General features: G+C 44.2%; 2 protein-coding genes across 4 annotated transcripts; both read left to right on the top strand.

The window, feature by feature from the left end:
- Nucleotides 1-2,256: 2,256 nt before the first annotated feature.
- CHCHD2 (coiled-coil-helix-coiled-coil-helix domain containing 2) lies at nucleotides 2,257-10,536 on the top strand. Its single transcript, XM_044285020.1, has 4 exons — nucleotides 2,257-2,414; nucleotides 4,427-4,667; nucleotides 9,495-9,651; nucleotides 10,311-10,536. The coding sequence occupies exons 1-4, from the start codon at nucleotides 2,365-2,367 to the stop codon at nucleotides 10,316-10,318; spliced, it is 456 nt and encodes a 151-aa protein (XP_044140955.1). The 5' UTR covers nucleotides 2,257-2,364; the 3' UTR covers nucleotides 10,319-10,536.
- A 19,797-nt stretch (nucleotides 10,537-30,333) lies between these two features.
- PHKG1 (phosphorylase kinase catalytic subunit gamma 1) lies at nucleotides 30,334-71,843 on the top strand. 3 transcript variants are annotated; one of them, XM_044287429.1, is made up of 10 exons: nucleotides 30,334-30,384; nucleotides 44,527-44,635; nucleotides 45,694-45,869; nucleotides 51,083-51,137; nucleotides 57,906-57,971; nucleotides 61,829-61,992; nucleotides 66,236-66,326; nucleotides 68,034-68,187; nucleotides 68,547-68,672; nucleotides 70,285-71,843. In XM_044287429.1, the coding sequence occupies exons 2-10, from the start codon at nucleotides 44,553-44,555 to the stop codon at nucleotides 70,534-70,536; spliced, it is 1,167 nt and encodes a 388-aa protein (XP_044143364.1). In that variant the 5' UTR covers nucleotides 30,334-30,384; nucleotides 44,527-44,552; the 3' UTR covers nucleotides 70,537-71,843. The 3 variants fall into 3 exon arrangements, with proteins under 3 accessions (XP_044143364.1, XP_044143363.1, XP_044143365.1); XM_044287428.1 differs by lacking the exon at nucleotides 30,334-30,384 and adding an exon at nucleotides 30,437-30,738; XM_044287430.1 differs by lacking the exon at nucleotides 30,334-30,384 and adding an exon at nucleotides 38,625-38,658.
- The last annotated feature ends 246 nt before the right edge of the window (nucleotides 71,844-72,089 follow it).

The following is a 72,089-nucleotide window of genomic DNA, read 5'->3' as shown; positions in this document are numbered from 1 at the left end:
TTTTTTTTTTGTGTACTTATAATCCCTATCCTGCGATATTGCCATACATTATGTTGATAATAATTTTCGTTCAGTAGATTTAGCAAAAAACGTACTTTTATAATATGCTAATTACCCGTCTACCAGCAAGTAGGGCGTCTACTTGCTGGTAGCAGCCGCAGAAAACTGCCCCCTCCTTCTGTTGATTGACAGGGCCAGCCGCAATCTCCTCCTCTGGCTGGCCCTGTCAGCATTTCAAAAATCACGCGCCTGTGTTGATTCGGCGCAGGCGCTCTGAGATAAGGAGGCTCGCCTCCTCAGAACTCCCTCAGTGCGCATGCGCCAATGACGTCTTCTCTTTCGGTGACGTCATTGGCGCAGGCGCACTGAGGGAGAAAAAAAAAAATTTCATCACTTTACTTGCCCCAAAATAATTAATAAATTACAATCAAAAAGTCATACACTCCCTTAAATGGTAGTAGACCGCAAAAAGTCACATCTCTGTAGACATGACTATAAAAATAAAGTTTTTAAAACGCAAGAAAAACTATACCTGTGTCGTATCGCTGTAATCGTACTGACCTGGAGAAAGAAGAGCACAAGTCATTTATACAATAGCTTTTTTTTTTTTTTTTTAATCCATCCTATTTGGAAGTTTTTCCTGCTTCCCACTAAATTGTATACAATATTAAAAGATGCCATTAGAAAGTATAACATGTCCTGCAAAAAAACTATCCCTCACATGACTATATGAACGGAAAAATAAAAACGTTATGGCTTCTGGAAGACAGGTAGCAAAAAAACAAAAAACGGAAAATCACTGTGTGTGTCAGGAAAGGGTTAAATGATTGCCATTAGAAAGTACAACTTTTCCAGCAAAAAACAAGCTCTCATACTGCTATGTGAGGTGAAATATTTTTGAAAAAAATTATGTTTTCGGGAAGGTATGGAATAAAAAAAATGACAAATTGCAGGGTGCTGAAGGGGTTAATTCCTTATAACAGGCTCTAAGGCCCCTTGCAGATGAGCGAGTATTCCGTGCGGGTGCAATGTGTGATGCAAACGTATTGCGCCCGCACGGAATCAGAACCTATTCATTTCAATGGGGCTGTGTGCATTAAATAGCATTGCACCCGCCCGCTAAAAACGTAAAGACTGAATGCGTTCGCAGGCAAAACTGAATGACTTTGCCTGCGAAATTACGCATTTTTCACTGAACGCATCCAGACCTAATCCGGACATGCTCGTCTACAAAGGGCCTAAGTCCGGTTAAAGAAAATTGGTTTAGCTACTTCGCCCTACGTTTCTATTGGCCGGCAGCCAGAGGGAAGAAGATACACTGACATTTAGGCCCCTTGCAGACAAGCGTGTCCGGATTAGGTACGGATGCGTTCAGTGATGATAACTGCGCAATTTCGCAGGCAAAGTCATTCAGTTTTGTCTGAGATCGCGTTCAGTTAGTTTAATTGCGCGGGTGCAGTGCGATTTAATGAGTTTTGCACACGCGTGATAAAAAAACAAATGTATACAAACAACATCCCTTAGCATTGCTTGCGGATGTGATTTTCACGTAGCTCCATTCACTTCTACGGGGCCAGCGTTGCGTGAAAATCACAGAATATAGAACATGCTGCGATTTTCATGCAAAGCACAAGTGATAAGTGAAAACCAACGCACATGTACACAGCCCCATCAAAATAAACGGGTCCGGATTCCGTGTGGGCGCAATGCGTTCACATACACGTATTGCACCCGCGCGGAATACTCGCTCGTGTGACAGGGGCTTTGGGCTACTTTCACACTAGCGTTGTTGGAGTCCGGCAGGCAGTTCTGTTGCCAAAACTGCCTGCCGGATCCGGAAATACGTATGCTAACGGATATTTGTTTCTGGATCCAAATACCGTAAAAGGGACGGAAATGAAGACATCCTGACGCATGCTGAACGGACTGCTCTCCATTCAGAATGCATTAGGACCAATCTGATGCGTTTTTTCCCGGTATTAAGCCCCTGTGACGGAACTCAGTAGCGGAAAAGCATAACGCCAGGGTGATAGTAGCGCTGGCGGCGGATTTAGAAACATGAGGGCAAGTATGAACATGTCGTACGGTCAGGACACGTCACGTGTTACTTCATGACGCTTCGTCATTTCCATAACTGCTGCGTCACGCTTTGACCTTCACACTTCCGACTGGACATTTTCTAGAAGCCCTGCTATGGGCGGAGTTAATAGCTAGTCTCGTTACGTGAGTGCGTGCTACGTCACACGTCAGAAGTGATATTAGCGTGCGGCAAGGTTAGTGACGCAATCACATTGCAAGCACTGTGGTGAAGGACGTGTGGAGAACGAGACACAGTAGGATTCAGCCTCTACCGAGACAGTAGTTATGCCGAGAGGAAGCCGCAGCCGAACTTCACGGATGGCAGCGCCTGCCAGGTACAGTATAGTACAAGGGCGGCCATGTTTCTCTCGGGAGACCCTCAGAGCCGGCTTCTCCGGTATGTGTCACGTGCGGCCGTCTATGAGAAATCTTTTAGGTGGCTGATCTTACGGCACTGTATAGAACTAGAGCTCATGGTAGGCCGAAGTCCGTCAGCAGAGGTTAAAATAAAGGGCTTCTCCGAGACTTTCAATCCTTTTTTATATGGGCAGGCAGGAGTTAAAAAACAAAAACGTACTTGTCCGGCTCCAGCACTGTTCTGGCTTCCTCTGGTTCCCACTGGAGCCGGTCAGTGGCCTCTGGGTGACATGTTTACCGCCTGTCACCTCTGATGCCTTTGATTAGTCAGCAGCGGTGGCGTGTATACAGCGTGTCACACTTCTGGCCCAAGTGGGGGCTAAAGACAGTGCAGCTGACTGGTACGTTCTGAAAATGGGTTCCCTATCTTTTTAATAGTACTAAGGATATATACCTGATCAATACCCTGTAACCCCACTGCTCCCATGCTGAAGCTTCCCTGGTCCCCCATCCCCTCTCTGGCATGACATTGCGGTGGCACCCTCTTATGGTGTGCTGATGTGGGGCATGGCCCCTGTCTAACCCCTTAGAGGCCACACCACAGTTGATATTGACTGTGGCATCCAAGTGGTTAAACAGTTCCCCGATGGTACAGTGAACAGTAGCTGCTGATGGTGTGAGGTCAGTGAGCCTGCACCGTTGTGAAGCAGAAGCCGTATTGTGCGCCACCTTAAAGGGAACCAGTCACTGGGATTTTGGGTATATAGCTGAGGACATGGGTTGCTAGTTGGCCGCTAGCACATCCGCAATACCCAGTCCCCATAGCTCTGTGTGCTTTTATTGTGTAAAAAAAAAAAAAAAGATTTTATACATATGCAAATTAACGTGAGATGAGTCGGGGACAGGACTCATCTCAGGCTAATTTGCATATGTATCAAATTGGGGTTTTTTACACAATAAAAGCACACAGAGCTATAGGGACTGGATATTGCGGATGTGCTTGCGGCGATCTAGGAACCCATGTCCTCAGCTCTATATACAAAATCCCGGTGACAGGTTCCCTTTAAATGGGTTATGAAAGAATAAGGGTGGTTTTAGGGGGAAAAAAAAGACCCTGCCCTGATGTCCTCAGAACATGGCCGCAGACGGTGGGGCACTTGACCAGACCCATGCATAGCCAGCCCTTCTGGAACATTTCTGTATGCTGACTGGTCCTTTGATGAAACCCTCTGGACAGCTTGTACACCCGGAGCTGTGATCTGGCCGGGTCTATGCTGTGTGGTCAATGCTGCAGCTGCTACATGTAGTTATTGGGCGCCATTTTATACACAGTCACATGTTTGCCTGCTGAGTTAGGGTACTTTCACACTTGCGGCAGAGGATTCCGGCAACCCGGGCGCAAACTGATGCATTTGTGAGACAGATCCGGATGCGGATTCGTCTCACAAATGCATTGCGATACTGGATCCGTCTTTCCGGTTGTCATCTGGAAAAACGGATTCAGTATTTTATTTTTTTCTCATTTTTTAAAGGTCTGTGCAGACCGCAAAACAGGATCCATTTTGTAGGAACACTTGGGGCCGCATCCGACATTCTCCGGCCAAGGATTGTTAAGGATTTTTGGCCGGAGAGAAAACTGCAGCATGTTGCGGTATTTTCTCCGGCCAAAATACCGTAAGAGGGACTGAACTGATGCATCCTGAACGGATTGCTCTCCATTCAGAATGCATTAGGATACAACTGATCAGTTCTTTTCCAGTATTGAGCCCCTAGGACAGAACTCTATGCCCGAAAAGAATAACACTAGTGTGAAAGTACCCTATGTTCTCTGTTGGCGACATCAGCTGGCACACATGAAGTTGTTTGGGCAGACTTTGTGTACATTTACAGTATGGAATCCATAATAAACAGGTTTCATATATTCATCAGGCGTTTAGATATGTTTCCTTGTGGGCGAGCAACTGTTGATTTATTACTTTTGATTCTTCAGCCGGGCACCCGTGATGAGGCCTGCTCCGCCACCTGCAGCACGCCTGCCTGCAGCACCTGCTCCTTCTGCAGTTGGACCAGCAGCAGCCCCTAGACAACCCGGTCTGATGGCACAAATGGCAACCACAGCGGCTGGTGTAGCCGTTGGTTCTGCAGTGGGGCATACTTTAGGACATGCCATCACTGGAGGCTTTGGTGGTGGAAGCAGTTCTGAACCTGCAAGAGCAGACATCACTTACCAGGTAAGACCAGTAAATTACGTTGGGGCTTTGCAGGTATGAAGAAAGCATCCATTATCTGTCTAAGGGCTTATTCACACGGCCGTAGTGCTCCCGTGGCCGTATTGCGGCCCGAATACGGCGGCTCTGCAATACACAGGGCACTGGCCGTGTGCATTGCACATCACGTATGCAGACCCATTCACTTGAATGGGTCTGGAGGTGCAGAACAGAAGCACTATGGAGAGCTTCCATGGGGTTCCGTTCTGTGCTTCTGTTGCGCAAGAAATAGAACTTGTTCTGTCTTTTTGCAGAATGGACGGCTCGCGGACCCCATTCAAGTGAATGGGGTTACAGTCTGCATGCGGCTACCCCATGATCGGTGCCCGTGCATTGCGAACTGCAAATTGCACAGGCAGCACACTGTCGTGTGAATGCGCCCTAAAGTTTATTGGACTATATAAAAAATAGCATAAACGGGAGCATCAACTGACAGCTCAGTATGAGCATCGGAACAAGCGTCTAAAGGTGGGTTTAGACGAACCAATAATTGTCCAGATTATTGGGAACACTTATCCCCGCATCTAAAAGTGCCGCTGATCACCCAATGAATGGGCAAAATGTGTGACAGGCTGGTGTTTTTGTTAATTAGGTGTTTTTTTTTTTTTTTGGGGGGGGGGGGGGGGGTTCTGGGGTTTGTTTAGAAGAAACACCATTATAAAAGCCACTACAAAAATTGCATGCAGTATGGTAAAAATTCAGACAACTTCTATGGATTCTTTTTAGTGAAATAAAAACGCCAGAGCAAATTTGTCTGTGTGTATAGGGGGTCCTTAACACGTTCAGGACCTTGGACGAGAATGCTTGTCCTAACTTGCAGGTACTTATCGCGCTGCCCCACAACTGCTGCTGCGATCAGCAGCATGGGCCCGGCTGATGCTGACAGCCGGGCCCCTGCTGTATCTGCCAGCATCAGTGAAAACACTGATGCCGTCGGATTAACCCCCTGTATGCCGCAGTCACGCTGCTGCGCTGACGGGGAGCCCCGAGGGTTGCTATGGCAGCCCCGATGCCTTAAACAGGCATCGGGACTGCCAGCTATGGAAGCCTAGGAGATCCAGCCCCATGGCTGGGTCTCCTAGGCAACGGTTAGCATTTTAGGGTCCATTCACACGTCCGTTGTTTCTTTCCTGATCTGTTCCGTTTTTTGCGGAACAGATCTGGACCAGATCTGTACCCATTCATTTTCAATGTGTCCTGAAAAAAATCAGACAGGAAAGAACAGATCAGGAAAGAAACAACGGATGTGTGAATGGACACTGACAGTTCAATACAGATGTATTGTGCTGTATTGAAACAGGGATCAGACCCTGTCCCATAGTGGGACAAACAATAAAGTGAAAAAAGTAAAAAAAAAAAAAAAGTAAACGTTTCAAGTAAAATAAAAGCGCTCTTTTCCCAAAATAAAGTAAATTTAAAAATCATAAAATAGGGGAAAAAAAGAAAAGTAGACATATTGGGTATCGACCGGCTCTATAAAAATATCACATTACCCAACCCCTCAGGCGAACACCGTCAATAAAATAAAATCTGTACTAAAAAAAAAAAAACATTACATCACCTTACATCACTATAAGTGCAACATCAAGCGCTCAAAAAGGCGTATGCCCCCTAAAATAGTACCAATCTAACCATCACATTATCCCGCAAAAAAATGAGCCCTTACCTAAGACAATCGCCCCAAAAAATAATAATAAACTATGGCTCTCAGCCATAGACACTAAAACATGATTTTTCTTTCTGTTTAAAAAAATGCTTATATTGTGTTAAATGTAAAAAAAAAAAGTTTTTTTTAAAAGTTGACATGTTAGGTATTGCCGCGTCCGTAACAACCTGCTCTTTAAATATTGTGTAAAACTTAAATAAAAGTGTATATATATTAGGTATTGACACGTCCATAACCTGCGCTATAAAAATATCACATGACCTAACCCCTCAGGTGAACACCATAAACATTTTTTTTTTAAACTGTGTAAAAAAAAAAGCCATTTTTTTTGTCACCTTACATCACAAAAAGTGTAATAGCAAGCGATCCCTGTTTGCGCCATCTGGTCATTGCGGCTAGGTCTTGCATCCCTGTGAAGTGGAAATCCCCTACTCCACCATCCACTGAGTTGTGGATTCAGAAAGTGGAAGAGATCCGGAGAATGGAGGAACTAATAGCGTCCTTGAAGAGTAAACACAAAGGGCCCGATTTATTATGACTCTTGACAGCTCACTCCACTTTCACATATGGCTAGAGTCAGTTTTAGCCAAGTCAGATCTATGATCGGCCCTTTAAGACTGTAATAAATGTGGTTTGACGGTAGCAGTTTATCCGTCAGTAAGCAGCTTTACAAAAGTCGCACGTCTTTATGAAAAAGTCGCATGTAATATTAAAAAATCTCATAAGATAAGCATGGTCCTCACTGGAGTGAAATTGCGCAATTTTTGCGACTTTTTAAATAGTCTCAATAGTAAATCTGTCTAGAGATTAATTTACATAAGAAAACACGCCCACTTTCAGAAAACTGGCGAACATAGTGCAGAGCAGAAAAAGTCGCAAATTTTTGCGCAGTTTTAGTGATTGCGCAAAAATTTGCGACTTTTTCACTCCATTATTCTGACTTGAGCTAATGATAAATCTGGCCCAAAGCCTTTGTTTCTACTTGGACCCCCTGGTTTATCTTTCAGGATTCAACAGAGTACCAATCCTTGCTTGCCTGATGATGTTATCTTAGTCTGCCTAACCTTCCTCTTTTTTTGTTTTCTTTTGCCGTAGATGTCCTTCCCTACCTTTTGTGGGATTGTCCTGTCTTTCTTCTGCTATATTTGGTCTTATTAGTATTATGTTGAGACTACAATGTGATGTGCCACTTTCAGAGAGTGGTTTGTTTTTGTTTTTCTCTTATTTTTTACGTTACTCATTCATTATCATGGATATCATATGCTACATATATTCAGATTTCGTTGTCCGAATATCAATCTGTTTCTCATGACTGTTTGTCGGACTGGTTTCGACTTTACCATTTTGTTATGTGATTTAACATATTTCAAGTTTCATCATATTCTTAAAACTCATAAATAAAGAATTTAAAAAAAATAAATAAATAGCAAGCGATCAAAAAGTCATTGCACCCTAAAATAGTAGCACCCAAACCGTCATCTCATACCGAAAAAAAATGAGCCCCTACATAAGACAGTCCCCCAAAAAATATTAAAAAAAACTATTGTTTTCAGAATATTGAGTCATATTTTTTTTATTTTTTTCAAAAAGGTTTTATTATGTAAAACTGAAGCAAACAACCAAAAAGTAATATTTGGTATTGTGGCATCCTTAACAACCTGCTCTATAAAAATACCACATGATCTAACCTGTCAGATAGACATTGTAAATGACAAAAAAATTAAAACGGTGCCAAAACAGCTATTTTTTGTTCCCTTGCCTCACAAAAAGTGTAATATAGAGCAACCAAAAATCATATGTACCCTAAAATTGTACCAACAAAACAGCCACCTTATCCCGTAGTTTCCAAAATGGCGTAATTTTTTGGGGAGTTTCTACTCTAGGGGTGCATCAGGAGGTCTTCAAATGTGACAGGGCAACTTAAAATTATGCCAGTGAATTCTGCCTTCCAACAACCCTATGGCGTTCCTTTTCCTTCTGCGCAATGCCGTGTGCACGTACAGCAGTTTACGACCACATATGGGGTGTTTCTGTAAACGACAGAATCAGGGCCATAAATATTCAGTTTTGTTTGGCTGTTAACCCTTGCTTTTTTAGTGGAAAATTTTTTATTAAAATGGAAAATCCGCCAAAAAAGTGAAATTCTGAAACTTCATCTCCATTTTCCATTAATTCTTGTGGAACACCTAAAGGGTTAACAAAGTTTGTAAAATCAGTTTTGAATACCTTGATGGGTGTCATTTCTAAAAGGGGGTCATTTTTGGGTTGTTTCTATTATGTAAGCCTCACAAAGTGACTTCAGACCTGAACTGGTCCTTTTAAAAAGTGGGTTTTGGAAATTTTCTGAAAAATTTCAAGATTTGCTTCTAAACTTGTAAGCCTTCTAACATCCCCAAAAAATAAAATGGCATTCACAAAATGACCCAAACATGAAGTTATTACCACATAAATTGACACGTCAGATTTGCTAAAGATTGCCTGGTCTTTAAGGTGAAAAATGGCAGGGTCCTTAATGGGTTAAGCTGATAGGGGGAAATGTATCAAAACTGGTGTAAAATAGAACTGGCTTAGTTGCCCATAGCAACCAATCAGATTCCACCTTACATTTTTCACAGCTCCTTTGGAAAATGAAAGGTGAAAGCGGATAGGTTGCTATGGGCAACTAAGACAGTTTTCTTTTACATCTGAGACATATCAAAGTTTTAATTGTGGGGGTCTCCGTGCGGTGGAGAGAAAATCACTGAAGCAGAGGACTCCTCGCCGCAGGAGACTGACTTCTAGAATTTCTATTGAGGCGGTCTATTGCAGAGAGGTGAGAGGCAGTGCTCTCCATGAGCATTCAATCAGTTGGTGGGGATCTCAACAGAAATGTATAGGAACGAGCCGTCCCATTGAAATGAATGGGGCGGCTTGGGTGTAATTACACCTCCTCACCTCTGCAGATGCAACAGCTAGAAGGTAAACAAACAGTGAAGAGGAGGCAGCGCTGGCATGGCGCACGCCTTCTGTTTAAACAGCTGAAGGGTGGGGTGTCAGACCCCCGCTGATCTGATATTGATGACCTATCCTGAGGATAGGTCATCAATATGGACAACCCCTTTAACCAAATGTCTATTTTATTTTAGGAACCTACTGCTCCTCAGCCAGCGTACCAGCAGCAGTCTCAGTACACTCCATGTCAGTATGAGATGAAACAGTTCCTGGAGTGTGCTCAGAACCAGGGCGACCTGAAGCTGTGTGAGGGATTCTCAGAGGTGCTCAAACAATGCCGCTTTGCAAATGGTAAGACACAACGGGGCACCTGAATGTAGTAGTGGGAAGAACTACCATAGGTTACATCGTCATAGAGAAGATTACTGGGATGACTGAGCCCTGTATGTTATATGTACCTGTCAATTATTCTTTGCTCCAGGCTGACCGAAAATGGCTTACAAAGCCTCTCCTATATTTCCCTTGTAGATGTATTCCAGATACTTAATTACCCATCCCCTTAATAAAGGTGGATCTACACAGCCCCATGGAGCAGGCTGTTGTGGGGAAGAAACTGTTCCCGATAACTACCTTCACTAACAAGCGGGTAAAGAGCTACATTTACATGCAGCCATCATCTCCACAGTATATGGGTGAGCGATGACTACTGCCATAACTCGTCCTCATACAGATTCATGGTTTCTGGGCACGGCACGATCTGATGATTTAGTTGTCCGCATGAAAGATTGTTTCTTGCTCGTTCATCGGGTGATGTTCTGCATCTTTACGCGGGCAGATTATCGGGAACTAGCATTTATATGACCGTTCGTCCCTAATAAGCTGCCTACTAATGGGCAGTGTAAACCCACCTTAAGAACCCTAAGCACCCACTTGTTTAACCCCTGCACACCTTGACCATAGTATGCCTAAAAAGATATTCATCTCTCCATATTTACCGTTGTTTGTTGCAGGTTTATAATGAACATAGGAGAATGTTATTGAATAGAAATTGCTGGACCTGAAGATTTAGAGATGACGAACACACAAATCACTTTGTGGAGTAATTCTTTAACAAGTCTTATGTGTGACGGGAGATGTGAAAGAATGGTTGTAGAGGAAGCTGTCTGGCAGGATATATCCTTGTCTGTAATGTCATATTTTTTTTCTATTTAAATAAAACCTTCAAATCTGGAATAACACGCCTTCATGCATTTTTGTGGTAAATTGCAGAATACATTTTCCGTAATAAATTGAGAAAGCAGTGGTGCTAATAACACAGTAACACACTAAAACCAAGAGATCTAGAAACTTCCTAGATCTGCTGCTGTGGGAACATCACACAACCTCTTGCTTCTCGTTTTCCTCCCAGTCCCCTTTTTCCCGATTTGAAGTCATTAGGAGTTGAACGATTGCATGCACTGAGGTTTTTAATAACATGGCATGGTTCAAAAACTATTTATTTTTATTGCAGCATGTAAATGTAATTCTGAAAGTCTGGCTGATTCCTAATTTTATTCTATTTTGTTTTGTTCAAATAAACACAAAAAATAAAAACTTCCCTATAATGAAAAATAGGTAAGACCCTGTTTTGGCACTTAAAGGGGTTGTCCAGGTAAAATAACAGTTCAGCATAAGGTCTCATGCAGATGACCTAATGTATTTTGCGGTGCGTAAGTTGCGCATCCACAGAATACCGATACCATCCATGTTGCCTCTGCATATCTTGGCCTAGTATAGGACATGTATCTTTTTGCAGAACGGATATACAGGTGTGGAAATTACACAGATAATCCGTGTTCTTTCTACATCTGTATGTCTGTTCCGCAGGATGCAGACCATTGAAGTCAGTGGTTCTGCAAAAAAACGCAGACTGCATACGAACTGCACCCATATTTTGTGGATCCACGATTTGCAGACTGCAAAAGTGATGTGGCCATGTGCATGGGACCTAAAGTAAAAAAAAATGAAAGAAGGCATACTGCCACTGCAGCAGTAACGCCAAGTTCACACTTCAGTTCTTTGGTCAGTTTTTGTGAGCTAAAACCAGTAATGAAGCCTACTCGGGGAACAGGTATAAGGGCTCATTCACTCGCTGTGCCCGTATTGCGGCCACTGGCCGTGTTCACCCCGCATCGCGGATGCGGACCCATTCACTTGTCCACAATCTGGAAGATCGATTCAGAACGGAGGCATGGAACTCTGTAGTGCTTCCTTGGGGTTTCTGTCCATGCCTCCGCGCCGCAAAAAAAATTAGAACGTTTTTTTTTTTTTTTTTTGCGGTGTGGATAGATCACTGACCCATTTAAGTTGAATGGGTCTGGATCAGTTGCGGCAGCCTCACGGAATGGCCGAGAAACAGCCGTGTGAATAAGCCCAATGGAAAGATCTGCTCCTGTTCTGTGTTTTTGACGACGCTTTCTGAGGTGATTATGCCTTAGGCTACTTTCAAACTAGCGTTCGGGGCTCCGCTTGTGAGTTCCATTTGAAGGCTCTCACAAGTGGCCCCGAACGCATCCGTACGGCCCTAATGCATTCTGAGTGGATGCGGATCCGCTCAGAATGCATCAGTCTGGCACCGTTTGGCCTCCGCTCTGCTCAGCAGGCGGACACCCGAAAGCTGCTTGCAGCGTTCGAATGTCCGCCTGGCCGTGCGGAGGCAAACGGAACCGTCCAGACTTACAATTTAAGTCAATGGGGACGGATCCGTTTGAAGTTGACACAATATGGCTCAATTTCAAACGGATCCGTCCCCCATTGACTTTCAATGTAAAGTCTGGACGGATCCGTCTGAGCAACTTTCACACTTAGAATTTTTTCTAAACTATAATGCAGACTTATCCGTTCTGAACGGATCCCATCGTCTGCATTATAGGAGCAGATCCGTCTGTGCAGACACCAGACGGATCCGCTTTGAACGCAAGTGTGAAAGTAGCCTTAAAGGGGTTCTGCACTTTGTTTTAACTTATTATCTATCCTCTGGATAGATAATCAGCATCTGATCTCAGCGGTTTGAGAAGGCAGTGGCGCTCCAGCCTTCTCACTGTTTACCGCCGGCCCAGTGACGTCACAACTAGTATCAACTAGCGTGGGCTGGGCTAAGCTCCATTCAAGGGAACAGAGCTTAGCCCCGTCCGCGCTAGTTGATACTAGTCGTGCCATCACTGGGCCAGCGGTAAACAGTGAGAAGGCCGTGACGCTGCTGGAGCGCCGCTGCCTTCTCAAACGGCTGATCAGCGGGGGTCCTGGGTGTTGGACCCCTGTCGATCAGATGCTGCTGATCTATCCAGAGGATAGATCATCAGTTAAAACAAAGTGCAGAACCCCTTTAATTTATTTATTCACTTTTAGGTTGAGTTCACACTTCAGTTATTTGATCAGTGATTTCCACCAGTTATTGTGAACCAAAACCAGGGTTGGTGCCTCCACAGAGATGAGGTATGATGGAAAGATTTGTACCTGTTCTGCGTTTTTGACCCGCATCTGCTTTTGGCTCACAATAACTGATGGAAATCACTGAACAAACACTAAAGTGTGAACTAGGCTTTATGCTGAGCTGTTTTGAATTTTTTTTTTACTGGTCAACCCTTTTAAGCTACTTTCACATCTGCATTGTTAATGGTCAATGAGTGCCAAGTCCAGACTTTTAGCTTTCATTTGAGGCTATCCACATTAAAATTGGATAAAGGGTTTAGAAGTTTCAGCTCCTTTACATGTGGCACCCTGTTTTTAAAGGGACCAAAACTAATTGGACAATTGACTCAGGTTTTTTGGGGGGCAATTCCTTCCTTATTTTATTCTCAATTAAGCACATAAAAGACCTGGAGTTGATTTGAGGTGTGGTGGTTGCATTTTGAAGATTTTGCTGAGAAGTAAACATGCGGTCAAATGAGTTCTCCATGCAGGTGAAACAAGCCATCCTTCATCTGTGAAAACAGAAAAAAAACAATCTGAGAAATTGCTACACTAGTAGGAGTGGCGAAATCTACAGTTTGGTACATCCTAAGGCCTCATGCACACGACCGTTGTGTGCATCCGTGGGCGTTGTGCCGTTTTCAGTTTTTTTTTCGCGGACCCATTGACTTTCAATGGGTCCGTGGAAAAATCGGAAAATGTACCGTTTTGCAGCCGAGGCCGTGATCCGTGTATCCTGTCCGTCAAAAAAATATGACCTGTCCTATTTTTTTGACGGACAACGGTTCACGGACCCATTCAAGTCAATGGGTCCGTGAAAGAACACGGATGCACACAAGATTGGCATCCGTGATCCGTGGCCGTAGGTTGCTTTCATACAGACGGATCCGAAGATCCGTCTGCATAAAAGCTTTTTCAGATCTAAGTTTTCACTTCGTGAAAACTCATATCCGACAGTATATTCTAACACAGAGGCGTTCCCATGGTGATGGGGACGCTTCTAGTTAGAATACACTACAAACTTTGTACAAGACTGCCCCCTGCTGCCTGGCAGCACCCGATCTCTTACAGGGGGATATGATAGCACAATTAACCCCTTAAGGTGCGGCACCTGAAGGGGTTAATTGTACTATCATATCCCCCTGTAAGAGATCAGGGCTGCCAGGCAGCAGGGGGCAGACCCCCCCCCCCCCTCCCCGGTTTGTATATCGTTGGTGGCACAGTGTGCGCCCCCCATCGGGCCCCCCTTCCTCCCTCTATTATAATAAATCGTTGGTGGCACAGTGTGCGCCCCCCATCAGCCCCCCCTCCCTCTATTGTAATAAATCGTTGGTGGCACAGTGTGCGCCCCCCATCGGCCCCCCTCCCTCTATAGCAGTAACAACATTGGTGGCAGTGTGCGGCCTCCCATCTCCCCCCCCGATCATTGGTGGCAGCGGAGTTCCAATCGGAGTCCCAGTTTAATCGCTGGGGCTCCGATCGGTAACCATGGCAACCAGGACCCTACTGCAGTCCTGGTTGCCATGGTTACTTAGCAATAGTACAATAGTAGAAGATTCATAGTTACCTGCTTGCTGCTGCGATGTTCGTGTCCGGCCGGGAGCTCCACCTACTGGTAAGTGACAGGTCTGTGCGGCGCATTGCTAAAGAACTGTCACTTACCAGTAGGAGGAGCTCCCGGCCGGTCACAGACATCGCAGCAGCAAGCAGGTAAGTATGAATCTTCTACTATTGTACTATTGCTAAGTAACCATGGCAACCAGGGCTGCAGTAGCTTCCTGGTTGCCATGGTTACCGATCGGAGCCCAGCGATTAAACTGGGACTCCGATCGGAACTACGCTGCCACCAATGATCGGAGGGGGGGGGGGGGGGGGGAGATGGGAGGCCCCAAACTGCCACCAATGTTGTTACTGCTATAGAGGGAGGGGGGGCCGATGGGGGGCGCACACTGTGCCACCAACGATTTATTACAATAGAGGGAGGGAGGGGGGCCACACTGTGCCACCAACGATTTATTACAATAGAGGGGGGCGCACACTGTGCCACCAACGATTTATTACAATAGAGGGAGGGAGGGAGGGCCGCACTGGCCACCAATGATATTCAAACTGGGGAGGGGGGGGCTGCCCCCTGCTGCCTGGCAGCCCTGATCTCTTACAGGGGGATATGATAGTACAATTAACCCCTTCAGGTGCGGCACCTGAGGAGTTAATTGTGCTGATCACAGCCCCCTGTAAGAGATCGGGTACTGCCAGGCAGCAGGGGGCAGTCATGTACACAGTTTGTAGTGTATTCTAACCGGAAGCGTCCCCATCACCATGGGAACGCCTCTGTGTTAGAATATACTGTCGGATCGGAGTTTCATGATGTAGCTCATATCCGACAGTATATTCTAACATAGAGGCGTTCCCATGGTGATGGGGACGCTTCAAGTTAAAATATACCATCGGATTGGAGAAAACTCCAATCCGATGGTATAAAAGAACTCCAGACTTTACATTGAAAGTCAATGGGGACGGATCCGTTTGAAATGGCACCATATTGTGTCAAACGAATTCGTCCCCATTGACTTGCATTGTAATTCAGGACGGATCCGTTTGGCTCCGCACGGCCAGGCGGACACCAAAACGACTTTTTTTTCATGTCCGTGGATCCTCCAAAAATCAAGGAAGACCCACGGACGAAAAAACGGTCACGGATCACGGACCTACGGACCCCGTTTTTGCGGACCGTGAAAATAAACTGTCGTGTGCATGAGGCCTAAGAAAGAAAGAAAAAGCACTGGTGACATCAACAACGCAAAAAGACCTAGAAGCCCACGGAAGACAACAGTGGTGGATGATCGCAGAATAATTACCATGGTGAAGAGAAACCCCTTCACAACAGCCAACGAAGTAAAAAAAACACTCTCCAGGATATAGGCGTATTAATATCCAAATCTACCATAAAGAGAAGACTGCGTGAAATGAAATACAGAGGGTTCACTGCATGGTGCAAGCCCCTCATAAGCCTCAAGAATAAGAAGGCTAAATTGGACTTTGCAAAAAATTAATAAAAAAAACAGCACATTTCTGGAAGATTGAAACCAAAATCAACCTCTACCAGAATGAAGGAAAGAAAAAAGTATGGTGAAAGCATGTGCGGCTCATGATCCAAAGCATACCACATCATCAGTAAAACACGGCGGAGGCAGTGTAATGGCTTGGGCATGCCTGGCTGCCCAGTGTTTATTGATTATGTGACACACGACACAAGTAGCTGGATGAATTCTGGGATTTTCAGAGACCTAATGTGTGCTCAAATCCAGCTAAACTGATTGGTCAGATGGACAATGACCCAAAACATAAAGCCAAAGCGACCCAGGAGTTTATTAAAGCAAAGAAGTGGAATATTCTTGAATGGCCAAGTCAGTCACCTGATCTGGACCCAACAGAGCATTTCACTTGTTAAAGACTAAACTTCAGACAGTAAAGGCCTGGTAGGGCATTAAAAAGGAGGAAACACAGCGTCTGGTGATGTCCATGAGTTCAAGACTTCAGGCAGTCATTGCCAACAAAGGGTTTTCAACCAAGTATTTAACTAACATTTTATTTACAATTATTTATTTTGTCCAATTAGTTATGACCCCCTGAAATGAAGGGATTGCGTTTTAAAAATGCTTTAGCTCACATTTTTTTCAACCCACTGAATTAAAGCTGAACGTCTGAACTTTAACTGCATCTGTTCAAAATCCATTGTAATGTACAGAACAAAAATTAGAAAAATGTTGTCTCTGTCCAAATATATATATATATGGACCTAACTGTACTTATGCATCCTGATCAGTTTTGTCCCCATTGGCAATGAATGGGGCCAAACTGAACCGTTTCATTTCGGTTTTGAGATTCCTCTACCAGATCTCAAAACCAGAAATGAAAACGCAGATGTAAAAGTAGTCTTAGTTGGCTATCCTTAGGTGGGTTTTCAAGCTGTGTTTTGGAGGCACCAGAAAATCCACATGCGTTTTACCAGTACAGTTTTTTCCCATTTCACCACCATGACAGCAAGATAGGAGATTGACCCCTGAGTTCTGTAGGGGCAAGAAAACAGAGAAAGGTTAAATTGCCCCTGCCCCCCACCCTCTTAAGTGTTTTCCTGCCCCTATAGTGGACAGGTCAGAGAAGGCCACTCTGGTCGTCAGGGAGGTGAAGCTGGATCTAATACCTGGGCAGCGTGGACTCATCGGTGGCAGGAGCCTCCCTTGACTCGCTGGTGGTATGATTCCAAAGCTGGGCAAGGGAGAGAATGCGGACCTCGCATCTGTTCATCGGATGCCTGTGTCCGACGGGGGTTGGCGAGCGTCTTCCTTTCCCATGGTGAGCATAAGCAGACGTGAGCCGGAAATTGTTTGACGATATTCCTAAGATTGATGTGCAGGTAGCGAAGGTAAACAAAAAGACCTCCCTACCATTTGAAGATTCTTCCCAGCTGCGGGACCCGATAAAGAGAAAGGATGATAGTCTCCTGCGCAAGGTGTGGGAAGCAGCTCCCTAAACCCAAGAGACAAACCGTGGGCAGTGGATGCATTATCCCTCACTTGAGAGTGGAAGCTGGCCTATGCTTTTCCCCCATTTCAGATAATCCCAAAATTAATCCAAAAGATTATCCTCAACAGGCCAAATCTTATTTTAATAACCGCATTCTGGCCAAAACGAAGTTGGTTCTTGATCCTAAAAAATGTAGCTGCCTCGGATCCGTGGGTACTCCCTGCCAGAAAAGACATAATGACTCAGGGGCCAGTAATACACCCATGCCCAGAATTTTTCAGGCTGACAGCCTGGATCCTGATTCGGAAAGTCTAAGGAGCCAGGATTGTCAGAGAAGGTCACCACTCTGAAAGCTAGTATGAAAAAAGGGGACTTTAGTGATTTATCAAAAAATATGGAAGAAGTTCTGCTCATGGTGGGGACATGGAGTGAGAGATCGATCAACCCCAAACATTCAGAAGATTTTAGATTTTATACAACAGGGGTTAGATTTAGGCTTGTGTCCTTCGACTCTGAAGATGCAGGTTTCAGCCCTGAGTGCCTTCTTTGACTCTAATCTAGCTGAGCACAGGTGGATTAAGAGATTTTTCAGGGCCGCTTAAAACCTTTTGTTAGACCTAGAATCCCAACTTGGGATCTAAACATAGTACTCAAGCGTCTAACAAAAAGTCCTTTTGAGCCGTTAGAGGATGTGTCAGTTAAGATGCTCTCTTACAAGACAGCTTTCCTCATAGCAATTACATCAGCTAGGAGAATCTAGGAGAATAAGGGAAATTCAAGCTCTCTCTACCAGACATCCATACTTAACTATCACGGATGATAGAGTGATTCTTAAACCAGATCCAGGATTTCTTCCGAAGGTAGTTTCAGACTTCCATAGAAACCAGGAAATAGTGCTGCCATCATTTTGTAATAACCTGAAAAACAAAAAAGAAGAGGAATTCCATTCCTTAGATGTTAGACGAGTTGTGATGAGATATCTGGAAGTAACTACAGACTTTAGGAAGGTTGATAACCTGTTGGTACAGTTTGGAGGGAAAAATAAAGGGAAAGCTGCCTCTAGGGCCTCCATCGCCAGGTGGATAAAGCAAACTATCCATGACGGTTATAGTCTCCAAAATCTTCCTTGCCCTGTAAAATTTAGGGCCCATTCCATAAGGGCGGTATCTTCTTCCTATGCAGAAAGAGTGGCTGCTTCGTTGGAGCAGATATGTAGGGCTGTGACTTGGTCCAACATTTATACCTTCATAAAACACTACAGACTTGACTTGCCAGGATCTTCATAACTATCCTTTGGTAGGAAGGTCCTTCAAGCCATAGCACCCCCTTAATTGAATAATCTGATAGTTCTCCTATCTTGCCGTCATGGTGGTGAATTTCCTTTTCCATGAATCCACCATGACGGCATGGAATTCCCACCCCAAATAAAAGTGAGATAGACATCAGACAGTTATAGGAGTCTGCCCAAAATTTAGCTTTATGTAAATTAGTATGAGGAAATACAAAAAATAAGTGTGTATATACCTATCTGAAGGGTTACTATAGTAATCTGGTAAACACTGAAGAGGGTGGAGGGCGGGTGCAATTTAACCTTTCTCTGTTTTCCTGCCCCTACAGGGGTCAGGGGTCAATCTCCTATCTTGCTGTCATGGTCTATTCATGGAAGTCTAATTCATTTTTTTTTCTCTACAGCTTCACCAGTAGCTGTTAAAAACTTGTCTGCAATGTAAAAGCTTATAGAGGAGACATAATTGATTCAGCCAGCAGGTGGCAGCTTAATGCACTGATTCTGCTTCCTGCTCTAACTGAGGAGGAGGAAAAAGGGACACTGCCACCCAGGAGAGGGCCGAATTCTACATAAGGGGCCATAAGCTGCACTCTGGATGTGGGGTATAGAGCTGAAACTGGGGAGCACATGTGGCTGGCACTGTAATTTGGCTTCTGCAAGAAAGCTGAACATGAAGATCGCCATCTGGAGCACTGCTGTAGTGACAGATTCGCTATAAAGATGCACCAAATTTATCAAACATTGCATGTCATTTGATTAATTTGGCTCAAATTACAGCAACATTTATATTTTTGGAGGGCTTTTTTGTCTTGCACAAAATGCCATGAAATTCACTTTTCTTTCCTCAAGCTTTTTTTGGGATGGCGTTTTCGCTCACGCATTTTACTTGCATTTTTTAAAGTTTATTTTTCCATAAAGAAGTTTATGAGACACTTAAAAAACCACCACTCCTAAGACATGCTGTGATTTGAAAAAAAAAAAGCACCCAGAACTTCACACACAGGCAAAGTGTTCATGAAGCGCAGTCATATTGGTTGTCGCCTTTGAATGACTGTAGCATCACATAGGCAAATGGTAATTTATCATTTTGTCGTGATGATTCAATTACAAAGGGACAGTTTTACCATCTGTTTCTGAGAAGGTGACAACCAGTATGGCGTACAGTTGTTACTTTTCAACCATTCAACGGGTGCCCATGTAATACAGTCATGTAGAGCCCACCATAAGAGGAGTCACTCTTCACAGCCACTTTCCCACTGGCTTAAAAGAGGGTTGCTGTGTGGAGACGCAGCATCTACGATGTCTCTATGGTCTAATAAATATATGTAAACTGAAAATGGCTGTCTTTTTTGCAAACCCTGCAGCAGACAAAGGCCTCATGCAAATTGCAGTCCACAATGCATGGGCACTGACCGTGTGCCTGCCATCTGCGGACGCAGAGCGATTCACTTAAATGTGGTCCACAATATGCATCCGACAGTCCACACTGCAAAAAAAGTAGTGCATGCTCCATAGTGCTTCCAATCTGTGCCTCCATTCTGCACCGTATCTTCCGGATTGTGGACCCATTCAAACTGTTTGTGGGCTGCAATACGGGCACAGACCTGCTACAGTCGTGTGCAGGAGGCCTAAGGCCAAGTTCACAGTTCAGTTATTTGGTTCGTTATTTCTATTAGTGATTGTGAGCCAAAACCAAGTATCATCAAAAGCACAGAGCAGGGGTGCATTCACACGACCGTATGTGTTTTGCTGTCCTCAAATTGCTGATCTGCAAAGCACGGATACCGGCCATATGCATTCCGCATTTTGCGGAACGCACATGGCCAGCCCTATGATAGAAAAACCTGTTCTTGTCGGCAATTGCGGCCAAGAATAAGATATGCTCTATCTTTTTTGCATCTTTTAAGGTCCCATTTAAATGAATGGGTCTGCATCCATTCCGCAAAATTGCGGAATGGATGCAGACACATAAGTACAGTCATGTGAATGCACCCTAACACTCAACATCTTCTAGCAGCCATCAGTGAAAAACGCATTGCATCTGGATATTTTCAGTTTTTCATGCAAGCCCCATTCACTTGTATGGAGCCAGGGCTGTGTCAAAAAGGCACAATATATAACATGTTCCTGAACACAAACATGATGCGTGAAAAATTTATACAGACCCATTGAAATGAATGGATCAGGATTCAGTCCACATGTGACGTGTTCTCTACACGCATCACATCCTGACAGAAAACTTGTGCACGTGAAAGAGCCCTAAGGGTCCCTACACGCACAAATTTTATCTGGTATTTTTTAAGTGGCTGTAAAAACACCAGAATAACTGTATATAACTGCATGTTTGTTTTTTTTTTGTTTGTTTTTTGGGCTACCAGCGTTTTTGGCATTTTTTGTGATTTTATTAAAAAAATTTGGTTGACCACTAGTCATGGTATTTTTCCCCTATAGAGAAGGTGATATGAAATTGCCTGATAAAACGAAAGAGCTATCACATGCTGCGTGTTTGAAAAGAAGCCAGAAAGACAAAAATGCCGTGTAATTAACAAAAACACCGGCACAAAGAAACGCTTGTGTATCCTGCATTTCATATTTCCCATAGACCTTCAGCTAACATCTGGAGACAGCTTTTTTACAGAAAAAAATCACCACTATAAAATGCAATAGTGCTGAAAAATATCAATAACTACAGGATTAGTGATTTTTTGATTGTATTAAAACATAACTTTTACTAAAGAATTTAAAATAAATAGGCCCAAAATACATAAATAAATTGAATAGTCAGGGCGGCGGTTTAACAGGTCAATGTGCACGGCGGCACCCAAACAATGAAAAAAAGGTACTCGGCGGCACCCAAAAAGAAACCTGTACTCCTACCGCTCTGACGTCTGCGTCCAGGGTGCAGTATGCGTCCAGATGACACCAAGGTGATTGACTCCAATAGCGGACGCTCAGCTGCTAGGGACGGCGGGGTTCAAGTTCAACCCTAATTTGGCCCTGTTAAGTGGTCTAAGGCTTGCCCTGATACTTATAAGGGATAGCAACCTAACCACAGGGCACTCGTCCTTATAAGGGCGACCCCGTCCGGAACCTCTCCCTGTGACCTGGCCCTATGAGGCCCTAATTTAGTCCCGCTCCCTACATGCACGTTTCTGCAAAAATCATCATCAGGGGAGATATATAGCTAGGACTCATTTACTTGAGACGATCGGGTGATATCAAATATAACACACCCAAATGATCGTTGATGGAGTACTGGATAATGCTCCTCTTCCTTAGTACGGGCATCCTCAGATAAGCCGCGGGCAATAGATCGCACCCGCGCTCAGTTTCGCGCCAGTATTTAAATGCCAGATGAGGCTATCACCTGTCCGGCGTGCCGCGTCATCTATTCGATGCGTATGACGAAGCTAAGGCCTATGCGCATGCACACTGTCTAGGTGCACGCTCGCTCCGGCCACTCGGCGCATGCGCTCTGGCCCCCCCACTCAGCAGGGATCACTAGGGACGCCGCTCAAACTAGATGACGTGAGCGCGTCTGAACGTCCTGTATTAACAGGACAGTCAGCTGACTCTGGTTACCAGGGGTCCGGGAGCGTCCCCAGCAACCAGTCGCTAGATGGTCTTATGATATAGACCATACTGAGGAAAAGGCATTTATAGCATTTGGATTAAAAAAAGGATTAAAGATCCGGGGTATAAAGCTCAGATCCTAGGGAGGACCGAGCCTAAATTAGGGCACAGTAACATAGCACTTCTAGATATTAATTATAATCGCACAATATATTATCCATTTATCAAGGGGAGTAATAGCATATAAGCACGTCTACGGTAAATAAAAGGTATGTAGGATAATAATATGTTATTTATGATGCCTTATTTTTTTATATGCCTCATTTTTGAGGTATGGTTCAACATGCTGTTCAGTTTTATGGGATTGACTGGAACATTTCAAACGAAACAACTAAAATTAAGTTGCTCGTTCAGAACGGTAGGTGATACTGTACGCAGCCTAAAGATCTATCGGGTCTCGTGCTGCAAAAGTATGAGGTCCCAATCGCCTCCTCTTATTGGTTGTTTCACCAGTTCTATCCCTGTGGCACTCAGGCATTTGGGATTCCCGTTGTGAACCTCGTGTATATGCCTGGAGACTGCTGTGTCTCTCTTATTTGCTATGTCTCCCAGGTGTTCGCCTATGCGTCTACACAACTCCCTTTTAGTTTTTCCTATGTACTCCATTTTGCATATGCATGTTAGCTTTTAAATTACGCCACGGCTGCGGCAATTAATGAAGTCACGGATTTTGAATGAGCGCTGTAGGTTTGTGCTCTCAAAAGTCTTGCAGGGTCTAAGTGTGCCACATGCCATGCAGCCACCGCCACACCTAAAGCAACCTAATGGCCTACGATCTAACGTGCCTGTTGCTGGTGCCAAAGAGACTCTGTCCTCTTCTAAACGTGATCTGAGGGTACTTGTGTACAGTGTCTTGGATGTCCGGGTCCATAAGAAGAATGGACCAATGTTTATATAGAACTTCTCTAACACTGTTTGACATCCTATCAAAGGTGGCAATGAGGCAAATCTTCTGATCCCCAACTGTTTTTGCCTTCGGTGACAGAAGATTAGCACGAGGTACTGCCAAAGCTTTTTGATAGCCCTGTCGCAGTACTTTATCGGAATAACCTCTTGAAAGAAACCTCTGTCTGAGGTCCTTGGCCTGCCTCACGAACTCTTTGTAGTCAGAGCAATTTCAGCGTAGGCGTAAATACTGTCCACCGGGAATACCCATCTTCAGTGATGTAGGGTGTCCACTGGACCAGTGAAGTACTGAGTTTGTGGACGTGGGCTTTCTGTATATTGTAGTTTTTAGTTCTTCTGATTCACCCCTGGAAATGCACATGTCTAAAAATGGTAATGACCTCTGTTCTATCTCATGGGTGAACCTCAGGCCTATTGGATTACAGTTCAGCCTGTCCACAAACTTAGTAAATGCCATCTTAGTATTATTCCAGATGATGAAAATGTTGTCTAGTACCGGGGACATTTTTATATGGGCCCGGTACATCAACGGCATTTCCATCATCTGGAATAATACTAAGGTGGCATTTACTGAGTTTGTGGACAGGCTGAACTGTAATCCAATAGGCCTGACGTTCAACCATGAGATAGAACAGAGGTTATTACCATTTTGAATTTTTACGAATTTAGGCTCGGTCCCCAATTTAGGCTCGGTGCTCCCTAGGATCTGAGCTTTGAACCCCGGATCTTTAATCCTTTATTTAATCCAAATGCTATAAATGCCTTTTCCTCAGTATGGTCTATATCATAAGACCATCTAGCGACTGGTTGCTGGGGACGCGCCCGGACTCCTGGTAACCAGTCAGCTGACCGTCCTGTTAATACAGGACGTTCGGACGCGCTCACGTCATCTAGTTTGACCGGCGTCCCTAGTGATCCCTGCCGAGCGGGGGGGCCAGAGCGCATGCGCCGAGTGGCCGGAGCGTGCGCGCACGAGCACCTAGACAGTGCGCATGCGCATAGGTCTTAGCTTCATCATATGCATCGAATAGATGACGCGGCACGCCGGACAGGTGACAGCCTCATCTGGCATTAAAATACTGGCGCGAAACTGGGCGCAGGTGCGATCTATTGCCCGCGGCTTATCTGAGGATGCCCGTACTAAGGAAGAGGAGCATTATCCAGTACTCCATCCAGTAGTCCATTGACGATCATTTGGGTGTGTTATATTTGATATCACCCGATTGTCTCAAGTAAATGAGTCATAGCTATATATCTCCCCTGATGATGATTTTTGCTGAAACGTGCATGTAGGGAGCGGGACTAGATTAGGGCCTCATAGGGCCAGGTCACAGGGAGAGGTTCCGGACGGGGTCGCCCTTATAAGGACGAGTGCCCTGTGGTTAGGCTGCTATCCCCCTTATAAGTATCAGGGCAAGCCTTAGACCACTTAACAGGGCCAAATTAGGGTTGAACTTGAACCCCGCCGTCCCTAGCAGCTGAGCGTCCGCTACTGGAGTCAATCACCTTGGTGTCATCTGGACGCATCCTGCACCCTGGACGCAGACGACAGAGCGGTAGGAGTATAGGTTTCTTTTTGGGTGCCGCCGAGTACCTTTTTTTCATTGTTTGGGTGCCGCATGTCACGGATGGTGTAACAGAAAACAAGAAGTTACAAATAAGGATCCGACTGGCTTGATCCGAAACTAAAGAACAAAAGGGTGACCCCTATTTAAGCCCTGAAACTCTCCCTGTCTTCTCAGCCCATGCAAAGATCTCTATGATAGAAAATTGCATGACCTCGTGCCTCGACTGTATGACACCTGAACACCCTATAATAGTGAGGGGACACGACCACCGGCTCCCTACACTTAATGCGGAGGGAGTCAGGGTCACCTAGTATCAAGCAAACAGGAAAACACATCAATGAACAGACTTATCTGTAGAAGGATCAGTTGTAGCATCCAGCATGTACACACTCCAGGAAGTTGTATAAACCGCAAAGTGATGCAGTATGGGAAGGGATTTAAAGGGATGCAATCAGTGCAACTACATGACAGCTGAGAGAGGCTAACGAGATGACAAAACGAAAGCAAATCAAAAGAACTTCAAGCAAGAGGTTCTGAAGAACGTCTGTCAGAGCTTCTCAGATGTCTGGTGGTGACAGTACCCCTCCTTCTATGAGTGGACTCCGGACACTCAGAGCCCACCTTCTCAGGATGGGACCTATGGAAAGCCCCGATGAGACGAGTGGCCTTAATGTCCATCACTGGGACCCACATCCTCTCCTCAGGACCATAACCCTCCCAATGAACGAGGTACTGGAGAGAACCGCGGACAACACGAGAATCCACAATCCTAGAGACCTGAAATTCAAGATTACCATCAACCACAATCGGAGGAGGAGGCAAAGACGAGGGTACAATGGGTTGGACATAAGGTTTTAAAAAGGACTTATTAAAAACATTATGGATCTTCCAAGTCTGAGGAAGATCAAGACGGTAGGCAACAGGATTGATGACGGACAAGATTTTGTAAGGCCCATTAAACTTAGGACCCAACTTCCAGGAGGGAACCTTCAATTTGATATTCTTAGTAGACAACCACACCAGATCACTAACATTCAGGTCCGGACCAGGCACACGTCTCTTATCCGCCACACGCTTATATCTCTCACTCATGCTCATTAGATTATCCTGAATCTTTTGCCAAATAGATGACAAAGACGAGGAGAATCTGTCCTCATCAGGTAAACCAGAAGACCCCTCTCCCGAGAATGTCCCAAACTGGGGATGAAACCCGTAAGCACCAAAAAATGGTGACTTATCAGAGGACTCCTGACGACGGTTATTTAAAGCAAACTCAGCAAGGGACAAAAAAGAACACCAATCCTCCTGATTCTCCGCCACAAAACAGCGCAGATATGTCTCCAGATTCTGATTGACGCGCTCCGTCTGGCCATTCGACTGCGGGTGGAAAGCAGAAGAGAATGACAGCCGAACCCCCAAGCGAGAACAGAAAGCCTTCCAGAAATTGGAAACAAACTGCGTGCCCCTATCAGAGACTATGTCTGAAGGAATACCATGCAATTTGACAATGTGATTAATAAATGCCTGCGCCAGCGTCTTAGCATTGGGCAAGCCAGGAAAAGGAATGAAATGCACCATTTTGCTAAAACGGTCCACCACCACCAGAATCACAGTCTTCCCCGAGGAACGAGGCAGGTCCGTAATGAAGTCCATGGACAGATGTGTCCAAGGACGGGAAGGAATGGGTAACGGAAGGAGAGGACCTGATGGCCGTGAATGAGGGACTTTGGCACGAGCGCAGGTCTCACAGGCTGCCACAAAACCCTCAACCGACTTACGAAGCGCCGGCCACCAGAATCTCCGAGCGATGAGATCCACTGTGGCTCTACCCCCCGGGTGCCCAGCAAGGACAGTATCGTGGTGCTCCTTAAAAACCTTGTGTCTTAGTAGAAACCTCTGAAACAGATGTCGTGAGGCAATTCTCTCTGCAAAAGTCACTCCAACCATTTATTTGCCTCGCTTGCCAATCAATGGTGGGGTTATGTTTAGTGAGCCAGGGTAGCCCCAACACCAGAGGAGTAGGCAACCCGCTTAGGACGAAACATGACACATCCTCAACATGAGTATCACTCACAATCAAACGGATATTGTGAACTATGCCCTTTAACGATTTCTGAGAAAGTGGAGCGGAATCAATAGCAAAAACAGGTATATCCTTTCCCAAAGTGCATACCTGGAAACCATGTGTTATAGCAAATTGATTATCAATGGGATTGACAGCTGCTCCACTATCTACAAAAATCTCACAAAAAATGTTCTTGCGCCACCCTGGCAGGTAGGACAAAACGGGAACTACAAGCAAACGGAAAACCTTCAATTTCCGCATCAACCCTGCCAATAGTAACAGATGGAACATTTTTAGAGGATTTTTTTCTTTTTGTTTTTTTTTTACTCTAAAAAAACTGCCTGAATCTCCTAGATGGACAAACATTTGCCAAATGATTTATACCTCCACAACAGAAACAAACCCTCCTCTGAGAGCTGAATCTTCTATTGTCAGAGGCAAGCAAACCCAGCTGCATGGGCTCCTGCTCAGAGGGAATTGAGAGAGACTGAGACCCCTGCGAACTGAATGAGACCGCCCCACTGTCCTTGGACTGAGTATGACAGGAAGGAGTGATCTCTATTCTCTCTCTAAGACGCCTGTCAATATGAACGGCCCGAGACATGGCAGTGTCAAAGGAGGTAGGTCTCTCATGAAAGGCAAATGCATCTTTCAATCCCTCTGAAAGACCATGGCAAAATTGACTTCGGAGTGCAGCATCATTCCAACCAGTATCAGCTGCCCATCTCCGAAATTCTGAACAGTATATCTCTGCGGACTGTTTACCCTGGCATAAAAGACGCAGTCTAGACTCAGCCAGAGCACGATCCGGATCATCATATATCTGACCCAGGGCTAAAAAAATTCATCCACTGAAAAGGCCCAAGACTGAGCGTTATCCCTGAGCAGCGAGATGATGATCCCCACCCTCTGCTCCTCATCACCAGAGGAATGGGGAAGTAGGTGAAAATGGAGTTTGCAAGCCTCTCTAAAACGAACAAAATTCTCACTACCCCCGGAGAACGTATCCAGGAGCGAGATCTTAGGCTCAGAACAAACTCCATGAACGCAAGCTGAACCGGTCACCTGAAACTGAGAAACAGTTTTACGGAGATCTGCTACCTCCAATGAAAGACCCTGCATGTGTTTAGTCAAAAGTGAAACTGGATCCATGCTTGAGACGGTTTATAATGTCACAGATGGTGTAACAGAAAACAAGAAGTTACAAATAAAGATCCAAGTGGCTTCATCCGAAACTAAGGAACAAAAGGGTGACCCCTATTTAAGCCCTGAAACTCTCCCTGTCTTCTCAGCCCATGCAAAGATCTCTATGATAGAAAATTGCATGACCTCGTGCCTCGACTGTATGACACCTGAACACCCTATAATAGTGAGGGGACACGACCACCGGCTCCCTACACTTAATACGGAGAGAGTCAGGGTCACCTAGGATCAAGCAAACAGGAAAACACAAATAAATGACTTGCATGCAAGACTTTTTGTACGGCCAAAAGCCCTCACAAATGTCGAAAACCAGTTAGATCTCAATATTGTAATGGGATCCGGAGGTTCACGCCATTGTCGGGCTATGCTGGATGTGGTGAACCTGTCAGAGGAACAGCCTGCCCGCTGTCTGAACGCAGATGTGAACCTAGCGTAAGGACGCTCTGACACAGTCAGTGTTTGATCTGAGATTTCCATCAGTAATCGTGAGCCAAAACCAGGGGTGGGTAAAAAACACAGCAAAACGAATGTTCAGCAGGTAATCTAATCTTATATGTGGTCACCTAAATCACATACCTCCGCAGATTTCGGTGGCTGTCCCCCAGTCCCGGAATGGATGAGGTATGTCCAGCTCTCAGGCAGCTGTCCCTGCGTCTATAGGATGCAGAGACAGTTGCCTGTAATGGTGAAGCAGGGAATTGTCTGCTCCCCGCTTCACCATTCAGCTCAGCTGCTGGCGCTTCACAGTAGCAGCAAGATATCTGTCGCACATCTCACTGCTGATCTATGTAGGAGGAGCGGGTCAGGCTGGAAATCAGCCTCTGCTCATCCTAAACACTAGATCGTTGTGTAACAGTATCCTGCTGCTGGGGAGCGCTGGCACCTGAGCTGTGATCATTGGAGGAACTAGGTGAGTTTTACAGTTTTTTCTTTTTTACTTTCTGTGAAGGGGGCATATCTGGGCATTGAAACTGTGAAAGGGGCACATATGGGCATATCAACTGTGAAGGGGCACCTCTAGGCGTAACTACTTTGAAGGGGGCACAATGTGGACATAACTACTGTGAAAGGGACATATCTGGGCATGAGTACTGTGAAGGGGGCACATCTGGGCATAACTACTGTGGGGGGCACAATGTGGGCATAACTTCTGTAGAATGGGCATATCTTGGCATAACTACTGTCAAGGAGACATATTTAGTCATAGCAATTGTGAAGGGGGCATAGTGTTGGCATAACTACTGTGAGGGGGACAATGTGGGCATAGAAACTGTGAGGACCACAATGTGGACATTACTACCGTGTAGGGGGCATAGCAACTGTGAGGGGCACAATGTGGGCATTACTACTGTGAAGAGGGTACAATTTGGGCATATCTACTGTGGGAGGCACAAAGGGGGAATAATTACTATGTGGGGGTATTAAGGAGACTGGGTGAGTATAGTTATGCTTTGGGTGGAGTTAGAGGCACAGCCTAGTATGAAAATAATTGCCGCATTTATTATCCTTCTTTGCAGTTTTCAAAAGTTGGGAGGTATGAAATCATCTGCTGGCAGCAGACCGCGCTGTCTATACAGCGTTATGCTGCCGGAAAACAATGATTATGTATTGGTACAACACATACTGTGGAGGAGATCAGTGCATATAATTGCAGCAGTCTCCGTCTCTAACGAGCAGGCCATTGTCAGGCAGGAACTGTTCCTTCCCCGACAATCGCTTGTTACATTGGGGCTTTACTCTTTAAGGCTACTTTCACACTTGCGTTCAGAATGGATCGGTCTGGGGTCTGCCCAGACGGATCCGCTCATATAATGCAGACGATGGGATCCGTTCAGAACGGATCCGTCTGCATTATATTGTAGAAAAAATTCTAAGTGTGAAAGTAGCTTCAGACGGATCCGTCCAGACTTTACATTGAAAGTCAATGGGGGACGTATCCGTTTGAAAATTGAGCCATATAGTGTCAAATTCAAACGGATCCGTCCCCATTGACTTACATTGTAAGTCTGGACGGATCCGTTTGCCTCCGCACCCGCAAGCAGCATTCGCGTGTCCGCCTGCTGAGCAGAGCGGAGGACAAACGGTGCCAGACTGAGGCATTCTGAGCGGATCCGCATCCACTCAGAATGCATTAGGGCTGTACAGATCCATTCGGGGCCGCTTGTGGGACCCTTTAAACGGAACTCACAAGCGGAGCCCCGAACGCTAATGTGAAAGTAGTCTATTTGTACAAATCATATTGTTTCAGAAACTGAAGAGGGCTTTTCATTCTTTATTTCTCATTGACGTCTAAGGAACAGGTGCTGCCTGTGTGCTAGGGCGGGCACACAATAAATTAATTATTACTAGTGGCACTCCCTGTGTATTTACCTTTCCCTGGGCATTAAGGCCGTCTTAGGTTTCACTGCTGGCAATGCACTCAAGTCTTTATGTGCATTTCCTTGGTAAGTAGCAGAACTTCCCTTCATTTAGAGCCTGGTAAATCCTGCAATGCAGCAGCTATGACAGATGCCTAAAAAAGCTGGAGGGTACAGTATGTCTCTTGGATTGCCATTCACCTTAGCTAGGTCACACATGTTGCTCTGACTACATGACAGGCATAGGCGGTTCAGGAGCAGCACATGCTGAGGCTTGGGAGTGCTGGGTTTATTCCAGGATGAATAGCAATGTATTTTTGGCAAGCCACTTGCTTAGATCTGCAGTGTACAGAACACAAGCTCTGCCAGCGTCTGTGCTGAAGCCTGGCTGCCTGCTGCTCGTGTACATGGGGATCACCGGAGGGCCCCTCTTCAGTAACGGTAAGAGCGGGCTTACAAGCTGCCCATGCATGAAATCTGTGCAAATCTGTCCTTGTCTTCCCTTTCTCCCATAAAATAGACTTTGGCTGTATTCGTTATCGCCATCAGCTTTCCTTTTTTTAGTTTACCGTTGCTATTGATTCTATGGTCCTGATATTTTGTTTTAACCCCAAACAAAACGTCAGAGTTGCTTCTGCTAGAATTAGCTCCGTTTTAGGACAGGTAATTGGTATACAGCGGCTCACCCTTCCTTATACTGTGGTGGAGGTGCTCTGTTTTTTGTGTGACTCACCCAGTCACTAAAGGAGCTAAAATGGATAACTTCAAAGTGAAAAACAGGCACTCACCATCGGTATAGCCAAATTTGTCTGTAAAACATCACATTAAGGCTACTTTCACACTAGCGTTCTTTTACAGCATTCAGTTCCGTCACAGGGGCTCAATACCGGAAAAGAACTGATCAGTTTTAGACCTCATGCACACGGCCGTTGTTTTGGTCCGCATCCAAACCGCAGTTTTGGTGGCTCGGATGCGGACCCATTCACTTCATTGTCCGCATGTGCTGTCCTCATTCGTTGCTCCCTTCCGTGGTCTGCAAAAAAAATATAACATGTCCTATTCTTGTCCACGCTTTGCAGACAAGAATAGGCAGTTATATTAAAGGCTGTCCGTGCCATTCCGCAAATTGCGGAACGCACACGGACGCCATCCGTGTTTTGCGGATCCGCGGTTTTCAGACCGCAAAACACACAACGGTCGTGTGCATGTAGCCTTATTCTAATGCATTCTGAATGGAGAGCAATCCGTTCAGGATGCATCAGGATGTCTTCCGTTCAGTCTTTTTGACTTTTCAGGACGGAGATAATACCGCAGCATGCTACGGTTTTATCTCTGTCCGAAATTCCGGAACACTTACAGAAATGCCGGCATTTTTTTCCCATTGAAATAGATTAATGCCCCGGCATGCTCAGACCGGAAAAAATGTGAAAAAAAAAATGCCGCATGCATTTTTCTGGATGACACCAGAGAGAACGGATCCGGCATTTCAATGCATTTGTCTGACGGATCAGGATCTTGATCCCTCAGACAAATGGCATCAGTTTGCATGCTTTTTGATGGATCCGGCGACGGAACTGCCTGCAGGAATCCTCTGCCGCAAGTGTGAAAGTACCCTAATTAATGTAGAGTACACAAGAATTATACGTAAACAAGTGTAAATAAAATACCATATAAAACAAAAATATCCCCTTAAAATATTCAAATAAAATTGAGAAACTTGTAAGCGTACGTCAATTCCACCACATATGAAATGGTAGTTGCTGAAGATTAATGACGGTTAGTAGTTAGTATACAGTCTTGCCTCCGTATAAATGAGACTGATCGATCTTTGAGCTGTAGATAGCAACAGTCTTTGTTTATGGCCTCTATTATTGCGATTGTTTAATCCGCTGTAGACCGACCACTTTCATACAGGGAGGTAATATTCAGCATAATCAGCCCAGATGACTTGTAAGTATGGAACAGAGTAGAGAGATAGCTGAATTTATCTTACATCAGTTTGGCTCCATATAGTAAATGATTAAAGGTGCACTTGGAGAGCTGTTAAATCAGAAATAGCCACTAAATAGTGGAATTCATATAGTATATTGTTAAGTCCTGGACTGCTGCAGAACATATATTGGAGGGCGTAGACTTTAGTAATATAACCACTCAATAGCGGAGTTCATATATTGTATTGCGCTTATTGTGTCTTGAACTGCTGCAGAGCATATACGGGGGGACGCAGACTTTGGTGAGTATATTAATAGTTGTTAGTGTATTTCTACTCCATTGGACGTTGTATACATTTAGGCTAACAGTGGCATCCCACTTGATGTTTAGCCACTCACCCGGCTTCTGCTCTGCTTCTCCCGTCTGGAAGCCACTCAGTGTAGCCGCAACAGACTGTGCGTTCACGTCGGTGTCCCACGTGGTTCTCCGGATGTCACGTGGTTTCCCGCTAGGGGATTGAAAGTCGTTCCTCGGCTTTGATGTAGCTGATCGTTATTGCCGCTCCTATGCCCAAGATGTGCAATATAGATATTATTCTAAGATATGGGCAAATAGTTGTTGGATTTTGATAGGTAGTCCAGTCTGTATGTCTTCCAGACGCGTTTCGAGGTATTCCTACCTCTTCCTCAGTGGCCATACTGAAGACTGTGACCTACCCACTTTTATATCCATGTTAGGGTACTTTCACACTTGCGGCAGGACGGATCCGGCAGGCTGTTCACCCTGTCGGATCAGTCCTTCCGCTGTTTCGCCGGACCACCACTCCGTCCCCATTGACTATATCCGGCGCTGTACGGCAGTGCCCGGCAAAAGGCCGCCGGACTAAAAGTCCTGCATGTCCAACTTTTTAGTCCAGTGGCCTCTGACCGCGAACTGCCGCACTGCGCCGGAGCGCCGCCCCCGTCCCCATTATAGTCAATGGGGACGGAGCGGCGGTCCGGCGGCACGGTGAAACAGCGGAAGGACGGATCCAACAGGGTGAACAGCATGCCGGATCTGTCCTGCCGCAAGTGTGAAAGTACCCTTAATGGGACTACCATTAAAACCTGAAATGGATCATTTTCAAAAATAGAGGATAATTTTCACAAGACACACATTCTTATATCTCAAAGAGAGGAGTTCTCACATACTTGTGTTAGTGTTATTTATGAAACATTTTGCATTAAAAAAAATTATAAAAAAAACGCATCTGCGAACCGCGTATGCGTTTTTGATGCGTTTTTTTGTCTGTTGATGCGTTTTTTTTAGTTTTTCATTGCTATTATGCATTTACAACCTGATTAATACCTTTTATTAAATAAATATGACCTACAAAGTGAAAAACATAGAAAAACATATATCTACCCCAAAGTATTATGAATATGGGTTTTAAATAAAGGTTTATACAGTATCTCCATAGGGTCTGAAAGGATGACAATAACACTCCCACGTCTAAACTTCTTCTGCATCTTCCTTATATCTGACCTAATATAATAGATACTCTACTTATTTCATTGTTGCACTTGTTCCCCTTAGTGATATTGTTATATTTATATATATATTATTTTTATTTTTTATATTTTTTTTTATTTTTATTTTGGAACGGGCTTATATAACTCTTTACTGATTTATTATGTCTTGATTGTCGAGTGTTGATAGCAGGACATTGTGTGTTAGTGGGTGGGGGCCTCCCACTAAGGAGATCGGGTTGCTGTTAGAACAGCCTGACCCCGACGTCTTGTCAGTAGGGGATATTTTTGTTTTATATGGTGTTTTATTTATACTCATTTACCTATAATTCTTATGTACTCTACGTTAATAAATGTGATGTTTTACAGACAAATTTTGCTATACAGATGGTGAATGCCTATTTTTCACTTTGAAGTTATCCAAAATAGCTCAGTTTGGCTGTTTTTCTCTGTATTCATATTTTCTAGTAATACTAAAATGTGTGCAGCTTTTCTCAGAATGCCTTGACCCAAAAGACTAGGATATTCAGCAAATTCATGCATTTGCCACTTTCATATACTAGAGTTGTCTATCTTGCTTAACCCCTTAAAGAAATTTTTGATAGCCATAAACTTTTCCTTTCACTTTGTAAGCCGTGTACAGGGGTGGGCTCCCCAGGATACAGCGAAGTCATGAACAAGAAAAACAACTCCACCACCAGCTTTTGCCAAAACAGAATTTTACTTAAACGTGGTAATGAACACAACTACAAATGCTGGGAACATACAGGTGAAACTCAAAAAATTAGAATATCGTGAAAAGTTCATTTATTTCAGTAATGCAACTTAAAAGGTGAAACTAACAGATGAAGGAGACTCATTACATGCAAAGTAAGACATTTCAAGCCTTTATTTGTTATAATTTGGATGATTATGACTTACCCCAAAGTCACAATCTCAGGTACTCTTTGCTCAGGGGGTATGGATTAATAAGCCGACTAGAGTGTGACACTTTGAGCCTAGAATACTGAACCTTTTCACAATATTCTAATTTTAAATTGCATTACTGAAATAAATGAACTTTTGCACGATATTCTAATTTTTAAAGTTTCACCTGTACAATAAATTTACATACACCCAGCCCGAAGGCTGAGACCCTTGTGCTGCGCAGTACAGATGGATGCAGGACAAAAGAGTGTTAATTTATCTACTGGCGGGCACAACTAAACCACCACACCTTACCTGTTATTACCCTAAAAAAACAAGAATAACTGTATGGGTGCATGATGCGGGTTAGCCTGCGGTGCAGCACAACAGCTTACAATCTTACAAAGCTCTACAGTATTCCCCCCCCCCCCCCCCCCATAACTGGTCTTGTAGCACGTGCCTGAGTATTCCTCCTTAGCAAAACGCCAGCCTGGCTTGAGTTTGTTGGAAGTTTATCAGCTCTCCAGCGTGAAATGTCCCTTTTAAATTATGGAGTCCTTGCAATGAACAATAGCAACACTTGTGGCCTGACACAAACAGCGACCCTAACTAACTACAGGCCTGGTCTCAGTCTCTAGGCGCTAACACTGTAATGAGGTGTGTGCACAATATTACCAACCCGGGTCTGCTCTGCCTCCGCTGGTGACTCTGAACAGAATAAATGCCTCTCCAACTAGCATGCGGTCCAGCAGTGTATGTAGCTTTGTTCCTCAGCTCTCATCAGCGTTCCTGGAAACAATCCTTGTTCCTCTGGTCAGGATCAGGGTCTTGGACACGATCAGCTTCACTTAGCTGCAGCTCTGGTCACTGAGGGATGCTCTCACACCTGGATGCCGTCGGATCCTCTGCTGACATAGTTCCTCAGTCTCAGCTGCCTCTAAGATGACTGCTCCCTTTCTCTTCCTCCCCAGGCTCTGTGTAACTCCACCTCTCATGAGTATGGAAATATATGCAGCCTGTAGCTGTGTTTAGGAAACAGAGGCATCTTGTGGCCAAACAGCAGAATGTCAGTCCAGATCATTTAATTTAATCTACACAGTGTTCAAACAAGGAGAGCTGTTTCCCTATCTCACAACATTTTTTGCGGGACAAGATGCATTTTTTTTATGGGACCATTTAATTCACCATGTCTTGTATTGTACAATGGGGGGGGAAAAATCTTTTGGGGGCAAAAATCTTTTGGGGCAATTCTGCCAAGGTTTCTTGGGATTTTGATATCACACCATTCACTGTGTGCTAAAAATGACATGATGTCCTTAATATGATTTTGGAGATACCAAACCTGTATAGTTTTTATTTTGTTTTATTACTTAGAAAAAAAAAACTTTTAAAAAAATCTACTTTTTCTGTGCATCACCATTTTCTGACAGCCATAAGATTTTTATATTTCGGTCTACAGAGCTGTATGAGGTCTTTTTTTTTGTGGAACAACTTATTGTTTTATATATATATATATATATATATATATATATATATATATTTATTCATATATATATATATATATATATATATTTATATTTATATATATATGTAAAATTGGGAAAGGTGGTGATATTTTTTTTTTTTACTTTTGTGTCTTTTTTTTTATGTGTTATTTTCACTTTTCACTTAATAACTAGCAGCCCCCTTAAGTGGCTAGAGCCTGGGATCTTTTGATCCCTTATCCCATTCACCCTAGGCTGTCATGGTATCCGATTGGAGCCCCGAGATTTTACAGTGGGGGCTCTGATCATAAAGCAGCGGGAGCCGCATTCCTCTGCCCTACCTCACAAATGCTGCGATTGCAGTTGAATGCAGCATCTGAGGGTTTAAATGACGAGGTTCCGTATGATCATTGCGGCCAAATGCCTACTGTATTATACGGCCGGGACTCGCAGCATATGGCGCTACTTCACTGCAGCAGCCCTCTCTATACAGTTACATACATAGTTAATACGGTTGAAAAAAATACATAAGTCCCTCAAATTTAACCAAGGGATAGGTGGGGACGCAAATCCCAGTTGCGGGCTTATAATGCCGTACATGTACGGCATTGTACATTAAGGGGTTAGGAATGAGGCCAGGGCTACATGGCAACTTGTGTCACGAAGCTTTTCAAGTAATGTATGTCTATAGTGTCACAGTGCGACACGTGATATGCTGCGACTACAAAGAGACATTCGCAAAAAATCCAGACATGCTGGATTTGGTGTCGCAAGTCGCTCATGACATTCACTTCAATATAAGACACACATAATACGTGACGTTGCCAACTGTCCCAAATTTGCCGAGACAGTGTCGGCAAATTTGCTCTGCCCCAGGCTAAGGATACATCATCAATAAATATAACTTGGACAACCCCTTTAACATCTAGACGTGTCAGGCAAATTCTGAGTTCATATTTGGAATCAGCGCGCTCATTTTAGTATAAATCACTTGTTTTTTCTCACTAGTAAAATCGGGGGAATTATTGAGGGTGAGCATTTGTAGAAATGCTTGTTCCCGATAATTGGGCCATGTAAAGGTGCCATCAATCACCCAATGAACAAGCAAATGCTCTTTAATCGGGTGATTATATCTTTCTGCTGGTACCAAAAATCAATGTTCCTGTGCAGCACATTGCCCTGTGTATACAGGGATCTGCTGCCAAGAAACAATGATTCTTTATGGGGATGAACAATTGCATAGCAATCGCTAGTCTCCATAAAGTAGAGATGATTGCTCCATATAAATGCAGCTCTCATCTGCTCTGATGCACAGGCAATTATTGGGAAGGAATGTATGTTCCTGATAATTGCCTCTAACTTTAGAAAAGGTGCAATTTAAAGGGGTTGTGCAGTGTCAGGATACTGAGGAGGTGCCGGGAGTTGGACCCCAGTCGATCAGATACTGATGACCTATCCTGAGGACAGGTCATCAGTATCCTAACCCTTTTAATTACTAGTATTTTTTCCATCGTATGTGGGGATTCGCTCTGGTAGTTAGGACTAGCGGATGCAGCATAGAGGCAAAGTACACAGTTCTTTAATCAAGGAAAGTCCATAAACAATAAAAAGTCACCTTTTCACACCCTGTTAGCAGTTCAGCCTCATCAAGTCCACAGGCGGTCTGAGTCCTCCAGCCCGGCTCAAACCACAAATCTCAGCACAGCCCTCAGTTCACAGCACACAGACTCCTGAGATCCACTGTCAGAGGGAGGTAAATCCACACACCTGGCAGTGCTGGCTGATTTTTATGGCTGCCAAAACCCGGCATGGAACATGGGGAATAGTCACCCACCCAGCATTTTGACTACTCCCAGTAAGAGCCAACCCAGATCAGCTATGATAGCCATGCTAACTCTCAGGCTGGGTTCACACCTGAGCGTTTTACAGCGCGTTCCTACGCGCTGTAAAACGCTCAACAAGGAGAAACCAGCTGTAAAACGCCCGACGCTCCAAGAAGTACATGAGCTTCTTTGGGGCGTCTTGTCGCGCGTTCTCGTACATAGACTTTCGGGAACGTGCGACAATGGGCGTTCGCTTGTCTCTGTATGCGCGATTGCAAACGCCGGTACAATCGCGCATACAGAGCGCTCCTTTCAGAACGCTCAGGTGTGAACCCAGCGTTAAGGTCACTAGGAACCTCAGTGACACATATCTTCCATCCACGATGATTCCAGGTACCTTCTTACACGTAGCAAAGAATAATGACTGGCAGCACTTTTTATCTTGTGACCCATACATCCTGTATGGCCACTCTTTGGGTCGTCATACAATTTGTGTGGTTTGTGCAGTTGTAATGAAATGCAATAAAAGAAGCTGTAAGTTTCTTGCTGCCTAACTCCCTTACCATATTCTGTTGTTAAGAACATAAATGATGTAACATCCTTCTAGGAAACTACTTAAGTAACATTTAAAACCGAGCTGCAGAAACAGTCATGCATCAAGAGCCGAATGTGCAGAACAGACGCTGAAATGTGAGATACAGATTCACAGTAAGATCCCTCTACCAGGAGAACAATGCTATTGTTAAGAAGAAATGTATACCGTATACTGGCTTTTATGATGCTCCTCCTTGTAGATGCACATTTTTGCAGACATACTGCTAAAATGCCAATCGAGGTCATGCTTGCAATTTTTTTTATTGAGTATTACAGTATTGATTAGAGTATCTGTTTGGTAGTAGTATAGCAGTTATATGGTGAGTGGTTAATCAATGTGCTGTTTTGTGGCAAGATGATCAAAATGAAGCCAGGTGGCAGTAATTTCTGTCCATGTGTACCCACATAGTACACGGACCCGTTAAAATAAATAGAACAGTGGCATGCATTCATTCAGTCAAATAAATGGCCAGTTAATGAATGGGCCCAGAAAAAAAAAAACGTATGCACCTGGATGCGTTATTCAGACGGAAATTGGAATCAGGCCTGATCAGTGTTGCCAACCTGAAATTTTCTTTCATCTGGACAATGTATCCAAAAATCATGGACAGCTAATATTTTTTTTACAGACAAATTGTAAAATCCCAAGGAATGATAAAGATTATGGGGGTCATTTATTAAGACTGGTGTTTTAGACGCCAGTCTTAATAACCCCTATATGTGTTGGTGGATCCACGAAGTTATGAAGAGGCGTAGGCATGTACATAACTTTGACATATCCAGTGCCAGTCTAAATATGACAGCTTCCTTGCTGGCTCACATTTAGACCATTTTCTACACCTTAGGCTAGTTTCACACTAGCGTTCGTCGGTCCGCTCGTGAGCTCCGTTTGAAGGAGCTCACGAGCGGACCCGAACGCCTCCGTCCAGCCCTGATGCAGTCTGAATGGAGCGGATCCGCTCAGACTGCATCAGTCTGGCGGCATTCAGCCTCCGCTCCGCTCGCCTCCGCACGGACAGGTGGACAGCTGAACGCTGCTTGCAGCGTTCAGCTGTCCGCCTGGCCGTGCGGAAGCGAGCGGATCCGTTCAGACTTACAATGTAAGTCAATGGGAACGGATCCGCTTGAAGATGACACCATATGGCTCAATCTTCAAGCGGATCCGTCCCCCATTGACTTTACATTGAAAGTCTGAACGGATCCGCTCAGGCTACTTTCACACTTAGAATTTTTTCTAAGTTATTACTGCAGACGGATCCGTACTGAACGGAGCCTCCGTCTGCATTAATATGATCGGATCCGTTCAGAACGGATCCGATCGAACGCTAGTGTGAAAGTAGCCTAAAACAGGCAATTTTACCCACAACACCAGGTGGCTGCTCCATGGAGCCGTACCCTTAAAGGGGGTGGGTTCTGTTGCAGGGGAATATTGGTGGAGATTTATCAAGATTGGTGTAAAGGAAAACTGGCTCAGTTGCCCATAGCAGCCAATCAGAGTCCACCTTTCATTTTTAGTGCTGCTTTGAAAATGAAAGGTAAAATCTGGTTTGTTGCTATGGGCTACTATGGCATTTTTTTCTTTCCACCAGTCTTGTTAAATCTCCCCCATAATTCCCTGAAAATTCCAGAGTGGCGCTAAATGATAGTCATATATTGACCAGATAATACTGCTATACCAGAACTAAATATTACCACAACATAGAGACTGAATAAGGGTGCTTATAATTACTGATTAATACAAAGCATAACCAATTATTAGCACCATTGACATAACTACAGTAGTTATCGGTGCTGTCAGTGAGAGAATCAACAGCAATTAAAGGGGTTATCCATGCCTCCCCTTATGCCTGGGCCCCCCCACAGAGGTTGTACTTACCTGGCTCTCCGGCACCTGCGTCACTTCTGTCACCCGCGATGCTAAAGAGGCTTGTTCCCGTCACGGCCTGACGGCCTGACGGCCTGCTGTTGGCTGCCCCCTCCCAACTCTGGATGTTTTCAGCGAAAGCTGTGCGGGCATCAGAAGCGGCGCAGGTTATGGGGAGCAAGGTAAGTACTATCTGTGTGAGGGATCCGGGCGTATGGGGAGGCATTTTAGGGGTTGGATAACCCCTTTAAATCCTATGACTGACCGTTTAGGCCATCTCTGATTGTAGTCATTGCAGAAGATTTAGGGTTCATTCACATGTCCATAGGTGTTTTGCGGTCCGCAAATTGTGGATTAGCAAAATACTGTCACCGGCAATGTGCTTTCCGTATTTTGCGGACCGCACATTGCTGGCACCATATAGAGGATTCCTATTCTAGGACATGCTCTATATTTTTGCGGATCTGCGGACCAGAAGTTCGGGGCCGCGGGACGGAAGTGCGGATGCAGACAGCACACTGTGTGCTGTCCACATCTTTTCCGTCCCCATTGAAAATGAATGGGTCCGCACCCATTCCGCACAATTGCGGAACGGGTGCGGACCATTCAACGGATGTCTGAATGGACCCTTATCAAAACTGGTAAAGGAAAACTAGTCTAATTGCCCATAGCAACCAATCGGATTCCAAGTTTCATTTTTCAGAGCTGCATTGGTTGCTATAGGCAAATAAACCCATTTTCCTTCACACCAGTTTGATGACTCCCCCATTTACTTATCTTTTCCATCTGGCCTACACCACAATGAATGCTTCTGCCAGCTATGACAGGCCTCTGTAGAGATTGCCCACCTTTAGGCCTCTTTCATATGAATGATACGGATTACATCCGGATGCGTGCAGGTGTGTTCAGTGAAACTCGCACCATTTTGCAAGCAAACTCAGTCAGTTTTGTCTGCAATTGCGTTGTTTTTTTCGCGCGGGTGTAATATGTTTTGAGGCGGTTTTTCACGCATGTGATAAAAAAACGGAAGGTTTATAAACAACATCTCTTAGCAACCATCAGTGAAAAACGTATTGCATCCGCACCTGCTTGCGGATGCAATGCGCTTTTCACGGAAGACCCATTCACTTCTATGGGGCCAGGGCTGCGTGAAAAATGCAGAATATAGAACATGCTGCGATTTTCATGCAACGCAGAACTGATGCGTGAAAAAAACGCTTATGTACACAGACCCATTGAAATGAATGGGTCAGGATTCAGTGCAGGTGCTATGCGTTCACGTCACGCATTGCACCCACGCAGAAAACTTGCTCGTGTGAAAGGGGCCTTACTTTTACACCACACCAATCAAGGATTGCCCTCCATTACAGCCTTTGTCCCATGACAGTCACAGTGCCACGTATAAAAAGCTACAACTCCCCCCATACCAGCCTCAATTACCCTTACGGCAATCACAATGCCATCCATTACGAGATCCAGCCACGTATGTCCTCTTTCAGCCCAGCCCTTGCTTACCTTCTGCACTGGCCATTTTGCTGTGTGATGTGCGGTTGTGATAACTCTATCACATTGCATTTCCCCCTATGTTTGCCATATGTGACTGGAAAGCTCTGGGCACATATGCAATTTCTAATCGTACTCATAGGCTTCCACTATACGGCACTCCAGCTGTGGTGAAACTACAACTCCCAGCATGCTCCATTAACTTCTATAGGTGTCCTGAGAAGAGCCAAGCAAGTGTAAGTGCTGGGAATTGTAGTTTTACCACAGCTGGAGCGCTGGAGGGTGCTGACCCCCTGCACGGTACTGACAGAAGTTAAAACCCTGTTCTTTTCTTTGCCAGCGGGCGCTATAGAGTGGGGGTACTGTTTTTATTTTAAGGTATGGAACAGCACAGCAGACTGTGCTATTCCATACAGGGGCATCCAGTGAAAGAAAATCTTGGCATACATTGCAGAACACCGTGTGAAAAGAGCCTGACATTAGATCTGATGTTAGTTGCTTTGAAAAACATGAACGCTGCCTCCTCATAGCCTGGCAGGCACAGGGACATAATACTTGTAAACCTACAAAACCGCTCTGTCTATGATTGAGAGCACAACGTTCCACCTGGAAGAACATCCAATGTCATAGCAAAAAAAGCCAGTGGAGATAATATAGCCAAAATAGTATGCATTTTATTATATATTAAAATATGTAGAAAAAGGCAAGGTGGAAAAAAGGATACAGAGAAGCAAAGGGCAAAATATACTACTGGACTGTCATGTATCCCCGCAAGGCTGATAAGCACTTACTGGGTACACAGACACCCAATGTGTGTACCACTGATGGAAATAACATAAACACCCCAATGGGGGACTATACAACAATATATGGGAATTCCCCGGGTGTCAGTGAGATCCACAGTCTGCGTCCTAGGTGGCCATAGACAACATGTATATGACAGGCTTAATAAAGTCTATCCACAGCCTAGTCCAGTGATGGCTAACCTTGGCAATCCAGCTGTGGTAAAACTACAACTCCCAAGATGCCCCGCTTGCTTGGCTGCTCTCAGAACTCTATAGAAATAAATGGAGCATGCTGGGAGTCGTAGTTTCACCACAGCTGGAGTGCCAAGGTTAGCCATCACTGGCCTAGTCTATAGCACAGCACAATGATAAAAACCCAAGGAGATATAGTGACCCTAAGCGCAGGACCTCGACACGCGTTTCACCTCAGCGGCTTCGTCAGGAGCCGTAGGTTCGCCACCACTGGTATCGGTAAAGCAATAGCAGCTGGGAGAACGAGAGTGCATGGGGAAAAAAATGACCTCGGCGAGCAAGGACACCCCTATTTATTGAATTCAGGTGTTTCGACAATACCCATTGCGAACGTGCTCTAGCACACAGCCATGTAATCCCTATCAATAAACATTGTAGCAGTATCAGTCGTACTGAAGAGCTCAGTGGCTTTAAACGTGGCATTGTTGTATGATGCTCCCTTTGACACAAGACTTCTGCATTTTTCTCGGTCAACTAAGTGCCATTATTGTAATGTGGAAGCCTCTAGGGGTAAAAACAGCAGAGTGCTGACGTGTGGGGCACATAATCACTCCCTACAAAGTACCAAACAGCATCTGGAAGTGGCATCAGGACAAGAACGGTACATCAGAAATTTCATGAAATTCGTTTTCATGGTCGAGCAGCTGCATGCAAGCCTAACATCATCAAGCGCAATGCCAAACACCAGTTGGAGGGGTGTAAAGCACGCCGCCACCGGTCTCTGGAGTAGTGGAAATGTATTCTCTATAGTGATGATCACATTTCACAAATGGAAAAATCTGTATTTTGTGGCTACCCAGAGAATACTACCTACCGGAATGTATAGTGCCCACTATAAAATTTAGTAGAGGAGGGTTTGGGACCTAGGGTTTTGGCTAGGTCCCTTATTTCCAGTGAAGGGTAATGTTAATGCCACAGCGTACAAATACATTTAAGACAACAGTATGATCCTAGCTTGCCATTCCAGCATGGCTGTGCCCTTGTGCACAAAGCAAGCTCTATGGGTTGATGCATTTGTTGTGGAGGAACTTGAGTGACCTGTGCTGACCTTAATCCCATTGAACACCTTTGGTATGAAGTACAATGCCAACTGCGAGCCTGACCTTCTCATCCAACACAAATCTGAACAGGAAGTATTCTCATGAGATCTACACAGGACAGCTATGCTGATAACTCAGCATGAGAGTACTATATATAGAATAGTTTTACAAGACTGATCTACACCAAAAAGCCATTTCTGAATGTCTTCAGGTAAGTCTTCTTCTTTAACTGCTGCCACTTGTGAGGGCTTGTTCACATCTAAGTTGGTGGCTCTGTTCAGGACCTTTATTGTACATTTCTCCAAAAAGAGCAAGCAAAAAATTCCTGCATGCAGAATTTTTTCCCCCCGTTAAAAATGTGGACACTCGAACGTAATCCAAATGGACCCCGTTGTAGTCAGATATGTGCCGAATCCTGCACTTCCATTACTTTCATAGTTCTGCACCTTTAATGGAGCAGAACAGTGGAGATTTCTATCGCTGATGTGAATGTGGCCTTAGTGGGGGTGTTTCTAATATGTGGTCTATTGTATTGCAGGTTCCTAAGGGAAATAATAAAGAACAATGACTCGTGAAGAGGAATTACCTGATTGGCAGAATTCTCAAGAGTTTTATGAGAAATATGAGACCAAAGAGATCCTGGGAAGGTAAAGAATTTTAAAGAACAAAAGTATAATACTATATACTTTATTCATAACTGTTAATGAGCTATTCCCACAGGATATGCCATAAATATCTGACAGATGCAGGTTACACTTCTGGGACCTACGCCTAGGTAGGGTTGATCGCCAGGGTGCAGATGTTTGCGCAAGCTGCTGGGTCTTAGCAGATACAGATCAGCTTTGCAGTAAGGTTGTACAGACTTGAACTGTGTAAAAAACTGTGAACTTGTAAAATGTATGACAACCCCAGAAACAGGAGAAATCGGAAATACATTTAAAAAAAAGAGAGGACTTGAGGGTTTACAGGATGACAATTAATGTTAGGGTGACCAGTGATAAGGGAATTGGCTTTTTTGTGGGAAGTATACTTGTCTGTTTTAATAATGAATGTTCTTTAGAGTGTTTTATTTAATGTAATGTATGGCTGTAAGTTGAGTGTTGTGATGCTGCTATGACTTAGGAATTAATAAAGTTTATCTTATCTTAAGAATAGATTAGATGCTCGACAGCTGTTATAATATGAGGAAATGCAAGTAGTTACTAAAACAAACATGTCAGGGGAGGTTACAGGTTTTATGTAGGAAGATGTGGCTGATGTATGAGTAGGCTTTGGCCTTGTGCACACAGCCGTTGCCTGGCCATGCCCGTATTGCGGCCCACAATCCGGAAGGTCCGGTGCGGAACGGAGGGACAGAACCCCACAGAAGCACCACTGAGTGCTTCTGTGGGGTTTCTGTCTGTCCTTTGCACCGCGAAAGAGTAGTGCATGGACTACTTTTTTGTGGTGCGGACAGATCACAGACCCATTCAAGTTGATCACAGATGTTGCAAATTGCAGTCCCCAATGCACGGAACGGCCAATGACGGCCATGTGCATGAGGGCTTTGAGCACTAAATACCATATCTACAATCACCAGTAGCTGAGAGGTACTGTATCTCTGGTACAGACTGACATCTTTGAATAGAAGTCATTTCACATATATAAATATGTGTATAAATATATTTTTTACATATCTTGTTGACACTTTCTGTACTTTCTGTAGAGGAGTTAGTAGTGTGGTACGTCGATGTATCTACAAGCCCACCAGAGAGGACTTTGCTGTCAAAATTATTGATATCACTGGTGACCATATGACAAATGAGGAAATTAAGGAGCTTCGAGAAGCTACCATTAAAGAGATCGACATATTGCAGAAGGTCTCAGGACATCCGAATGTCAGTGAGTATTAGCTTTTACTTTTATAATGTAGAAACATATATATGTAACAACGACCTGCCACACAATTTCAAGGTCTGTGGACAGAAAAATGCTGATTTCACAAGCATTCACAACAGCCAGATGTTACATTGTAGTGAGCAAGATTAAAAAAAAAAAAATCTCTTCAACATAATTCAGTTATATAGTGTGTTGTGTTAGGGCATGCTGTATTGCCTTAAAAGTAAAATCTGCGCAAAACTAAAGTTTCCCGTATGTGTGTTTCATTAATTTCTTGGCACTGTAAACAACTTTAATATCTTTGCTTTCATTTTCTCCTCCTTATCTTCCAAGAGTCATAACTGTTCTGTCCACATAGCCATATGAGGGCTTGTTTTTGGAGATATAATTTTGATAGCACAGTTTAATTCCCCATATCACATACGTACTACCACACCAGTACTACTACAAGAGGTAGTGGCCTGATGGCTCCCAGCAGTTAATTCCAAATTCCTGTATAGGGTTTAAAGGGGGTTTCCGGGATTTTAATATGGATCGTGGGGGTCTGAAACCTGGCCAATCAGCTGGTTGAAGAGAAGGCTGCGCTATGTGCGAGCGCAGCCTTCCTTTCATTGTTTACCTGCTCGCAGTCGACATCGCAGTGGTGAGCAGGTGTAATTACAAGCCGTCCCATTCATTTCAATGGGACAGTTCGCTCCTATTCAAATGTATAGGAATAATACATCAAATATTAAATTCACGGAAAACCCCTTTAACGTTTGAATACTAGGGGCCTGCTAGGATAATGCCCGTAGGTGTCAACTGGTTGTTTAACACAGTGTTTCCACACCCAATGCCATAACAAGAGCGATACCAATGATATTTATTTTTTATTGTTTGTTTATTGATATATACATTCTTAACAACTTTTTTTTTAACTTTTATTTTTAGTTCTCCTAGGGAACTGAAACATGTGATCTCATACTATAGACTGAAATAGTTTAACACCAAAATGTTAGCCCATCTCCCCTTACCTGCGATTCTGTCCCCACACGCAGGTACAGGCTTCTTCATTCCTTTCCGCTGCGTGCGGTAATGACAGGCACAGGCAGTGGGATTCGTAGCTCTGGTCTGCATTCCTGTCACCAGCATCTCCCTTCTGGCTCTGAGTTTCTTGTGTGTATTTAGGGTGTGTGCGGGCATGTCTCTCCTCCCTTTGTGGGGCAGCCTCTGCATGTCCTCTATCTTCCCCTGCCTATAGCTGGTCTGCAGGAGGTATATAAAGGCGCCTCCATCTACAGGAAGACGCCTGAGCAACTAAGGTTCCTATGTTGTCTAGTTTCCTGTTTGAGCAAAGGTGTTCTGTTGGTTCTTGTCATTATGTGTATCAGACTTCGGATTACGTTTTGCGGACTTTGCCTGATTACCTCCTGCCCTGATCTACGTTATGGACTTTGCCTGACTGCCTCTTGCCCTGACTTCGCTTTCATCTGATCAGCCGCTGGCCTCTTAGCATGCACTGGGTGTATTGTATCAACTGGAGGTCAGTGCAGTGGGTTCACACTCTGGTTCCAATTCTCTTGTGTCCAATTTCCCTCTGAGGTAGCACCTGGTACACCCCTCGGGAAAATCTCTCCTCACCATCAGAGATGTTGTTTGAAGAACAAGGGGTGTGCTTAAACATCTCCCTCAGAGGGAGTTGGTCACATGGGGCAGCAGGTTCTCACCTGCTGGTCATAACACAAAATTACCACGACAGGCCTGAAAGCCTTCACAAGACTTCAGGCTATCATGACAACTAATTGGCTCTACTTTCTCTTCATGGGGAGAGCTATCAGTGGTCAGAGGGAGCTCCCTTCCTTTGACTAACTGCTCTGCTCAAATGCCGAGGTTGCTATTTATCGTGGTATCTGAGAGGTTATCTCTAGTCACCGCCCATGTGTGTAAGGTGTATAACACAGCCATCACCTGCCAGCAATAGCGCTATCTCAGCTCCTGAACTGTCGTTAACCCCTTAACACATAATGCCATACATGTACGGCATAATGCGCCCACAATTGTATGGAGTGGGCTGCTGTGGTGAGCTTGCTCCATACACAGCAGGTGCTGACTGTATAATACACACCGAACCCTGTCATTTAACCACTTAGATGCCATGTTCAAAAGTGATTGCTGCTTCTGTGAGGTTAGGCACAGGGGTCCGGCTCCCTCTGCCTTCCGATTGGAGCTCTGCAATCTCACAGCCTGCTGAAGCTTCCCAGGGCTGTCATGGTAACCTCCCTGCTAAGCAGTGCCCAAAGCACAGCTCAGCAGGGAGTGTGTCCAAATCCCATCCACCCTAATAGATCTTTATTAGGGTGAACGGGATGAGGAATCAAAAGATTGCAGGCTCTAGCCCCCTAAGCGGGCTAATAGTTATTAAATAAAAAGTGAAAAAAAAACAATTAAAATATTATTATATTATTAAACATTTCCTGCGCAGTGAACACCGTAATGAAAGAAAAGATAAAAAACACACAATTCACAATTTTTGGGTCACCCTGTCCCCCCAAATAAATTGAACGACAGTGATCAAAAAGTTGTACATACCACAAAAATGGTACCAATAAAAACTACATTTGTTCCGCAAAAAACAAGCCCCTACACAGCTCTGTAGACTGAAATATAAGAAAGTTATAGCTGCCAGAAAATTGTGATGCAAATAATATTTAGATTTTTTTTCAAAGGTTTTTCCTTTTTTTTTTTAAGTATTAAAACTATACAAGTTTGGTAATCATGTTGAGCCGGTAAAAAAGGATGTCATGTCATTTTGCCGAGGATTAGACAGGCTAATCCTCGCCTGCGCCGTACCTGTCTTCAATCGGCGCAGGCGCACTGAGAGACGGCCGCTCGCTCGGCTGCTCCATCCTCAATGCGCCTGTGCCGGGTGTAGATGTGACATCATTGGCGCAGGCGCATTGAGGATGGAGCGGCCAAGCGAGCGGCCGCATCTCAGTGCGCCTGCGCCGATTGAAGACAGGTACGGCGCAGGCGCGATATTTTGAATTCAAACAGGGCCAGCAGAGGACGATCCCGTTCCCTGGCCCTGTCAATCACAATGCGGAGGGGGGCGTCATTAGGATCGGAGGATACGGCTGCTACCAGCAAGTAGCCGCCCTACTTGCTGGTAGCAAGGTAATTTGCATATTACATTTTTAACTAATTCTACTGGACCGAAATGATTATTTAGCTTATGTATGCAGAAATCGCACTATAGGGATTATAAGTAAACCAAAAAAAAAAAAAGTTTAGTGGGGTGACAGAAGCCCTTTAAGCATATATATTTGATGCTATATACGCTCTGCTTGTCCCATTACTCAACAGTGTTCATAATCTCTCAAATGTGAAGTTCTTATGATTGTCTGTTCATTTATGTACTCAGCCTCGATCTGCAATCGAGGTCTGATGTTGTATCACATCATTTTCTCTGATTTTTCTCTCATTTTTTCTAAAAGTAATTGAACAACATACAGTCGAGTGAATGCACCCTTATGATAAAGAAGGCAGCTCAGTCTGTCTAACTGTATACCAATGTTCCCCCAGCAGGCAGAGAGATGGTGTAGATGGCTCCACTGCATCCATGATGTTGTACTGAGGCATTATGGGATGAGGAATTGAAAGAAAGAGGGTGAAAAATAAAATTCTATTTTATATCTGCACAGAGGCAGACAGGAGCGTGAACTGCGGAGGAATACGGAAGATCCTTTAAAAAAACTAAAAAAAACAACAACTAATATCTGCATAACTACATGCTTGCATCTAAATAACAAAACTGAAATGACGTAGAATCATGAGGCAAACAGACATCATAATAATACATTTCACATGCTTTCTTTTAAGATTAGTTGTTGCACATCTCACATGTTTCTAATAAAGCGAACGCTGGGACTGGGACCAACAGTCGCTGTATTCTCTCTCCTAATAAAACACTACTCGAAACACAAATAAATGTGTTTAAGGGGAATCTGTCACCAGGAAATTGACTATTAAACTAGGGACAGTGCCTTGTAGGGTTAGGTCAGCTAGAGGTAGGGGCTGGCAGAGGGAGCAGGAGAACTGGGAATGTCAGCGCATTGTGTTTGCTCTAATGGACAGTGTGAACACTAGTGTATATGAAGATTGTTTGCTGTAGATGGACAGTCACGTAAAAGATTTAAAAAAAACATGTTTATAACAAAAAACTAATTAAAATAATATGGAATTTCTGATTATACATTGTCTTTAAACTGCCAAACTCTGCCTGCAGCAACCACCACAAGGAGGTTACTTAAATCGGATTTATATATTACCCAACTCTATATTAAAGGGATTCTCCAACCCCTATAATGACCCCCAAATGCCCAGGCCCCTCACACAGATTGTACGTACCTCGCTCCCCGGCACCTGCGTCGCTCCAGTTTCCTGTACAGCCGCCGCTGCATCTGCCTGTTGTGCGGATCAATACATCTGGCGAAGGGCGGGGCAGCCAAAAGCAGGCCGCGACGGGGACGAGCAATGCTAGGGAGGCTCGTTCCCATTGCGGCCTGCTATTGGCTCCCCCTCCCTGTTGCCAGAGGTTTTGATCCGCATGACAGGTAGATGCATCGGCGACCGTGCTGGCATTAGAAGCAACGCAGATGCCGCTGAGCAAGGTAACTACAATCTGTGTGAGAGGCCCGGGCACTTGGGGGGGGGGGCATTATAAGGGTTGGATAACCCTTTTAAAGACGTTGGCCCATCTTACACATTGATGGCATATCGCTAGGATATGCCACCAATGTCTGATAGGTGCGGGTCCCAGAAAATGGAGCCCTCCATTCATTTTCATGGACTGCCGAAAATATCCAAGCCCTTCAGCCCCATAGATGTATATGGAGCGGTGGTCATGTTTGAGCATTGCGCTTCCCAATAATTTCGGCTGCTTGACTATTTTCAGCACTCCCATAAAGGTGGGACCAGCACCTATCCTAGCGATATGCCACCAAAACTGCGCCCTAGTGATGCTGCAGCGTGCAATAATATTATTATTTACCTATATGGCTTTCTAAAGGAAAGCAGCCGCTAGGATCTCTGGATAACAGCTACTACTCTATAAAGATATATTATGGAATTAATGGGCACTGAATTTTAGACTAATTGAAATAAAAACCTATGAAACCATAACTACAAGTCAATATATGTACAGTAGTAACATATCCTTCTCTATTTATTCTTTACAGTCCAGCTGAAAGACAGTTATGAGTCCCACACATTTTTCTTCCTTATCTTCGACCTGTAAGTATACATTAGCTTGATTTGTATTACTGGTTATTAGTATTGCAATTGCTAATAATAGTTATTAAACTTTAACAGGCATGAGAACTTTTGCAGGGGGTTAAATTTGCAAGAATACAAGGACAATCAAGACTCCTAGAGACTCCTTCCTGAGAAATTAGGGAGGATTGTGCAATGAAATGTACCATGGCAGTCTGCCATGTTCTGAATCTGCAAACACTACGCTACAGTATAGAGATCGTTATCAATGACCTGTGCCGTTTGCCAGATTTAGACACCAGTAAGGACAAAGGTTAGGAAGGAAAGTCAGCTACCTTAAAATGCAGGTCTCTCCTGTGCCTAGGGAAGTGGCGCAATGCCCCCCAAACAGATTGGAAGATAGGAGCAATAAAAGTAACAGAAATACATTATAAAATTACACATACCTTCATAAATGATTATTTTTGATTATTTCAGACCGGAGAATACCTTTAAAGGGTTTCTGTCATCAGAAAAATCGTTCTGTAGCTGGCTGACCTTAGCGATGTGCTAATGTCAGCAGTACATAACTGTGTGACTTGTATCTCCCTGCCTGCCGCCGTTTGCGCAAAATAATGACTTTTATAATATGCAAATGAGCCTCTAGGTGCTAGTGGGGCGTTGCTGCAGCACCTAGAGGCTCCGTCCTCTCACCGTTTGGCACGCCCTTGTAAAGGTGATTGACATCCTAAGTCTCCTCCGTGCCCAGCAAATCCCGCGCCTGCGCCGTCCATTTTAGTATTAGGCGCATTGAGTGAAGGACGCTCGCCTGCTGCCGTCCTTCACTCACTGCGTCTGCGCCTAATACTAAAATGGACGGCGCAGGCGCGGGATTTGCTGGGCACGGAGGAGACTGAGGATGTCAATCACCTTTACAAGGGCGTGCCAAACGTTGAGAGGACAGAGCCTGTAGGTGCGGCAGCAACGCCCCACTAGCACCTGAAGGCTCATTTGCATATTATAAACGTTATTATTTTGCGCGAACGGTGGCAGGCAGGGAGATATAAGTCACACAGTTATGTTCTGCTGACATTAGCACATCGCTAAGGTCAGCCAGCTACATAATGATTTTTCTGATGACAGAAACCCTTTAAGGTCTAAGAATAAGTACATAAAGCTGTGATAGATGTAAATAGACACAGAGCAGGATACAAATACTGTATAGACAACAACAAAATGATAATACTGGGAAAGAAAACCAGCAAGTACATAGTGACCTTATAAGCTCTTTTTATATCACTAGGATGCAAGACTTCTCAGTTTGTGTAGAATGATCTATAGACTCATCTGTGTTGGCCAGGGGCGGATTGGCCATAGACCCTACAGGGAATTTTCTCGGTGGGCCGATGCCCAGGGGGCCACTCAAACCCTCTTTATGGCTGCAGGCCAGGTACATAATGACCTGACGTTCAAGGGCCACATGTGCCCCTCTGAACTCAACAGTGATACAGTTAAATACTGTGGTTGGGGTGGCAGTATTTTGTGCTGCCCTGTAGTATTTGGTTCTGCAGGGACCGTTTTCTGTGCTGCACTATGGTATTGCAGACCCTACCTACTTCAGTTGTCCCCGCCTATTTGTGTTGTCCCCGCCTATTTGTTTTGTCCCGTCTTTTGTCAATTTGGACCCACCTACAACATGGGGCCACTTTTAGTTTTTTTTTCCAGGGCCACATTAAGTTCCCAATCCGCCCCTGGTTCTGGCACTTTATGCTAAATCACTGCTGTTTATTTGGTTAGTTTGTACTGATGTTTCATGGTCATTTGGGTGTTGTTTATATTTGTGCACCTGTTGGTAAACCTATATGTCACCACGTTCTAGCAGTATGTTATATCCTATATATTGTTGTGATTTATTTTTCATATTATAGGTCCTTCCTATTTTATGTTATACTATGAAGGGACTGGATTGTAGAAAAAAAATCAGTTATGCAACTCCACTGCACTAAAATAGCATAGTCCATCTTTGCACACGAACGAAGTCTAATTTAACTTCTAGGAAATGTGAAACTGAATACGGTAATACTTATGTAAGCTAGACATCTGTGATGGATTCATGAAGTGCCACTAAGTGATAGCCCATGTCCTGTATAATAATTTTAAAAAAATCACTTCTTTCAAAAGGTATAAAAATGAGATATGCATGTTGTTGGCTTGGTTTAAACAAATACACATCTTATGAATATTCTGGTTATTACTGTGTTCAACTGCAAGTCATCAACCATGTGGGAAGCCTAGACAGTGCCTGTACATCTCCCTTTAGGAAAACGTAATCTTCTGGACTTTACACTTCAACAGTTGAATGAGGTTTATGAATGTAATTCTAATAAGCTTAAGATATCTGTCCGATGCCAGAAGGTTCTGTGTGATTCTCTCTACCGCATTCTGTGCATTGTTGGATATGGTACCTGCCATCGTGTCTGTATGACAGCTGACCCTGGAGACGTCTGACGGCCAGCTATTACAAGCTCAGATGTCCCTTTACCCTTTCGTTTAACTAGTTATAATTACTCTACATGATATTTTTTAACTTTTGCTCTGTCTCAATGCCAGGGTTAAAGTGAGACCTTCCCATAACTACAGGAGTATTTAGACCCTGACATTGTAGATGAGACTGATATATCAGTTCATTAAAAAATATTCAATACTCTTTCACATGCGCTTAAAATGTCACCAAATGGCCAGTTTAATCTCAAACCAAAACTCATTTGGATACTACTGATCTCCCCCACAATGTTATATATATAAGTATACCTAAATGGTCAGATAAACTTAATTAAAACCTATCCTAAATAATGATGGAAATAATTTTTGTAATGTACTTTGATTATTGTTATTTTTATTTTTTTACTTTTCTTTGCGAAATAGGCACCTAGATTTCAGGTGCATATCACGCTTTGCAATCCGTACACTGCTGACATGTCAAGGGTGTATGGACTGCACTGAGCACTGTAGGACACATGCCTGTACTTTAAAATATTTATCCCATACACTGAATGGCAAAAAAATCTAAACTGCTAATTCAACATATTTTCGTCACTTCACCTCCCCAAAAAAATTAAAAAACAAGGGATAAACAAGTTGTACATACTTCCAAATGGTATCAATAAAAACTATGGACGCTCTGTAAAAAATTATCCTCACAAAGCTCCATAGATGTAACTATAAAAAAGTTATGGGGGTCAGAATATGGCAATGCAAAGAAAAAATATATATTTGTTTCTGAATATCAAAACACGTTACAAAACTCATAAAACTGTGGCAGAATTGTGTTTTCTTTTTCCATTTGCACCAAATTTGAATTCCTTCCAGCTTCCTATTACATTGTGTGCAATATAAAATGGTGTTATTAAAAAGTACAAATTGTTCTGCAAAAAAGAAAGCCCTCATACGGCTATGTGAACAGAATAATGAAAAAGTTATGGCTTCAGAAAGTCATGGAATAAAACATTTAAATTGGCCCCGTCCTTAAGGGATTAAAGCACCATTAATTTCTGATTTATAAGGAAAAGGTTTATATGTATAATTTTATTAGAAAAATAAGTACAATAAGCATGAACTAAGTGACAGACTGCTATAGAGTGTGAAAGGACCCTGAATGGTGGAAGGAGAGAATAGGTCAGGGTAGACTCTGCCTGCAGATGTTGGTTGTAGGCTTTTCTGAAGTGGTCAGTTTTCAGGTTGCTTTTGAAGGTTCCTTGGGTGATCAGATTCTGATGGGTTGGGGTAGCAAGCTCTAGAGTATGTGGGATGCACAGGAGAAATCTTGGAGTTAATTGTGTGAGGAGTAGACATAAGTAGAGCAAAGGAGGATGCCTTTAAAGGGCAAGAAATTGTGTCGGGATGTATCGGGTGATGTTGCAGTAGTCTAGGTCAGTGATGGCGAACCTTTTAGAGAATGCGTGCCCAAACTGCAACCCACTTATTTATTACAAGGTGCCAACATGGCAATTTACTCTGAATACTACAGTCCAATATAGTATATCTTCCTTGTACTTTATCACTTAGCTATAATAGCCTGCCTACATTCAGTGCGCTGCCTGTGCTGTTCATAGTGACCCCTGTGCTGATGAATGGCAGGAAAAGTCTAAGGCATATTGATACACCTTTTTCCAGGGTGTGGGTGCCCACAGGGAGGGCTCTGAGTGCCGCCTCTGGCACCCGTGCCATAGGTTTGCCACCACTGGTCTAGGTGGTAGATGATGTTTATCATTTTTGTTGACTCATGGTTGAGGAAAGAGCACATACAAGAAATGTTTTTGCGTTGGAGCCAGCAGGAGTAGATAAGGGCTTGGAAGTGCGGTTTGAAGGACAGGGCCAAATCAAATGTTATCCCAAGGTTTGTAGTGATCTATGGCAGTTAAGTGAGCGGGTCTAAACGAATGAACTGAATAGGTCCAATGTTCTGTGCTGATTAATTGCATAATGTACCAGTATATTTATAGAAGTGAAAATGTCAGCAGCATGTTAATTTGATATGTCCTAGTGATATATCAAAAGGTTTGATTGGTGGGGTTCCAGGTGCTGACACCCCACCTAGTGCTAGAACAAAGTTCTCACACAAGACGCTGTCTCCTCACTGTTAAAGATGGGCTCAACAAAAGTCTAGGAGCCTCTCTCTATCCCATCTCCTGGAACAATGAGATACAGCACTCTGTACGACCACCTCTTTCTCCTCGTTCTAGCGATCGCTGGGGTTTTCAGCACTCGGATGTTACTGTATGGGTGCTGTGGCAAAACCAAACATTTAATTTGTAGGGTATATATTAAGATCAGACATACAGAGAAAGCAACCATGTTTTTTTTAAATCTGGATAACCCCTTAAGTATATACAATTGCATAATAATATGGCAAACTACATACTATTCTAGACTTCATGGTCTTCAAATAAATCTGGCAGCAGGACAGAGCCTTTACATTTCAGCATAGAGGCCAAAGTAAAGCTTCATCCACATGCGTTATAAATTTAAAACAAATGTAACAAAAAAACATTGCAAAGGGTGAACTCCACGTAAAAACCTTCGACTTAACTTGCCACAGATTTTTTTAAATTCAAACTGCATACCAATTTCTTAAAAAATTTTTTTTCCCACAGCAGGAGGGTGAGATTTTGTCATGGCGCAGTGTGGGTGGTAAACTCCACACCAAACACAGGAGAGAAGGGAAAAGGTACTAGGCCTGAAAACTAAAGGAAAGGGGTAAGGTCACCACCTAGTGAATCCCTAAACCGAGTCCTGACTACTATCATTATGAACAGACCACGATGGTAGGAATGTTCATACGCAGAAACCTAGAGCCCTATCTGACCCTAAAGGGCCTGGAAATAGTGTCAGGACAAAAGATGACCTGTTCCTTCCCAGCTGAAGGAACAGGAGACTCCCTCAGGCCTAATACCAAAAGGGAATACAACAAAGAAGAAATAGGGAAAAGATACTTAACTCTGAAGTACGCGGACAAGCAGGAACTCAGAGGAGAACCAAACACCAGCACTTCCACAACCAGAAAGGAGCTATCAACCACATAGCATGATGCGTGAGACCAAACTAAATAGAGGAGTTGGAATGACCACTTAAGCTACACCTGAGACAAGAGGTGTGGTCATAACCAGCAACAACACAGAAACAAGTGAAACCAAAGAGGCTGTCAGATCACATCACGTGCAGCCAGTCTCTTAGATCTTCTGACCCCTGTCACTGGAGAGACCGTGACAGATTTACTGTATTAACTGGCCTTGGAGCCAATAACCCCTGGGGTCCTAACGTGTGCTCCTGAACATAAAAAAACCCCACTCACTTGTCCATGGTCCCGCAGCTGTTCCATTGCTGGCTGCTTCTGGTCCCCGCAGGAACAGAAAGCGGCTTGGTCCCCGCAGGAACAGAAAGTGGCTGTGTGTGGGAGCAGAACAGTGGTGGGAGCACAGACAGGTGAGTGGGGTTTTTAATTTTCAGGGGCAGGGGAGGACCACAGAGGTTGTCGGCCCGAAGGCCAAAATTTCATCCACTTTGCTGCTACCGCAATGCAATGCCAAATTTCCACTAGCCAATTCAGAAAGAAAATATATATGGTAATAAGGATGTTTGGCAATTTTCTTCTGCCAACTCGCCCAGAAGAATCATACGACACTCTACCACAGTCACTAAAAACTTTCACTTTTTGCCACTGCTGACTAACGTACTGTACATAAATGCATCCACTGGTTTGGTGTTGTAGGGGATTGTTCAATTATCTAAATGTACATAGAACCCTGGTGGAAAATTCCTCTTAATTTTCCTTGGGAACCTGCCATCACTTTTTTTTCTGCACAGATGTTAGGCCGGATCTACAAATAGATATGTTGTTGCAATCTCATCGGCATCAATACTTTTTTAGCAAAATGGCTAAATCAATTAAAGAAGTGACCCAGCATTTTCCTAAGGGGACCTGTCACTAGTTTATGTTGCCTTTAGTTAGGACACCAGAAAATTGGTGACATATTCTCTTTAACTGGCAGATCCAGCACTGCCACTCTTGTTCTCCTTCCCGTACTCTGCAGCGGTGACATCACATTGACAATATGAGCCCGGCTGGTAGTCAATGGGTCCACGCCGCAATACAGGATTCACACTGCCGGGCCTGAGCATTGCGGAGCGCAGTTTGCGGTCCTCAGCACGGGTACAGATGGCCTTTGGTCGTGTGAATGAGCCCTAATTTGTACATTTGCATTGAGACATACAAAATAAAAAAATCTAATTGCGATGTATTATCTCTTTTAGGATGAAAAGAGGGGAACTATTTGATTACTTGACAGAACAAGTTACCCTGAGTGAGAAGGAAACAAGGTACTGTCCTGAACTTTTGGCTTGAAAAGCTAAATTAAAAATGTTAAATCTATTCACGTATGGAAAGAATTCATTGTTATGAACAGTCTATTGTGGTCACACCTTAAAAGGGGCTGTCCATCAGTAGCTGATTGGCGAGGGTCCAAACCCCCCCCATCCTTCCCAATTAGCTGTTCGTCAGTGGCTCCGGCATTGGAAACTGACCGCTTGGTCTACAAATTAGACTTTGCTTGTCACTGCAGCACTGCTCTCATTGAAGTCAGTCCCGTGATCCCAGTAGCGCCACGGATTTGTTCATTGTGACACACGAGAGAGCTTTCTGCATTGGCTCATTCCATTAGCTAAACCAGTTTCTTATTTGTCATGGCTGTTCAGAGATGGAGACAGAGGGCTAGCTTAGCCAGACTACCAGCTCCCTTCCAAAATGTGACCGACACATGATGAGGAAGCTCCCTGCCTGTAATGGAATAGGCTTTCAGGATGACCAAATCAGCACTTAAATTGACCTTGGAAGCAGTTTTCACAAAGAAAGTATATTAGTTTTTTTTAATTTTTTTATTCACATTTTGCTAAACAACTAAATTATTTGTTAAATTACCAGAAAAACCCCTTTAAGTAATGGTGAACCTAGCACCAATGTGAAGCTTTACTTGCACATACCTGGTAATTCTCAGCAATCAACTACAAAGATATAAAACTGATATAAAGTGCGCTCAGGCTACTTTCACACTAGCGTTAATATTTTCCAGTATTGAGATCCGTTTTTTCACCATTCATTGTTAATGGGGACAAGACTTAACTGAAATGCATTCCGTTCCGTTCTCATACTGTAGAGCAAACCGCAGCATGCTGTCCTGGGATGCGGAGCAAGACTGATCCGTCATAACCCACAATGCAAGTCAATGGGGACGGATCTGTTTTCTCTGACACAATAGAAAACGGATCCGTCCTCCATTGACTTTTAATGGAGTTCATGACTGATCCATCTTGGCAATGTTAAAGATAATACAACCAGATCCGGTCATAACGGCTGCAGATGATTGTATTATCTGTAACGGAAGCGGTTTTGCTGAACCCTGTCGGATCCAGCAAAAACGGTAGTGTGAAAGTAGCCTCAGGCCTCTTTCACACAACCGTTTTTTTTTTCTGTTTACAGGCTGTATACGGTCCGTATACGGAACCATTCATTTCAATGGTTCCCCAAAAAAAAACATAATGTACTGTGTATGCATTCCGTTTCCGTATTTCCATTATGTTGAAAGATAGAGCATTTCCTATTATTGCCCGCAACGTTCCATGGCTCCATTCAAGTCAATGAGTCCGCATTGTAATTACTGTATACTGTATATGCCATACGGAAAAACGGACCAGAAAAAACAGAACATAAACAAAAAACGGAACAAACGATCCGTGAAAAACGGACCGCAAAACTGTGAAAAAGCCATACGGTCGTGTGAAAGAGGCCTCAGTCAGTTCTTTCTGTATCTCAGTACACAATAACAGAGGAAGACCCCCTTTTCTTGATATCATAGTGATCCCATTAGGGCTGTTTCACACAAGCGGATGCTGTGCGTGACATCCGCTCCGTGAATGACAGCCAAGACCCGATGCGGACAGCAGAAGCACCGAGCAGTAACATGACTGATAATGCTCCGTGCCTCTCTATGATCTCTTTACTATGAAATCACAGTGAGATAAAGTTGTCACTGTGATTTCGTAGTAAAGAGATCACAGAGAGGCACGGAGCATTATCAGTCATGTTACTGCTCCGTGCTTCTGCAGTTCGCATCGGGTCTTGGCTGTCATTCACGCAGCGGATGTCACGCACGGCATCGCTCGTGTGAAACAGCCCTTAGTGGTATATTATCCTGCACAAGCAATACACAATGGTTTAAAGCCATGGGCTTCACCACCATTAGGTTACAGAAGTAAAAAACATATGATCGTAAGTTTCAGACAAAATAACCATAAAATCAAATTTAAGTAGATTTCTTTTCCTTTGTAACATATCTAGTTTACTATATATCTGATTTGTTACCTATCGGATACATACTGAATATTATACACATTCTTAGGTGTGATAAAGGCCATTGACAGAACTTCTGCTTTCTGCTACAAGGCGCTTATTACATAATGAAGACGCTTGTTGCTCAGGAAAATGGGTGGGGGAGCATCAATCAAAGCTAGTGTACAGGAAAAGTGGAGCTGTTACCTATGGCACCCAAAAGGATATTAGCACCTTTTTAGATGGATAAAATCTTGTTGGTTGCTATGGGCAACTGCTCCACCTTTCCTTTTGCAGAATGTTTGATAAATCTTCTTCATTGTGTTCTAATCATGGTTAAAGGGGCTATCCAACCTCTATAATGACCCCCCCCCCCCCCAACGCCTGGGCCCCTTGTAAACATTATACTTACCTGCTCCCCAGCACCCCCGTCGCTCCGGAACCCTGCATGGCTGCTGCTGATCTCTCCGTCGCTCAGATCAAAATGTCCGGCGACAGGGGGGAATGGGGAGCAGCCGATGGCAGACCACGATGGGCATGAGCCTCCCTAGCCTCACGGGTGAGGCTAGGGAGGCTCATCCCTGTAGCGGCCTGTTATTGGCTGCTCCCCCCGTCACCGGATGTTTTGATCCGAGCGACGGAGAGATGCAGCAGCGGCCGCGCAGGGATCCAGAGCGTCGCGGGTGACAGGGTAAGTATAATGTATACAAGGGGAATCATTATGGGGGTTGGATAACCCCTTTAATTTTAGTCTATTTCTTGCAGAGATTAGTGACACTTGTGACCTTTAGTGCACGGTACACAACATTTTTTTTATCATAACAGTCTACCTTGTTGCACTGTGACATGCTGCGACTGCAACACAACAGTCGCCCAAAGATCCATCCAAGTTGGATTTTGTGTGACTGTCGTGTTGCAGTCGCAGCACGACACCATAGACTATCATAAAAAAATGTCACGCAACATTTCTGTCACACGTCGCAGTGTGGTTGTACCCTTAAAGGGGTTGTGTTACTTCAGCAACTACCATTTATCATGTAGAGAAAGTTAATACAAGGCACTTACTAATATATTGTGATTGTCCATATTGCTTCCTTTGCTGGCTGGATTCATTTTTCCATCACATTATACACTGCTGAATTGCCTTGGTGACCATGCTTGCACACTATAGTGATGGCCTCTTTGGTGGCAGGGGGCACCATGGGAGCTTACATACAATAGGCACGCATGGGCAGCAGCTCCAGTCCCGGCTGCAGCAGTGGCCATAACCCCTGGATACGAGCAGTGTATAATGTGATGGAAAAATGAATCCAGCCAGCAAAGGAGGCAATATGGACAATCACAATACATTAGTAAGTGCCTTGTATTAACTTTCTCTACATGATAAATGCCATTTGCTGAAGTGAGACAACCCCTTTAAGCTCATTGTGAAGTTCAACACATACCTCCTGTTCCAATGGCACTTTGTAGCCTTGAGTCTTTGAAGCAAGAAGTTTTAAAGGACGTATCGTTGCATAATATGTGTATTTTATTTCCCACCCCTGATCAGCAGATGTATAGAATAAATAGATTATCTGTAAGTTCCTCTAACCATTTCAATCAATATGATGAATACAATCTCATGTTATTGAAATGGAAAAGAAAGGGGAGATTTATCAAACTGGTGTAAAGTAGGACTGGCTTAGTTGCCCATAGCAACCAATCAGATTGAACCTTTCATTCTTCACAGCTCCTTTAGAAAATGAAAGGTGGAATCTGATTGGCTGCTATGGGCCACTAAGCCAGTTGTACTTTACACCAGTTTGATTAATCTCCCCAGTAATGTCTAATTCGTAAATATTACACCCGGCAGGAAGATAATGCGAGCCCTTCTTGAAGTTGTGGTATACCTGCATTCCCAGAATATTGTTCACAGAGACCTAAAACCAGAGAACATTCTACTGGATGATAACATGAACATCAAGCTGACAGATTTTGGGTTCTCTTGTCAGATTGCTGAAGGAGAGAAACTAAAAGGTAAGACACCCGATGACTGGACCTATCAGTTTGTTGATGCAACACTTTTCCCATGGCGGCTGTTATAAAGATAAACAGGTTGAAGCAGGGTCTGAATTATGTGTCTGCTGTTTAATATGAACCCATAACATGTTATCTATTACTGACTTCTTACTGCATTGGTTTCCTCCATACATTAGGCTCTGCTTACATGTTCAGGCCTATGTTACCGTGCATGTTTATGGAGTGCCGCCAGATGTAAGCTGCAGACATACAGTATGAAACTGTATACCTATACAGCTGCATAAGTCTGCCAATGACCTAAAATGTGTACTGCACAGGAAGTCATATGGACTACTTCTGAATCTTATCTTAAGAAATGGACTATAGTGTCAAGTGATCGGCTCCAAAGAAAGCTCCAACTGGCATAGCATTCTGTTAAAACGTTGTTGTGTCAGGGACTTGGTCCACCAGAGGATCCTCTGCTATGCAAATTGGAGTTGCACTTGTAAAACTAAGTGCAGAACATTGAAATGATAGGGCACACATGAGTACAGGAGATCATAGAAGATTTTGTGCGATTGCGATTAGGGCCCTAAACGATATGTGATGCGATATTTTAAGGGAATTGTGCTAGAGGTCTATTTGCTGTGGATGACACTGTTATGGGGGGGGGGGGGGATCTATGGATGGCACTGTTGTGGGGAAGGGGATCTGTGGATGGCACTGTTATGGGAGGGGATCTGTGGATGGCACTGTTATGGAGGGGATCTGTGGATGGCACTGTTATGGAGGGGATCTGTGGATGGCACTGTTATGGAGGGGATCTGTGGATGGCACTGTTATGGAGGGGATCTATGGATGGCACTGTTATAGGGGGGGTCTGTGCATGGCACTGTTATGGGGGGAATCTATGCATGGCACTGTTATGGGGGGAATCTGTGGATGGCACTGTTATGGGGGATCTGTGGATGGCACTGTTATGGGGGGGTCTGTGGATGACAGTGTTATGGAGGGGATCTGTGGATGGCACTGTTATGGAGGGGATCTGTGGATGGCACTGTTATAGGGGGGGGTCTGTGCATGGCACTGTTATGGGGGGAATCTATGCATGGCACTGTTATGGGGGGAATCTGTGGATGGCACTGTTATGGGGGATCTGTGGATGGCACTGTTATGGGGGGTCTGTGGATGACAGTGTTATGGAGGGGATCTGTGGATGGCACTGTTATGGAGGGGCACTGTGGATGACACTGTTATGGAGGGGCACTGTGGATGACACTGTTATGGGGGGAATCTATGCATGGCACTGTTATGGGGGGAATCTGTGGATGGCACTGTTATGGGGGGAATCTGTGGATGGCACTGTTATGGGGGATCTGTGGATGGCACTGTTATGGGGGGGGTCTGTGGATGACAGTGTTATGGAGGGGATCTGTGGATGGCACTGTTATGGAGGGGCACTGTGGATGACACTGTTATGGAGGGGCACTGTGGATGGCACTGTTATGGGGGGGTCTGTGGATGGCACTGTTATGGAGGGGATCTGTGGATGGCACTGTTATGGAGGGGATCTGTGGATGGCACTGTTATGGAGGGGATCTGTGGATGGCACTGTTATGGAGGGGATCTGTGGATGGCACTGTTATAGGGGGGGTCTGTGCATGGCACTGTTATGGGGGGAATCTGTGGATGGCACTGTTATGGGGGATCTGTGGATGGCACTGTTATGGGGGGGTCTGTGGATGACAGTGTTATGGAGGGGATCTGTGGATGGCACTGTTATGGAGGGGCACTGTGGATGACACTGTTATGGAGGGGCACTGTGGATGACACTGTTATGGGGGGAATCTATGCATGGCACTGTTATGGGGGGAATCTGTGGATGGCACTGTTATGGGGGATCTGTGGATGGCACTGTTATGGGGGGGTCTGTGGATGACAGTGTTATGGAGGGGATCTGTGGATGGCACTGTTATGAAGGGGCACTGTGGATGACACTGTTATGGAGGGGCACTGTGGATGACACTGTTATGGGGATCTCTGGATGGCACTGTTATGGGGGGTCTGTGGATGGCACTGTTATGGGGGGATCTGTGGATGACAGTGTTATGGAGGGGATCTGTGGATGGCACTGTTATGGAGGGGCACTGTTGATGACACTGTTATGGAGGGGCACTGTTGATGACACTTATGGAGGGGCACTGTTGATGACACTTATGGAGGGGCACTGTTGATGACACTGTTATGGAGGGGCACTGTTGATGACACTGTTATGGGGGATCTCTGGATGGCACTGTTATGGGGATGTCTGGATGGCACTGTTATGGGCGATCTCTGGATGACACTGTTATGGGGGATCTCTGGATGGCACTCTTATGGGGGATCTCTGGATGGCACTCTTATGGGGGATCTCTGGATGGCACTCTTATGGGGGATCTCTGGATGGCACTCTTATGGGGGATCTCTGGATGGCACTCTTATGGGGGATCTCTAGATGGCACTCTTATGGGGATCTCTGGATGGCACTGTTATAGGGGATCTCTGGATGGCACTGTTATAGGGGATCTCTGGATGGCACTGTGATGGGGGCATCTGTGGATGACACTGCTATGGTGGGGATCTGTGGATGAGACATATATAGCATCTTATGCTATGTGCCATCCACAGATCCCCCCCACCCCCCCATAACAGTGTCCCTGTAGTGTCGAATGACCCCCAATACAGGGGCTGGGGGCCGGCATCTGGATTAGGAATGAGAGTGAGGACCGGTGCAGTCCCTGTATTCTAATGCACCGGCCCCGCTCACTGTTGTATAATCTTATCTAACCTGTAGGCATTGTTATAATAATCATGTGTAATCCGGCTGTATTCCGTAGCAGAGGAGGGAGGAGGCAGGCTGGGAGGTCGGGCGGTCAGCGCGCCACTCACTAAGTCATGCACCTGCGCCGCCCACTTTTTGAATGGAGCATGCGTAGTGACTGACACGCCGCCCGACCACCCTCCTGGCCTGCCTCCTCCTTCCTCTGCTACGGAACTTGTTGTAAGTAATACAGCCGGATTACACATGATTATTTTAACAATGCCTACAGGTTAGATAAGATTATACAACAGTGAGCAGCGTCGGTGCATTAGAATACAGGGACTGCCCTGCTCCCCTGCTCTCATTCCTAATCCAGATGACGGCCCCCAACCCCTCCTCCCTCTCTTGATACACCCACTGACCGCGCTGTGCGGCGGGTGTATCATTGTAAGTATTCGCAGCATTTTTGGGTCTGCCAAATCGCCATATCGGCGATTATCGTGATTCGATTGCTTTGGCGATATATCGTGCAGGCCTACTGCTAGCTAACACTTATCTGGTAAACTAACAGTTCTATACACTAGTACAAGTGCGCTACAGGGTTAGGGGTTTGTCAGCACATCCCAATGCGCAGGTGCACGTCGCCATGGATGAAAGCGCAAAAGCAAAAAGAAACACAATGCAACACAAAGCTACTACAATAGTGCCATACTCACTATAGAAAATGTACTAATGCTACGCTATAAATGTGAGATTCTTGGCAAATACATTTTGTACAAAATTATTTGTGCCTGTCCGCCAACAGCAAAGCAATCTCTGTAGGACAGGAACCTATGCTAAATACTTCCTCTTTTGGTGCCATACTGGCCTCCATTAAATTCAGGGAATGCAAGTTCCATATGAATGCTAAGCCCACTCTATATTTTACCTCTCCTGGTGCCAAATGGCTTGGTTAATACAACTACGAATCTGCAGATAGATATTGACGTGTCCCGGGAAGATTTAGCTATTGCTTTGTCATATGTAATCTTGGAACCAGTCGGGGAAAGAAAATCAACAATATTGCTGCCTCCTTCCGTTGTCAGTGTTTTATAAAGAGCAGGGGGCCTACCTTCCAGGAAGGACAGATTACCTAGGAAAGAAACAATGTAGAATGATGAAGACGAAGACATGTGGTTGTCCTCATTAAACACCAGCTCTGGATTGTAGACCATAATAGTTAACCTCTTTTTCTATGGATGTAGGTTCAGAAATTTAAGGCAGTTTTTAATCTAAAGCCAGATGTATATTGTAAATGAATGGGGAGTAAAAATTATGTTTTTTTACTTCTTCCTGCTGAATCACTTCTGGCTTTGGCTCAGAAAACTGCAGTACCATTTCTCCAAAAAGAGAATCCTTCTATAGATTGTGCCCCTTATTTTTTACAGTTTATAAATCCACACTTTATTTTTTTAATAATAGAAATATGTGGTACTCCAGGATACTTGGCCCCTGAAATCCTCCAGTGTTCAATGGACGAGTACCATCCAGGCTATGGTAAAGAAGTGGACATGTAAGTTAGTGAACACTTTCTGAACAAGACTTTTTTAGTTAAAGGGGTTGTCCCACAAAAAATGTTCTACAGTTTTCAAACCAGCAGCTGGATCTGAATTCTTTTGTAATTGCATGTGATTAAAATGTTAGTATAGCTACTGAGTTATTCAGTAAAATGTAGCTGTATAGCATCACCTGCTCTTTGTTCTTCTTATTTCTTTGTCTGGCTCACTGAGAAGTCCGCACATGCTCAGTTTCATCCCTCATTGTGATAGGTAGAGCATGGACACGCCCCCTTAGCTGCAGCAGGAAAGACACTCCCCCTGAGCTGTCAGCTTGATATAAATCTAGCAGAGCAATGAATGGGGAGATCTCTGGATCCATGTGAGGTGCAGGGCTAGTTCTAGCTTTGTTAGAAATGGGATAAACTCTTTAACTATAAAAACATCAGACATTATCCTGCAATAGTATAAGGCTGAACACACATTTGCAGTTTTTGCTGCAGTTTTTTGAGAGAGAGCCAGAAGTGGAGCCAACAGGAAGAGAAGTATTTCCCATTCACTGCTGGCTTTGGCTCTGATATTACTTAAAAAAAACTGTACAAAAACATTTATCTTCCATGTGCACGGAGAACAGAAATGACTATTCTTGTCTGTGATAAGGGCAAGAATAGGACATGTCCTGTAAGTTGTAATACAGCCACACAAATCCCCCAAAAATCCAGATATGTGCACGTCCCCATAAAAATAATGGGTCAGCATCCACAAAAAATTGGGGATAGCACATGGATGAAAAATACAATCATGTGCATAACGCCTTAGTAGAACATTTTCTTGATTCCCCCTGCGCAGAGAATGTGCCAAATTTATGATACTTTCACACTAGCGTTTTTGCTGGATTTGGCAGGGTTCAGCAAAAACACTTCCGTTACTGATGATACAACCGTCTGCATCCGTTATGAACGGATCTGGTTGTATTACCTTTAACATTATCAAGACGGATCCGTCGTGAACTCCATTGAAAGTCAATGGGGGACAGATCAGTTTTTTTATTGGGTCAGAGAAAACGGATGCGTCCCCATTGACTTGCATTGTGGGTCATGACGGATCAGTTTTGCTCCGCATCCCAGGACGGAAAGCAAACTGCAGCATGCTGTGGTTTGCTCTCCGGTATGAGAACGGAATGGAATGCATTTTGGAGTTCTGTTCAGTTCCGTTTTGTCCCGATTGACAATGAATAGGGACAAAACGGAAGAGTTTTTTTTCTGGTATTGAGACCCTATGACGGATCTCAGAACCGGAAAATAGAAACGCTAGTGTGAAAAGTAGCCTTATGCAGAGGCACATAAATCTCACTTGCTGGCCGCACAACAAACTAGAATCTACCGCAATCTCCTAGCTGCCATAGATTTCTGTCTTAATTGATGCCAAAAAACTGGCGTGAATGCAGATAAATGTGCAGGATTGCTACAGCGGCCCCTCTTGTCCTCACCACACACCCTTTTTTTCACCACTTCTGTGGCGTAAATAACATAATAAATGTCCCCTTAACTTTTAGCAGGTCAAAAGCATGGCGACAGTACAACTCTTTCCTTTATACTTTTTCTCTGTAGGTTCCAGTACTGCTTTTGACTTACAAATACTGATGCAAAATACTGACCATGTGAAGGTGGCCTTAGTATGTAGTGTTAGAAACATGAAATTGTCATTGGCTTTCTCATCTACAGGTGGAGCAGTGGCGTGATCATGTACACCCTATTAGCAGGATCACCCCCATTTTGGCACAGGAAACAGATGCTGATGTTACGTATGATTATGAGTGGAGACTATCACTTTGGTTCCCCAGAGTGGGATGATCGATCCGACACAGTTAAAGATCTGGTATACTGTAATCCTTATGTTTTAAGTCACTGTCCTTCTGAATTTTATCTAAAGAATATATTAGCCTTATAAACTAACCAGAATACATATGGAGTTCCAAATCCCCTCTACTTAGACAGCACATATACAGGACTACTGTATACCAACTAACCTCACTGTAACTGAACCTAAAGAGGTTCTCATCATGCCTTCCCTTCTGGAAATGGATGAAAATATTGACAGCTGGGTGAGCTTTGATTCTAGGGAAATATGATGGTAATCTGATAAGTTTATGAAGGCCAATTTATTTATTAATATATTTTTTAACAATAATGACAGTTTAAAATCTTGATCACATTGCAGTGATTTTTTCATTCTAGATTTCACGACTCCTAGTAGTGAACCCTGAAAGACGTTTTACAGCAGAGGAGGCACTAGCACATCCATTTTTCCAACAGTACATAGTAGAAGAAGTGCGATATTTCAGTCCATACAGGAAGTTTAAGGTAAATCTGTAATTCAACTTGACAATAAAATTCTGCAACTGCAGCCACCACTATGGGGTCCATACAGATGTTAGGTCCCGAGTTCCTGTGGTGTAACATCCATATGGACACAGCATCACTGTAGTATACTGGTAATGGGGCAAGAAGGTCTGAGGGAAACATTTTTTCCTAATTTTTATGCAAGATGGAGGGAGGGGTCCAGAAACTTACAGGGGTTGCCTCAGCTGAGATGTTGGTGGCATATTGCTAGGATATGCCACCAATGTCAGATAGGTGCTGGTCCCTGAGGTAGGACCTGCACTTAACTCCAATATCGTTCCCCAAAAGTGAAGAAAAGTGCACATGCTCTCCATTAAATTTTACGGGAGCTACGAAAACAGCCGAGAAAGCTTGCTCTCCACTCACCTCGGGGGTCCCGTTCTGGAGATAGGAGTGGGTCCCAGAGGTGGAACCTTATATGCACTTATACAACACTGCTATATTCCACAGCACTTTACAGACATTGGCATTACTCTTTGTCCCCACCGTAGCTCACAATCTAAGTTCCCCATCAGTATGTCTTTTGGAGTGTGGGAGGGAACCAGAGCACACCTACATATACACAGGGAGAACATACAAACTCCATGCAGATGTTGGACCCCATCGCTGCAAGGCACCAGTGTTAACCACTATGCCACCAATGTATCCGATGACACAACCACTTTAAAGCAAGTCTCAGAAATTGCATTTGAAGTTTTCATCCATAAATAAATATGTATTATGGGGGAGATTTTTTATCTCCCTTTGCCAGTTTTCTAACAAAAAAAGTTGCAAATGCTGTGTTGTCACAAGTATGGCATTTCTATGCAGCCCTCTCCACTTTCTGAAAAGGAGCATGGCAAGGGTGGGGAGGGGGCCAGCAAATTTATCTTAATTTATTCCAGTTTTCTGTAGTAAATGAAGACAGAAACTACAGCAGCTCTGAGCACGGACTGCCGGAGGATGCACCTAATATATATAACAAGGCATGCACCTTGCCATAAATTAGGCACATCCTCCACAAAGCGATATCAAGACCAGCTTAAAAAAGCGCTGGTCTTGCTAAATCTCCCTCTATGGCCGCTTTCAGACGAGCGTATTGAAATCCGTCAGTATTCTGGCTCAGGATCCTGATGATATACCATCAGTATTGCTTCCGGATTTCATCAGGATTTCCATGCGTATTTCTTCCTTCCTTCATTATTTATGCACTGCACAGACTGTAATGTGTGTATTTGAAAACAAATCCATACAAAACTCAAAAATGCTGCGGATTTCAAATACTGATGGACATTATATGCCTGTGTGAATAGCCCCATTCGTTAACATTAGCAGAGGATTCTGGTAAATTAAATCTGGACTATATACGCATTGCATATACGCTCGTCCGAAAGCGGCCTATGAGTAGTAAAGAATGGAGGACCAGTAGGAAAATCTGTGCAGACCTGAAACTGTTCCAGAGAGTTCTTCCTAGCCAGGAGCCACCAGTACCCAGACCTGGGGTACTCAATTATGGTGCAGTACCAGTTAGGAGTATTATTAATGGGTAATGCAAAGATAAAATATGTCAATTAATAAAATGGTCTACTTGCAGGTGGTCTGTTTAACAGTTCTGGCCTCTGTCCGTATTTACCATTACTACCGAAAAATGAAGCCACTGACCAAAGAGATTGTAATAAGGGACCCATATGCAATCAAGCCCATTAGGAAGATGATTGATGCGTGTGCATTCAAGATCTATGGACACTGGGTAAAGAAAGGAGAGCAGCAGAACAGAGCGGCCCTCTTCGAAAACACAGCAAAAGCCATTCTCCTGTCCCTTGCTGCACAGTCCAGTATATCCTAAGATCTTCATGTGGACAAAACACTATGCTTGCCTACTTAAAGTAATAGCAACTGCAATACAAATCTATGCATGTTTGTAAATATATTTATTCAATATAAAAATGTTTATTTTAAAGCAATTTTTCCATCTGAGAAAGTGATAGCACATTGCTAGGATATACCATCACTTCTGATATCCGAGACCCCCACTGTTCCTCATAATGAAAGGGTTACTGCACTGGTGTAGATCTGTGTCCATGTCTTAAAGGGGTATTCCAGTAGTTTGAAGTTATCCCCTATCGACAGGATTGGGAATAACTATTAGGTCAGTGAGGTTCCTACCACTGGGACCATCACTGATGAGAGCAAGGAGCCCTCTAAAATGAACGGAGGAGCACAAGCCTTACTATTCATCTCTTTGGGACCTTCTGAAAATAGCTGTACTCGGCTAGACAGTGGATAACTTGAAATTACTAAAATGCCCCTTTAGGTTTTATTCTGCATAGTATTCATCCTGACCAAGCATGCATGGTCCTATATACTTGCCTGGGGCTGTTCTGCAGTTCACTGTATAGCACAGTAGAGGTGCAGCGTTACAGCAGCATTGTGGCCGCTCAGTAAGGCTCAATGTGGTGGTATATCCTATGTGCCAACATTTTCTAAGATAGGAATAACCTTTTAGGAAATTAGAATTTTAACTTCATACAAATAGGTTTGCCATTTGCCAGTTATTGGGATGCACCAGGTTCGTGACTCTTCTTTGTAGAGTAAAAAGTACACTATGCTGCCTTGGTAAAGGGTAGCCTGGTACAGGTATGAAGCGTTACTAATGAAAAAAGATGCTTATGAGCTCAGTGTATTCATGAAAAGCGCGTGCAACCATCTGCCGAGTATTGAGTAATATATACTACTGTTACTCAGATATTAGGATGGGAGCAGATCTCTAACAATGGATCCTATAGTAGGGTATGACTACATGAGCAGGCTTTTTTTAATGTAATCTTTGAAGCCGAAACCAGGAAAGGATTCATGAAAAGTGGAGCAGTAGCGTATGTCCTTCATATTTACTTTTCTTTTATGGTCCACACGATCTTGGCTTACAAAACTGCATCGGTATACTTGAACATATTGCTGTAACCTTCAGGGTACTGCCCCATGTTCAGTTCTATGGGACTGCCGAAAATAGCTGAGCGCTGACTTCCATTCATCTGAAAGGGGCTTGCAGAAATCCATGCACTTCCCGCGAAAACAACCCCATTCAGATGAATAGAACGGATTTTCAGCTACAGAAGGCTCCCTAATAAATAAACTTGTTTTTTGGAAAGCATACGAATGTTGTTGCTGGCTGTGTTTTAATACAGATATGACTAGCTGTATGGCTATCAGGAGATTTGTAGCAATGCTTTCTTACCCCTGGGGCCAAAAGTTCTGCTTGCTGCCTTAAACCCCTTAAGGACCTTAACCCCTGTGCCTGCCCGATCAGCGGCACAAACCCGGCCATCACTGACCGCCAGGCCCCTGGCTGCATACCCCGGCATCAGTGAAAATGCCGATGCTGGCGCGTTAACCCCTTGT

This window comes from Bufo gargarizans, chromosome 3, assembly GCF_014858855.1.
Source record: "Bufo gargarizans isolate SCDJY-AF-19 chromosome 3, ASM1485885v1, whole genome shotgun sequence".
Taxonomy (NCBI): Eukaryota; Metazoa; Chordata; class Amphibia; order Anura; family Bufonidae; genus Bufo; species Bufo gargarizans.
This window is presented reverse-complemented; position numbering and strand designations above follow the sequence as displayed.

Excerpts from the sequence above, each read along its gene's own strand:
- PHKG1 (XM_044287429.1), top strand. The coding sequence starts at position 44,553 with ATGACTCGTGAAGAGGAATTACCTGATTGGCAGAATTCTCAAGAGTTT. Across the intron at positions 57,972-61,828 it reads CTGAGTGAGAAGGAAACAAG|GAAGATAATGCGAGCCCTTC; the intron begins GTACTGTCCTGA and ends TACACCCGGCAG. Across the intron at positions 68,673-70,284 it reads GTCCATACAGGAAGTTTAAG|GTGGTCTGTTTAACAGTTCT; the intron begins GTAAATCTGTAA and ends GTCTACTTGCAG.
- CHCHD2 (XM_044285020.1), top strand. The coding sequence starts at position 2,365 with ATGCCGAGAGGAAGCCGCAGCCGAACTTCACGGATGGCAGCGCCTGCC. Across the intron at positions 2,415-4,426 it reads CGGATGGCAGCGCCTGCCAG|CCGGGCACCCGTGATGAGGC; the intron begins GTACAGTATAGT and ends TTGATTCTTCAG. Across the intron at positions 4,668-9,494 it reads GAGCAGACATCACTTACCAG|GAACCTACTGCTCCTCAGCC; the intron begins GTAAGACCAGTA and ends ATTTTATTTTAG.